Source organism: Trichomycterus rosablanca, chromosome 5 (assembly GCF_030014385.1).
Source record: "Trichomycterus rosablanca isolate fTriRos1 chromosome 5, fTriRos1.hap1, whole genome shotgun sequence".
NCBI lineage: Eukaryota > Metazoa > Chordata > Actinopteri > Siluriformes > Trichomycteridae > Trichomycterus > Trichomycterus rosablanca.
In genome coordinates this window covers 7,618,333-7,679,280 of record NC_085992.1, presented here as the reverse complement: position 1 = coordinate 7,679,280, position 60,948 = coordinate 7,618,333, and the positions used below count along the sequence as shown (strand labels likewise).

At 36.6% G+C, this 60,948-nt stretch overlaps 1 protein-coding gene and 1 long non-coding RNA gene across 2 annotated transcripts; both read left to right on the top strand.

Annotated features, from left to right (window-relative positions):
* The first annotated feature begins 6,332 nt into the window (after positions 1-6,332).
* Positions 6,333-40,477, top strand: LOC134314248 (uncharacterized). Its single transcript, XR_010012358.1, has 4 exons — positions 6,333-6,409; positions 36,613-36,715; positions 40,128-40,241; positions 40,354-40,477. It is a non-coding gene; the product is annotated as an uncharacterized LOC134314248 (long non-coding RNA).
* A 16,259-nt stretch (positions 40,478-56,736) lies between these two features.
* On the top strand, positions 56,737-59,656 carry lbx1a (ladybird homeobox 1a). The gene is made up of 2 exons (XM_062994803.1): positions 56,737-57,106; positions 58,561-59,656. The coding sequence occupies exons 1-2, from the start codon at positions 56,782-56,784 to the stop codon at positions 59,049-59,051; spliced, it is 816 nt and encodes a 271-aa protein (XP_062850873.1). The 5' UTR covers positions 56,737-56,781; the 3' UTR covers positions 59,052-59,656.
* Positions 59,657-60,948: the final 1,292 nt, after the last annotated feature.

Below are 60,948 nucleotides of genomic sequence, written 5' to 3'. Positions count from 1 at the left end.
CAAAAATGTATACACAATGTATGTATACAATGCCTGTATAAATTCAATACTACAACTAACTTTCATTGAGGGTTTTCTTTTGTTAAAGAGCTGTTGAAACAGCTCTGACCCCCATGACATGGACTCAAGGCATTTAAAGGTGTCCTGTTGTATATAATGCCAGGACATCACCAGCAGGTCCTTCAACTTCTCTATATTTTGAGGTGGATCATTCTACAGTCCATCCTGGTGCTATCTCTTCAGCAGGTAAATAGTGCACGTTTCCATCAGTCCTTAATATTTTGGAAAAATAACAGGGTTTGTCAGACCAGTCGACCTTCTTTCATTGCTGCAACATCCAGTTCCTGTGTGCTGATTGTTGATGGATTTGATGTGAATTTTAATTGTCCAGTGACTATACAGCCCCATATACAGAAGAGTTTGACTAACAGTAGCTCTTATATTGGTCTGTACCAGATGCCATATCTTTTGTGTCCTCTGACAATGGGTGGTGATTCAAGGCATGTCTTTTTTGGACCACTCTCGGTGGGTACTGACCATGGCTGTCTGGGAAGACCCCTTGTTTTTTTTTAATCTAGTTGTCCAGCTATAATGATTTGGCCGTCAATAAAGTCAGGTCTTTATGCCTAATCATATCTGCTACAAGTCATTATAACCAGTATTAAGACCCCTTGACTATATCTGATTATATATCTAGGTGTAATCAGATGCCCAGATATATAATCAGATCTAGTTAAGGGGTCTGAATACTGTATATTAATTATTTGTAGTGCACGTCAACAATATTTAAAGGTATAATCAATTAAATATATACTTAATTTAACAAAGTTCAAATAAAAGTAGAAATTTTTTTCTTGTCAGCACTGTGTCCACTATATGAACTTTTCAGTCTTAATCCCTGCAGCTAATAGCAGCTAAAATGTGGTCAGCTTGTGACAGTATTACTGGAAAGCACCCTAAGTGGAAAAGTTGAGTTTAAATAGTTTTTGGTAATTACCATGAGGTTAAAGTTAATATATCGCACGCAGCGGGAGGATTTTATAGCCTTGCACTTTATATCGCCTACCCAGTTACCCCAGCACTCCGAGCGCAGGCAGACATGCGAGAAATTAAAAGTGAGGCCGAGACCGATTACTAAGTGCTCTGATATTCAGGCAGAAGGGGAGCCGGACACAGAAAGGACATCTTTAGAGTGCTGTGATGTCCATAATCAAATAACAGCTACAAAAAAAAAAAAAAAAAAAAAACACTGATGAACGGAAAGAATCTCATATCCGTAATGGTCAGTGGCTTAGGTCCTGTCCCTGGACCATTGGGTTTTGTGGTCAGATTCAATTTCAGATATTTTATAGTGGCACTGCCACTCCATTAAGACTCATTTCCTTCACACCAGTAGTGACTTTGGGGGACCCAAGGAATTTGAAGGCCAATTGACTTTTAATATGAATCACGCTGTGATCGCCCCATACCCGTCCCCAGCCTACAAATTAGAAATCGCAAACAGTGTCCGTGGCCAAGCGCTCTTTTCATGTTTTATGTTCATGGTTCACAAGTCACACACCTTCACCCTCACTTCAGCAGTGTGTGTGTGAGTGTGTGTGTGTGTGTGTGGAGTGCTCAGGGTGTCTGTAGGTATGGGTTGAGAAATAGCAAAGACATTATGATTCTTTTTTTGTGTTGTATGATGCATGTTTATTTATAATGTTTATAAAATCTCTTAAAATGTTGATCATGTTTTAAGAAGTTTAACAATCACATGATCTGTAAATTCTGAAACAATGTTAAGCTACTGTACTGAACTGCAGAATAAACATGATTACATGACAGTGGGTGCAATTCTTCTATGTTGTAGTCCTTGTTCTTGTTTGTGCTTTTTTACAATTACTGAGGTACCTTGTAACTCAACGTCCCCTAAAATTAACATCTTTGAATCTCAACGTCCTTTGTTGAGAAATTTGTACCCTTAAACTCAACGTTTCCCTTAAACTTAATGTGTTTAGTTCCTTTAAAAAAAAAAAAATTATGTAATTTCAAATTAACAATAAACAGTCGCTTTGTTCGGTGCTCAGCTTGAGCAGTAAAACGTCATCAAAGTGCGAATATGAGACGAATCTGCATTTGTGTAAAATAACCATCAGATTCACTCTGAAAGATCCACATGTATCTGTGTTTATCTGGATTTTCCTTACTGTTTCACTTTTAAACTTGTGTTACAGCTCAGAGTTCTGAGAAATTGTAAGAATCAGCTTTACTGAATGGAGTACGGTATTCCAAGATCAAGCATCTCCCAGATTAAGAAGCATAAAGAAACAAGTGCAGGTTTTATTGTATTCTTTATTGATTTTAACTGTTTTTAATTGTATTTCAGTGTTTTTATATTATATTTGTGTTATTTTCAGTGCATAAGTGTCAAAAACAACCTCATTATTTTACATAAGCCTAAAATATATGCAGTTCCACAGGACCATGGAACGCATTAACAGGTTTGCCAAAAATCCTTAAGGGAAAACATATCTTAAAACTCAACGCCTTTTAAACTCAACGCCACTCCCTGAACCAACCGATATTGAGTTTTAAGGTACCGTTGTATATAAAGGGAATAATTCATACAGCAAGGAAATATTTATAAAACAACACAACAGTTCCACAAACTGTGGTCTTGTTTTCTTTTCTTCTTGTTTAAGCTCTAAATTCCTCCTAGTTTCTGTGTAATAGATAAATGTTCTACAGGGACATTTCAACTTCTTTCAACTTCTCAAAGCGAGGGTAGTCACAATGAGCATGGTAATGTCATGTTCTTTTATGAAAGGAAATACTCAGATCACCAACTAACAGTTACTTATTTATTTATTATGGTGAGAAAGCCAAAAGTGTGTTCTCAGCTGAGGGCTCTCTAGCTCCAACCACCAAGCGTCAGGAAAAGTTGAGAAGATCAGCCCCGAAAGTCTCCAGGTGAGGGCTTAAATATCCATAACCACACCCATAGTCCATTTGTCCATTTCTTTGTTTCAGTCCATTTCTTCTCGTCACCTCTTCCATGGGCCCGCTGCCAGTTTCTGAGCGCTTCTCCTGTCCTTGTTTACACCAGATATGGACTTCCTCTGGTCTATTGTCAATTCATTATCTTACACAATGTTATCTGACTCCCCTTATCCTATACTGTACATTCTGACCTAGCACATCAAGTGCCTCTCAGCTGAGAATGGTTTATCATAACAACTTTATGATTTATCATAACAACTTTAGTGTCATAATGACTTTAATGAACACACACACTCTTGTGAAAAAGATGAATTGCCATGGTTGATAGTGGCCTTTTAAGGTGATGGTAGCCTTTCAAAACCCCAACAGTAACCATGCTTTTATTAGGAAATAGACCGTTAAAAAAAAATAATAATAATAATATAAAATAAATAAATAAAATTAACTAAAGTTAACTAAATAAATAAAACTAAATAAATCAATAGGTAATAAATAAAAAAAATTGACTAAAGTTAACTAAATAAATAAAATTAAATAAATAAATAGGTAATAAATAAATAAAATTAAATAAAGTTAACTAAATAAATAAATAAAATTAAATAAAGTTAACTAAATAAATAAAAATTAAATAAATAGATAGGTAATAAACAAATGAAATTAATTAAACTTAACTAAATAAGTAAAATAAATAAGTTAATAAATAAATAAAATATAAATAAATAAATAAAAAAGCTGAAGTAGAAGCACAACCAACACATTCCACTATTTATGACAAAAGTACTTTAATTTCTTTCTGGATCAATAAAATATCTATCTATCTGTCTGTCTGTCTGCCTGTCTGTCTGTCCATCCACCCTTCCTTCTATCCATCTATCTACCTGGATCACGTTACCATGGGCTGTCATCTCCACTTATTCCACTAAAAGGAAGCACTTTAAAATACAATGTTAGCATGAAATAAGACTGGCAGGTATTTCTGACACCCAGGAGAGTTGGCAACATCGTCAAAACATTACACACACTCATAAAACCCATGGCTGTTGGATAACTTTAAGATGTTTTTATGTCCTTATTGCCTGGACCTAACACAAATCCTTGATAAAATTGCAACCCATGCAACCTAATATGTTTATGTTAGTGTCAGAAATAAAGAAACTAAATATTTAGGCACATCTTTTAATCCTATCTGTGCATACCTTGAGGATAAAGCATGATCTACAACCAAATAAAGCTTGTAATTCTAGACCTCTGCCCCCTGCAGGCTGTTATGGTGCATTGCAGCACTGTAGGACCCCGGGCTCATTCATTAGTATGCACAGGCTTTCTCTCATTGTGTGTGGCAAGAACGGGCCGAGACAACGGAGGGGAGACAGTATTTTATCCACGCTTGCCAGTATTATGTGGCTGAGTGAGAGATTCGCATTATCGTAATGGGAAAGTCAGCGCAGCGAGATGATGCCCTGGAGCCACGCCACTGATTGGCTGCAAAGCTGTATTTATATATAGCAAAGCTGAGTTCACTTTTAGTTCAGAGCCGGAGAAGAGGAAGAGGCCTGACAGCCTGGCTGCTACTTTATCTGCTGCGTGCAAGCTCTGCCCGGCAGTCTTACACACACACGGCCATGAACCGCCGCCACAGGCATGATCTTATTGTGTCTCACCTTACAAGATGGTCATTTTTATGCACTGTGCTTTAATGGCAATTTTATTGGCTTTGAAAACTGTCGTGGTTGTGTATTTTTGCATGAGGGTGAATGGTTGTGTGTGTGTGTGGGGGGGGGGTATGCCTGCGTATGCTGGGCACTGCTACAAATAGAGCTGAGAAAGTAAATAGTGTGGCACTGCCCGACGTGTTTCTCCCTAATCAGCTGAAACCACCGTGCCAAGTCAGATCTTCTCTGAGAACACTGCTGCGTGGACTGCAACTGCCGGCAAAGAGACCTTGCAAAAAGACTTTGCCACAGGGGAAAACATTCACAAAGAGTAGGGACCGTTTAGACAGCTGAAAATTAGATGGATTAATAGGACTGATGAGACATGCAAAAAGTGACAGAAATGAAGAGGTATGATAAGGTGTTAATGACTCCTCAGAAACGTTAGTAGAATAATAATAGCTGCTTGAATAGCACAGATTCTATCAGGCAAGTCATGCCAATTTTGCCAAATTATTTACATTTACATTTTCAGCATTTAGCAGATGCCTTTATCCAAAGCAACTTACATTACAGTTACAGTATACAATCTGAGCAATTGAGGGTTAAGAGCCTTGCTCAAAGGCCCAACAGCAGCAACCTGGCAGTGGTGAGGCTTGAACCAGTGACCTTTTGATTACTAGTCCAATACCCTAACCATTAGGCTACAGTTTGCCCTATTTAAACTGATAATCAACCTTTATTAGTCAACAGTTACCATTTAGGAACAACTTTTTATTGGCCAATCAAAAATGCATCATTGCATTTCATATCAACAAGGCATTTAAACTGATTTAATAAAAAAGCTTAACATAGTGATTAAAGCAGTGGTGTAAACAGTAACATTACCATAAAAACCAGAACGCATGTTTTAAACGAAAAATGTCAGTACATAGCAGTCAGTTTCAAGATGGGATGAATTAAAAATGCTTATCAGGTAATAAAGATACAGTCTGTAATAATCTCGACATTTGTTAAGGTTTGTTTATTAGGATTTTAACGTCATGTTTTACACTTTTTTGGTTACATTCATGACAGGAATGGTAGCTACTCAGTAAACAAGGTTTATCAGTTCACAAGATTATATGGAACACAGTCTTGGATGATTTAGTATCTCCAATTCACCTCACTTGCACGTCTTTGGACTGTGGGAGGAAACTGGAGCACCCGGAGGAAACCCACGCAGATACAGGGAGAACATGCAAACTCCATACAGAATAGACCCGGATTGCCCCACCTGGGGATCGAAACCCAGGACCTTCATGCTGTGAAGTGACAGTGCTACACACTTAGCCACAGTGCCGCCCATAGTTTTGTATATGAGACTCGTCATATGGCCCCAGCATTGAACCCAATAGGTAGTTTGAGTGCTGGAGCTAGGCAGTCTAAAGTGTTGTATCGCTCATTGAAATCCTGACAACATTAGCCATGGTAACCCTGCCATGGGTATTATAAGATTTAAACACCCTTTAGTGTAATTAATATGTAATTAAAACACATTTTAGTGTTGAGATATGTGGTGTAAACCGAAACCCTCTTTTGATTAAACAGACACGGTGCAGAGGGCAGCATTATTTGCAGCATGCACCCATAAAAACTCCAAAATAAATATTTACCAGTGTTGCTGCAGTCATTAACCTCAAATGACAACCAGAGGAAAAGCAGCAAACCAAGAAGCCGAGTTCAGAGTGTGAGGACTGACTGGTATCTGCTTCATTAAAGCCAGACAAATGGCAGTAGGTGTCCTCTCTGTAATTCCTACTAATCATCTTTTACAAGCATTATCAATAATATTATAAGCTATGATTCACATGTTGTTAATATATCATTAGCAAAGTGAAGATTTCCTGCGCCAAGTAGCAAAGTTTGAGATCCTGAGGTGAACGTCCAGTGTTTTATTACCTCTGTCCTAAACAGATTAATAGTTCTTAATGTATAGCAAGTTAACACTAATTCTACATGCACATTTATTAATATTTCACATGACACTTTCATAATAGTTTATTATATTATACACTGATCAGCCATAACATTAAAACCACCTCCTTGTTTCTACACTCACTGTCTATTTTATCAGCTCCACTTACCATATAGAAGCACTTTGTAGTTCTACAATTACTGTCTGTAGTACATCTGTTTCTCTACATACTTTTTTACCCCCCTTTCATGCTGTTCTTCAATGGTCTGGACCCCCACAGGACCACCACAGAGCAGGTATTATTTAGGTGGTGGATCATTCTCAGCACTGCAGTGACACTGACATGGTGGTGGTGTGTTTGTGTGTTGTGCTGGTATGAGTGGATCAGACACAGCAGCGCTGCTGGAGTTTTTAAATACCGTGTCCACTCACTGTCCACTCTATTAGACACTCCTACCTAGTTGGTCCACCTTGTAGATGTAAAGTCAGAGACGATCGCTCATCTATTGCTGCTGTTTGAGTTGGTCAACTTCTAGAACTTTATCAGTGGTCACAGGACGCTGTCCACGGGGCGCTGTTGGCTGGATATTCTTGGTTGGTGGACTATTCTCAGTCCAGCAGGGACAGTAAGCTCCTGGAAGAATCTATCTATCTATCTATCTATCTATCTATCTATCTATCTATCTATCTATCTATCTATCTATCTATCTATCTATCTATCTATCTATCTATCTATCTATCTATCTATCTATTGAGGCTGCTAATATTCGGATTATCTAATTTCTTATATATACATCCTGGGTACTCAGGTGGCATACTTCAAATCCCCAGTGTTACTATAGTTTATTGTCTTGGCTATGTCCTTGAGTGGCCGAGGCCTGCTTTATATTCCCTGAAAGCCAAACCCACTGTGACCTTGAGCAGGATAAAATGATCATAAAAATGAAATTAAATAAAATATAAACTCAGTGGTTTCTGATTACTCAAATACATGCTAATTATGTATGGATTATTTGTAGTTTGTACATGAAAATGTTCTTGAACTGTCAGCTGTGAAATGTAATACCACATCCAAAGCTTGGTGAGGACTGGGTGGTCAGGATAACAGAGTATTAGGCTATTTTTGGTGGATAACTGCAAGGCAGATCAGTGGTGCGTTTTTTTCTGTCTCAAGTTGAAGGAACTTTTTTGTAATTGATGTACTTGTGCTTTACATGTGTACTTGTTTGTTAGTGTAAATAAAGTTAGCAGACACTGAGGGTTACTCATTTATAATGTGAAGCATAAATGTGTATGATTGACAGCAAATTACTTATGTGACAGCAGTAAAATGTATAAATTGTACACCAGTGTAAATATGGCTGCTCTTGTATTTAGGAGTCGCCACAGTGGATCATTCTGGTCCGCGACCCCGAAATGGTACAGTTTTTATGTCTAATGCCGGTACCAGACATGTATTTATTGATCAGACAAGGTGAATCTGGATGTATACAAGAAAAAGAAAACCAGTGAGAACCCACGTATGCCTTGTGCCCACCTGAATTAGCCTGTACCCAAAAACAACATAGAAAAAGCGGGAAAAGGGGGGAGGGTTGGCACCGTACAAAGCAGCTGTAATTTTTGGTAATTTTACGAAAATACATAATACATAACACATCCAGTAAATAAATAACAATAACATTTCACTTCATATTTGATAACTTTGATAACTGTTTACATGGTATTTAATGGTTTAATCTTGCTTTTATAAAAGAACTTAAGTCTAACCGAGCTCACTTCAGTCGCTCTCCAGTCCGACTAAAGAAAGATGGCCTGTCGCAATCGATTACGTAACGACCCCACCTCCAAGAGGCAAATAAATTTAAATACATCAATAACAAAAAAACATATAAAATACATTACATACAATACATTTCTGTTACAACAATTGAAATAAAAAAATGACAAAGGCTAGAACATGAAGATTTTGAGTGAAAAAATAAAAAATAATAACACCTGTTACAACTGCAGGCAGGCCAATCCAGTACCCGTATCCCCTTTATCCGCAGCCATGCCTTTGTAATGTGTGCAGCAATGGGTTTGTAATGGGTTTTGCATTGTCTTGTTGAAAAATGCATGGACATCCCTGGAAAAGATGACGTCTTGAAGGCAGCACATGTTGCTCTAAGATCTCAATGTACTTTTCTGCATTGATGCTGCCATCACAGAAGTGTAAATGACCTTTGCCAAGGGCACTGACACACCCCATACCATGACAGACCCTGGCTTTTGGACTTGTTGGTGATATAAGTCTGGAGATAAGTCTAAACTGCCCCCGTCCCAACTTTTTTTGAAATGTGTTGCAGGCCTGAAATGCAGGAATGGATGTATATTTACAAGTGAAATGAAGTTGAGCAGATAAAACATGAAATATTTTGGGTTCAAACTGTCTGCAATCAAATAAAAGTCAAAGTAACTGTAAGGAACTCTGTGTAAAGAACTTTTTATTTTTTTGATTCAGGGTTATATGTTTTTTTTTTTTTTATCTGCTTTACAGCAATCTCAATCTGTACAAACCCTTTTGCTTCACTTTTAGCTTAGGTGTTCGTTTACATCTTGTTCTCTCTAAAGAATATCTCGTACTTGTTCACTTTTTTGCATTTGCAGCTGCATTCCTGTAAATGTAATCCGTAGCAAACTGTGATGAGTAAATGCAGGCTGTGCACCTGGAGTTAAAATCAGCTAAGCAACACTTTAAATGAAAGCCATCACATTATCCTGCAGTTGTGTAATTAGGAGCGCTGCTTTACCTCTTTGAGTACGCTATGCAGTATTCCATGTCCTTGGGAACACAGTCAGCACTTATGTCACCTGTTTATCCCTTATTCTGCATTCGCAGAGGGTTTTATGCAACTAATGGCTAATGGGTGTGTATGTGGTGGTTTAACTAAGTGTGTGTGTGTATGCACACATATAGATGCACTTTTCATCCTAACAAATTTCTGATGTTTACCTGTAAACATACACTATACACTGATCAGCCGTAACATTAAAACCACCTCCTTGTTTCTACACTCACTGTCCATTTTATCAGCTCCACTTACCATATAGAAGCACTTTGTAGTTCTACAATTACTGACTGTAGTCCGTCCATCTGTTTCTCTGCATACTGTTTTAGCCTGTTCTTCAATGGTCAGAACCCCCATAGGACCACCACAGTGCAGGTATTATTTAGGTGGTGGATCATTCTCAGCACTGTAGTGACAATGACATTGTGGTGATGTGTTAGTGTGTGTTGTGTGTTGAGTAAATCAGACACAGCAGTGCTGCTGGAGTTTTTAAATACCGTGTCCACTCACTGTCCACTCCATTAGACACTCCTACCTAGTTTTGTCTACCTTGTACATGTAAAGTCAGAGACGATCGCTCATCTATTGCTGCTTTTTGAGTTGGTCATCTTCAAGACCTTCATCACAGGTCACAGGGCGCTGTTGGCTGGATATAATTTTGGTTGGTGGACTATTCTCAGTCCAGTAGTGACAGTAAGCATTGTTTTAAAACACCAGCAGCGCTGCTGTGTTTTATCCACTCATACCAGCACAACACACACAAACACACCACCACCATGTCAGTGTCACTGCAGTGCTGAGAATGATCCCCCACCTAAATAATACCTACTCTGTAGTGGTCCTGATCCTGACCATTGAAGAACAGCATGAAATGGGGGCTAACAAAGCATAAAGAGAAACAGATGGACTACATTCAGTAATTGTAGAACTACAAAGTGCTTCTATATGGTAAGTGGAGCTGATAAAATGGACAGTGAGTGTAGAAAGAAGGAGGTGGTTTAAATGTTATGGCTGATTGGTGTATGTAATATATGTACAGATATTATGAGAAAGTGATTAGTTTAATTACACCAGAGCGGAACAAATTCAGTGTTTGATTATCGAGTCATGCCCGCCATGTTTAAAGGTTTATTCTGGTTCTCACTCGCGGTCACAGTTGTGCTTTTGAAGACTGTGTGGTCTGTTTGTGTGAGGCAGGTGGTTGTGCATGTTTCATTTACCTTAGAATGGCTTCTTGGTGTTAGAAAATGCGTGTAGTGCAATTCGATGCGGAGGCTTTGAAGTATTTTCCTTCAGAAAGTGAGTCTCAGTCGGGAGGAAATGCTGAGACCAGCAGCTTGCACCTGCTGGCGCAAAGTGGCGGAGATTACTCTCCCATTTGTGTACACACACACACACACACACTTATGGGCACACACACACACATACACACAAGCATATTGCGATATTTGCGGAGTATTTCCTTATACTTTTTTTTAATTTACACTGCATGGCTAAAAATAAGTCTACTGACCATAATCTTGATAAACATGCTGTTCCAAAACCATATGATTTAATATGACAACCTTTCATTTGTGGCTACAACAACCTACACATGTCCACTATTTTTGAAGTATGTGTGGGAACTTGTGCCCATTCAGTCAAAAAATAGAATTTTGAGGCCAGGCATTTGAGTCCTGGTTTGCAATTAACATTCTAATTTATTCCCCAGATGTTTAATAAGGTTGAGATCATGGCTCTGTGCAGGCCACTAAAGTCCTTTACACCAATGCTGAAAGCATATATTAAAAAATCGAATGAACACCTGATCTCAATAATTTAAATGGGTGTCCACATAATTCTGCCCATTTTGTGTAGATTAGTTTTGATGCTTATATCTAAACCTAATACTACTAGACAGGCACCAGAAACCAAAAAGAAATGAAAGAATTAACTGCTTGTGCATGTTGAGTTGTGATTAGACTGTATTAAGTTGAAGTCACACTGCTGCCCACATATTAAAGAGCCTCCCAGAGAAATGTGTTGGACACAATATAAAGAATGAAAATCAATCTTTTATTTCAGTTGAATAATTTTTAAAAATGTCAGTGTGACCTTGACACTTCAAAATTAGGATGATGACTATGGATAATAAATGATTATTAAATAAGTGTTAAGGGCAGCATGGTGGCCACAAGACAAAAAAGGGCCTGGGTTCCAATCCCTTACCAAGAGTACTGGGGTCCTTGGAGTTTGGAGCTGTGTGGAGTTTGCATGTTCTCCCTGTGTTCGTGTGGATTCCTCCAACTGCTCCAAAAGACATGAGTGTGTGTGTGTGTGTGTGTAAATGTGTATGTGTGTGTGATGTGATGGACTGGATTCAGTCTGGGGTGTTTTCTAACCTCTGCCCAATGTATCACACCCACTGTGACCCTGACTAGGATAAAGCGGTGGTAAAATAAACAATGAATAGAATTATTTATAAATTTTTAATAATATTTAATTTAATTAATAATTAAATAAATATTCACAAAATATGTTTATTAATAAATTTTGAAATTAATAAATAAATAACAAATTAATTTGTTGTTCTATTACTGTATATATTATATATATAGTACAAATGCAAAGCTGAAGGGTTAAAAATATACGATTTCATGCATTAAAATTGTATCATGGGTGTTTATATGTGACGAGTAGTTCTGTTATATACTAAAATATTATTAAAATATTATTATATTTGTGCCTTTTAGTGGGTATTAATATTTTAAGGTAAAACATAATAGTTACTATAAAAATAAATAGTACTGTTGGCATATCACAGTAGTATATTTTTAAAGAAGCATCACAAACCTCACATACACTGCATAGTTTATGGTTTTGTCTGACTGGTGACATGAAATTCATACCAATATTCTATTAATGCTTCAAGCAGAGCTAATTAATTAAGATCTCAGTTGGAACGAGGGATACGCCACGCTCTTTATCTCTGTGGATTTGGGATTGAAAAGCACTCAAGTGGAAAATGTCGACATGCTCACTAGGATCAGGTGTGCTTCCCACAGGAGTGTTTGATTCATCTGTTGCTACTTTCCTGTATCACATGGTGCTGCCAAATTTAGTAATAACTGCCAGCTAGAGAAACCTAGCACAGCCAAAACCAAAGAGTGTTGTAAGAAAAACCTGCTTCTTTTCAAAGTGGATAATAATTTGCTTTGGTAAATAAAATGGAATATTGAATAAATGGAACTTGAGTAAAACAACACATTTAATAAAATATAACCGACACGCCTTTTACTTGTGTAGAAATAAACTGTGCACTTGGTTACTCATAATCTTGATTCCAAAATTTAGCTAATTAAACAATTTGGCCAGCAAGTTTGAGAGTATACAGTAAATCTCACCCAATCTGAAACACCACCATTACGTTATGCAGTCACCTAAGTATCTCCAGAAATACTGTCGTGATCAAATGAAATTCCAGATTTCCAATCAATTGTTCAAATATACACCGATCAGCCATAACATTAAAACCACCTCCTTGTTTCTACACTCACTGTCCATTTTATCAGCTCCACTTACCATATAGGAGCACTTTGTAGTTCTACAATTACTGACTGTAGTCCATCTGTTTCTCTGCATGCTTTGTTAGCCCCCTTTCACTCTGTTCTTCAATGGTCAGGACCCCCACAGGACCACCACAGAGCAGGTATTATTTAGGTGGTGGATCGTTCTCAGCACTGCAGTGACACTGACATAGTGGTGGTGTGTTAGTGTGTGTTGTGCTGGTATGAGTGGATCAGACACTGCAGCGCTGCTGGAGTTTTTAAATACCGTGTCCACTCACTGTCCACTCTATTAGACACTCCTAGTTGGTCCACCTTGTAGATGTACAGTGGGGGAAATAAGTATTTGATCCCCTGCTGATTTTGTAAGTTTACCCCCTTACAAAGACTTGAACAGTCTATAATTTTTATGGAAGGTTTATTTTAACAGAGAGAGACAGAATATCAACAAAAAATCCAGAAAAAAAACATTAAATAAAAGTTATAAATTAATTTGTATTTAATTAAGGGAAATAAGTATTTGATCCCCTACCAACTAGCAAGAATTCTGACCCCCACAGACCGGTTATGTGCCCATGAGGCACACAAATTAGACTCCTGTCACAGAATCAGTTTCTTCCGTTCAAATCTCTCGACCACCATGGGCAAGACCAAAGAGCTATCAAAGGACGTCAGGGACAAGATTGTAGACCTGCACAAGGCTGGAATGGGCTACAAGACCATCAGCAAGAAGCTTGGTGAGAAAGAGACCACTGTTGCGATAATTCGAAAATGGAAGAAATACAAGATCACAGTCAATCACCCTCACTCTGGAGCTCCATGCAAGATCTCACCTGGTGGGGTAAGAATGATTCTAAGAAAGGTGAGGTCAGTCCAGAATTACACGGGAGGAGCTTGTCAATGATCTCAAGGGAGCTGGGAGCACAGTTACCAAAGGAAAAAAATAAGGTCAATTAGGTCACAAACATTCTCAATACTTCACATAAAGAATCACAGCTGCTCTAGTTTCAGATAAGGTCGTTGTTGACTCCACAATACAAGAGACTGAGGACAACAACTAATAGGGAAGCCGTAGCCTAGTGGTTAAGGTACTGGACTAGTAATCAGAAGGTCACTGGTCCAAGCCACACCACTGCCAGGTTGCTGCTGTTTTGCCCCTGAGCAAGACCATTAACCCTCAATTGCTCAAACTGTATACTGTAACTGTAATGTAAGTTGCTTTGGATAAAGGCGTCTGCTAAATACCGAAAATGTAAATGTAAACTAATCAAAAGAAGCATCAGTGCTGTTCTGATATTTGCATTAAAAATAAATTAATAAATAAAAATCAGCTAGACGATGATTTGCAGAACTTGGATAAACGATTAAGTCTCTAATTCTTTGTATCTATCAGTGAGTGGATTAGTGAGTAATTGTGTTATACAGAAGAATCAGGATCCAAAACACAAAAATACATTTGGGTTTGAATGACTAAAAATATCCCCAGTTCTCAAAAGAACGGATTTAGAAGCTACTGTTCACACCATTGTGTTTTTAATCCAAACATAACAATAATTATATTCTATTAATGTCATTTTAAATTCACTCGACTTGTTTTCTTGCTCTGTTTTGGTGCACGCTACAGCGTTTAGTTTTTTTTGGATGGGGTGATGGAAAGAGATTACTTAATTTACTAGATGTTAATGGCATATTCATTGATTTAGAAAACAATTGTTTTAGCTTCCATCTCAACATCATTTCTTTGATGAGCTTTCCTACAAAATAATTGTGCCTGTTAATTAGCCTCGTAATGACTGTAAAGCCCCAACGCTCACTGACAAAAGACTTGAGTTGCCATGTTTGTTCCGAGCAGCTCGTTGTCTGCATTCATAAACCTTTATGGTACCTTCAGCGGTCCTGTATCATGTGTCGAAGAAATTTTGGGAGCCCTAGCTCATATGAATAGATGACTTACAGATAAAGTGAAAAGCAGCTGGGAAGGCGAGATACTACTTGATATGCTCATATAACAGCATTAACAGTACCTAACTCACATTGTATTGTAGCTGCAGACACATTTGATGTGATTGATTTAGCTCGATGCAGAGTATATTTCAGTTTATTATATTGTGAATGATTAGAATAAGATGGATGAATGTAACCTGGTGTAAAGTGCTTCTTGGAAATATGCAGACAAAATGTGTTTTAATAATAAAGAAGCTAAAATTCAGTTTATTTTAATGCATTTAAGAAAAATAACATCTATTCCACCAATCCTGATTATTAAAAAAAGACGTATTATTTCCGCTGTGCTGTGTTTATTGTCTCAAGAGAAGTAACAGCATTATAAAAACAAAGCCTTTTGTTCCAAAATCTCTTTGTTCAATGGCAGAACAATGGCTGCATTAATTTTTTGGTGCTGTACTAGAACCGGCGGCATGATTAAGGACTCTGAGGCTGGTGAGTTTTGTGGTAGCCATTATTCAGCACCGAGATGGATGGACTTCATGATGTGCTCGGTGCGTCAGGCTGAGATCCGTGCCTAACTAGGCCTGAATAATTCACAAAGCCCGTTATTAGAGAGGGGCCGATCTGTGGCTGAGAGACAGGATAATGACATGGCTTGGGGTACGGAGAGGAACAGCCACACGTCAGATTCATCTGAATAGTTAATGCAGAGTTTGAGTCTAAGTGTTGATGGCAGCGTGGAGCAGAAAGTCACTGCTAAATCTGGGTTAATGAATGAAGAGAAGGAGAAACAGCTTTGCCAAGGCTCGATCCCTGGTTTGGGGCAGTGAGACTCACTCTTTTACTCTGAGTTGTTTCATAAAAAAGAAAGAAAAATCCCCACAAGGTTTTCTCTCATAAATATGCTAAGGAGGTGAAATAATGTTATAAATATAAGTTTTAGGAGTGCCAGAGATAGAAAGAGAGAAAGGAGAGAGAGAGATAAAGCCTAAGGATATGGATCCATGGCAAAGTGCTTGGCAAATATAGAAAGGGCAATAATTCAATACATTTGCTGCCAGGCTTGATCTGTGTGATGCTGCAGTAACACCAGTAGGTTAAAGTCTGATTAGGAAGACACTGACTGATTGTTTTACTTAGATACAATACTTCTGCTGCCTAATTATGCAAAGTTATGAAGGAGTATCTGTGGCATAAAGGTACAAAATAAAATGTTGTAATCTTTTTGACATCAACAGACTTGAATGAGCTGTGTCATGGCTGTATGATTGACTTCTCTGCGCCCATATAAAAAGCTAATAGGGTTTAGAAAACCCATTACAAAATACATGAAGCACCTTGCACTTTTGTCAATTTTGTCAACTGTCACCTTAAGCTGAGGACAAAAATTATCCAGACGATCGTATGTAATTCAAGAATCACAACAAAAAAGGTATATTATAAATGATATCTGCTTGAACGTTGGAGAAACTGTCCACAGTCCAGTGAGACTGAATACCATCAGCTTAAAGACTGCCATGCATGTTCTAAAATCAGCACGTACATTACTATATGTATTTTGATCACCAGCAACACCAGGACACGTTTGAGGAAACAACTGCTGACTTGCACTATGCTGCGGATTTATAAAGTTTTACGTAGTTCTTAGCAGGACTAGAAAAGCTGTACAAAACTGTGAATGGTGTTTTGGTGATACACTATCTAGTGCACTGTCACCTCACAGCAAGAAGGTCCTGGGTTTGATCCCCAGGTGGGGCTGTCCGGGTCCTTTCTGTTTGGAGTTTGCATGTTCTCCCCGTGTCTGCGTGGGTTTCCTCAGGGAGCTGTTTCCTCCCACAGTCCAAAAACATGCAGTCAGGTTAATTGGAGACACTGAATTGCCCTGTAGGTGAATGGGTGTGTGTATGTGTGTCTGCCCTGCGATGGACTGGCACCCCGTCCAGGGTTACTGTGTGCCTTACACCCATTAAAAAGCTGGGATAGGCTCCAGCAGCCAGAGTGAGTTTCTAACATTATAAGTGCATGTTTTACATGATTGAACAAACAACTATTAAAATAATTTTATATTATTATTAAACAATGTTGATTAAAAATATTATAATAATTATAATGATCGAAATGCAAAAACAGGTTGCGGCTGGTTGTCTGAGGCTTTAAATGAAATTTAATATTTACATTTTCAGCATTTAGCAGACGCTTTTATCCAAAGCGACTTACAATTATGACTGAACACAACTTTGAGCAATTGAGGGTTAAGGGCCAGTGGCAACAGTGGTGGTGGGGCTTGAACCGGCAACCTTCTAATTATTAGTCTAGTACCTTAACCACTGATCTACCCCTGCCCTAATAAAATAATCAAATAAGAGCAACTTGGTCAGTAAAATACTTCAATTTTAAGTGCCCACTAGATTAAAAAAAGCTTTACTAAGTCACCAGACTGTAAAGTGAATGTTAACCCAGTACTTAAGTTATTGTCATAATTTTAATCCAGTCATGTAAATACATTTATTGACTTACCAGGGTTTGTATAACCTTATGTCAGCCAGAAACTGATTGATAAAAGATGCCACTTGCTTAATTTATTCAACGTATTTAAAAAATTTGTGTTTAAGAACCGCCTATTTATAGAGCTAAAACTTGCTTACTCGATTTCAGCTGATTTTCTGTGAATAAACTACTTATGTAGTCATACTCAGTAATCATACTCATTATTATTATTATTGGTCTTATTATACAAATAATAATACTAATTATTATCATTAGTATTATAATTATTATCATTATTATTATTATAGCAAGATCTAATATAGCATTAATGAACTGGTCAGGAGAATGAATGCCTTTCCAGGTCTAGCTATGCTATTTAAATATTTTGTCACTTGTTTGAGAAGCAGAAGCTTGAACCAGTTGGGTTGCCTCAGAATTAAGCGTCCCGCAAAGCCAGAGAGAAATTAATTCAATGCATCATCATGGTCTATAATTAAAAAAAACTATTTAGCTCACCAGTGGATTTGATCAATTAGTGAATATAAGCTCCAGATTGCCCCTGTGAGAACAATGCTTGAATAATGTAAGTAAAAAAGAAGTTGAGGTGGGTAGATTTTCTGCTACTTTGCTACTTTTTATGTATTTAATATATACCTATGAACTTGTGTTCAGAGTTCTGCATTGGTGTTGGAAATCTGCCTCGGTGTCCTCTGACCCCTGCTAATCCTCTCTTGCTGTGGTTACGATTCTTTTACACTTTGGTTTCCTTACAGGTCTGTGCAGGTCTTATAGTATCTATTTCATATTTAACGATTTATGGAGAGACAAATGAGATGCTAGCTACTGTCACCTCTGGAGTTTAGACTTCATGATTTTATGTGACTTGACTGGTGGAATTTATAAGGACTTATGAATGGCTTGAATAGGCAGTAGGAAGTATTTATGTTTATGTGCTATATTTTCTAATTACACTGAGCCATATGGTCACATGCTGGGGAATACATCAGTACACAGCATTTATAGGAGAATTTTGTGGCCACTGTGTAGTGTAAGTCATTTTTTTCTGCACAATACTGAAGCCATAGGAATGTCTCTGATGTGTGTGTGTGTGTGTGTGTGTGTGTGTGTGTGTGTGTGTGTGTGTGTGTGTGCGATTAAAACCTGTTGTTGTTCTTATGGACTGATGGTAACATTCAGCACCTGTTGTGTGTCACAAATATTAGTCAAGTGCTGCATGGCTTTTGTGTTGAAATGAGGAACTTGCCTTGATATCCGTAGCTATTAGTACGTGACAGTATTTGTCTGGTTAATCCGAACTCAAGACACTTGAGGTGTCAAATGATGCCATATGGCATTGTGGTAAATACTGAGGGAACTGGTCACAAGTAGTCTTGTGGTCAATAATCCTCAGCACCAAACAAATGTTAAGATAAAAATAACCTATTTTATCTTAGTGGTAGTTGGGTATTACTGCAATAATTGTACATAATGTTTACTACATTTCCCAGACTGCACGTTCACCAATGATAGAGCCGCCCTGGATGTGCGAGCTGCCCCAGAGAGCTTCTTTCTGGAACAGGCCCCATGTTTGGATCCACGCTGGGTTTCTAGGTTTCATTTCTTTACTCTTTTTCCAAGAACTTCAGAAGGTTGCCAGATTGTGACAACCACTATCCCTTCTTTCTCTATCTCTTTTCTATCCCCTTTCTATGTTGTGGGCTGTAGATGTTTGTGTTACTTGTTACCTGTAGTATTTTTGCAGGTGCAGGGCTAAACCTGGCACCTCAGTAGCAGGGCACGACCTGCCCCATTAAAGTAACCTACATGTTTACAGCATAAGCACAATGCTATTTCAAACTCAACTAGTTATAACACATAAATTAAGGGTTTTGCTTTTATTTTTTACAGTAATATGTAAAAAAGTGACATGCCACAAAGGGACCAAAATTAATAATTAAAAAAAAAAACCTAATATAAGCTTTTACATGTTTTGTAAGAACATAATATCTATTCCAAGCCAAATTTTTAAACATAATGATGCACAAAAGCATACAAACAATGAGTCACATACACCGATCAGCCATAACATTAAAACCACCTCCTTGTTTCTACACTCACTGTCCATTATATCAGCTCCACTTACCATATAGAAGCACTTTGAAGTTCTACAATTACTGACTATAGTCCATCTATTTCTCTACATACTTTTTTAGCGTGCTTTCACCACACAGGACCACTACAGAGTAGGTATTATTTGGGTGGTGGATCGTTCTCAGCACTGCAGTGACACTGACATGGTGGTGGTGTGTTAGTGTGTGTTGTGCTGGTATGAGTGGATCAGACACTGCAGCGCTGCTGGAGTTTTTAAATACCGTGTCCACTCACTGTCCACTCTATTAGACACTCCTGCCTAGTTGGTCCACCTTGTAGATGTAAAGTCAGAGACTGTCGCTCATCTATTGCTGCTGTTTGAGTTGGTCATCTTCTAGACCTTCATCAGTGGTCACAGGACGCTGCCCACAGGGTGCTGTTGGCTGGATATATTTGGTTGCTGGTGTCCAGCAGTGACAGTGAGGTGTTTAAAAACTCCATCAGCACTGCTGTGTCTGATCCACTCACACCAGCACACTAACACACCACCACCATGTCAGTGTCACTGCAGTGCTGAGAATGATCCACCATCTAAATAATATTTACTCTGTAGTGGTCCTGGGAGAGTCCTGACCATTTAAGAATAGCGTGAAAGGGGGCTAACAAAGCATGCAGAGAAACAGATGGACTACAGTCAGTAATTGTAGAACTACAAAGTGCTCCTATATGATAAGTGGAGCTGATAAAATGGACAGTGAGTGTAGAAACAAGGAGGTGGTTTTAATGCTGATTAAAGAATTACTATATGTACCAAAAACATGTAAAATGATATAAATTTATAAATATAAATAAATAATTACAATGCACAATTTATAAATAGATAAGTTTATCTAATGTATTAAGATTTAATGTAGTTTTATCACTGTTTTACAGTTAAATTGAATTTTATTATTTTTCCTAATAAAAGAAAATTTAACAAGAGTTCAAAAATAGGTAAGACAAATTAGTATTTATGGTCCACCCCACCACTTCAATCCACTGCTTACTAACATACCTGAGACAATCAACATCCCATAGTATTTTTTTGTTGTAAAATTGGCCCGTTTGGTTATTTCAAAGAAATGTAACTTTAGTAGTCTTGCTAACAGAAAATCACTATTAGCAACATGCTGTAGTAATACAAGATGGTGCAATAGTGCTGAAATTTAGCCATGTAGCATTAAACTGTGTTTAGTGAAAGTCCCTGAGTGTCAGCATAGTCCAAAGCTGTGTCCAAAGGTTAATAGGGGTCAGATGAACCAAATCACAAGTTGTGATTACCATTTAGACAAACAGAGAGAGTTAGAGATCTGTTACAGTGACTAAGTCTAGACTGCGGCAGTTCGTTTTCTCACCAAGCCCATCTGTGTGTTTGATCTGGTGTAAGCCGTTGACCTTACTGTGTGTCTGAGCCACAAAGCCAACAGAGAGGTCAGAGCAGCACACAGCTCGTACCCATATTATCAGTCAGGACTAAACCTGAGGCCTCCATCCAGCAGCTGATCCAACACTAAGAAACACATTCAGTCTATCCTCTAACACAACATATGCTGAGTCTGACACTGTCATTGTTATTTTTATTTATCTTTTTTATCCTGGAGAATTCGATAGACCGACCTTGCTGGATTATTTCAACATACTGCTATTTTTCAGTGAAATGGCAGCAGCAGTGCAGATTTACAGATTGATGAGTGATTTTTTTCATTAGTTCACTGAAAGGTTTTGACCTTAAAACAGGAACTGTGATCTATGCATTCTCATCATAAGATGGAGCAGAATGGAGGTTAATGGAGGTATAGTTAGACCCAGGGAAAATGCTTATGACAGAAACTGGATAATATATAGCTGAAACAGCACAACTGTGCTGGCACTCATTAAAGAGCTTGAGTAGAGATCACAGTGTAGATGATTTTGTGTGATAAATGTAGTTCAGTAACGATGAATGCTTTTTTACTGTCTTCAAGCAAAAGGCTTTACAATAAGAGTCACATTTAGCCTCCACATAACATAATATTTCAAAAATACCATCACAATCCCAGTGTGATCATAGGGACTAAACAAAGTGTGTAGTTTTATATAATACTGCTATTGCTCAGCCTTTTTTATTTGTAAAGGGTTTTATTGGACCACAAAGGACAAAAGTTGATGCCTGATATAGTCTACTCAGGAATTAACAAAAATTCAACAGAAATGACCCCAAAGGTGACCAGATACGCACAAAAAAAGCAAAACAAAGAGTAAAACATTTTATATCGAAATTAGAACTATAATATTTATATCATGTAATATAAATGTAAAATCTTTTTTTAATTAATGTTGTTGCACTTTTTGGCAGTCTGGGATGTGTGAGCTGCTCCGAAGACATCTTCCTGGAGCAGACCACATGTTTAATTTCTCTTTTCTAATAACTTGATAGTTGCAGGCGGCTGCAGAAGGTTGCCATATTCTAAAAACTATTTTCTCTTTTTACTCTAACCCCTTTTTATCTTCTTTCTAATTTGTGGGTTGCGTATGTTTTTATAATATCTATTTTTTTTTATTAATAACACTATTAATCAGGTCTACATTGTCCTGTTGATCCCCAGGTGGGGCGGTCCGGGTCCTTTCTGTGTGGAGTTTGCATGTTCTCCACGTGGGTTTCCTCCGGGTGCTCCGGTTTCCTCTCATAGTCCAAAGACTGTGAGGTGAGGTGAATTGGAGACACTAAATTGTGCATGACTGTATTCGATATAACCTTGTGGACTGATGAATCTAAACATGATGTAAAACATGATGTTAAAATCTTATTAATACTATAATAATAATAATAATAATAATAACAATAATAATAATAATAATAATATTAGTACTTATTGTCTGTACTTCTTATTGTCTATCTTTTGTACTGAGTGCTTTACTGTCCCTTCGCTGCATGCTGCAACAATGTGAATTTCCCCACTGTGGGACTAATAAAGGATTATCATACCTGACAATATATTGAATCTATTAATATATTTAACCATTGGGTGATATGTAAGTAGTTGTATGAGCTCACAATGTACAATTATGACCTTATACAAAATAGGGGCTTTTTTCAGAGGCCCAACAATGGCAACTTGGTGGTGTTGGGGTTTAAACCAGCAACCTTCAGTTCAATAGTCCAGTACCTTAACCACTGAGCTAACACTGCCCTATAATAAAATCAGCAGATAAAAAGCTGAAATAATATTACAACAAAGAAGTATACAATTAGCAAATTAAAATGAATAAAACATATAAATAATACAACTAATAAACTAACAGTAAATGTTAATAATTGTGTCAAAGTAAAAAAAAAGAATTAGAAAAAAAGTAAGATAATAAGAATTATAAAATCAAAGTCTATAAAAGTGCATCTTTATCTGCTTTTTATTATATCTGAGGTTGCCTGTCTAGTCTCTTTTTGAAAATCATTAGTGTATTAAAAAGACTACATCTTTTCTTATATCTGGGTACAGAATGACCCGTTATGTTTAGTGCAGCCTATCCAATAGCAGTGCTTTCAAATCTACAGACACACTAAAGCCAGAGATGAGGGTTCCAGATTCTTTTAAATGTTTGCATATATATTAATAATCACATGATTATTACTGTCCATTAAACTTTGATACCTTTATACTATTTGAATACAAGAACCACATGGATTCTGCTTCAGTGAGTCTATTCCTAATAAACTTTTATTCCTTTCAAGCTGATCCAGACAGCACAGTGGTGCACACATCTAAATATTTCACCAAAACACAGACTCTATTGAACACAAATACATTTGTAGCACTTTATTTGGTTTTTCATGGTGACTCTTAATGACTTTCCAGTGAAAACTGAGCACTGCAGTTGACTTTCTCTGAGTAATTATTCTAACATAAAATGTCAGCTCTTGGCAGCGTGGAAATTGTATAGACAAACAGAGGAAGCAGAAATTTGTAATAAATCCGGGTTATCTGTGTGTGGTGATCGGCAGTGGGTATGAGCGGGGTGCAGTCACGGCTGTTAGAGGTGTTCTGGGATTGTGTTGTGCCCTTTGCTAGGTTCGGGTGTCAGGCTTGAAGCTCTGATTGAGTTACAATAAAAACAGCAAAAGGTCAAACTTGTGTAGCCGAGCTCTGACCGTGCACCGGCCACTCGAAAAGAAACCTGGGGTCACGGAAAAGGTGCACTGCAGGCCTTCCGTCCGGGTGCTGGTGCATGAAGCAGAATAAAAGCAGCCAGTGGGCAGTTTAAGAAACATTTGATCCTACACTAATCATAAAGTCTGGCTGAGTGAGATACAGTGCTGTGTAATAGACTCGGGCTTCTTATGAACAGGAGTGTAGTGTTCAGAATTTCATCCTCCCTACAGCAGCTATTACTCTCCTCCTCCATTACACTGATATTCAGCAGGGCTCCAGATATTTACGACCTAAAACAGAATAAAAATAAATGTTCCACGCCTGGACAACATTCATCTCCACTTAATAAAATCAGTTTTAATATATTAAATGGAAAATAATATATAGTAATAATATATGATTGTATAATTGCTAATAAGCAAAACAGTAAGTAAACTTTTTTCAGTACTTATACACTTAATATACTTTAGATACCCTACAATTACCAGCTTCCCCTACAAATTATAAACTCATAAAACACATTCCCTTATACTTAAAAACTTACAAAAAGATTATAATAACCAAAGTAGAGCAAATAACATTTATATACTACCTCCTAAATGTTTTTTAATTATTTTTTATAATAATTTGTATTTAATACTTTACTAAATTACCAGCCCCCTTATCAATTTAGTTTTAGTATCTTTGTTTATGCTTGAAATACATATTTTGTTCATGTTTTCTTCAAGTATAAAGGTTAAGTGTACTAATACTGGCTATTTTATGTTTTTAAAAGCACAAATGTAGTTGAATACTGGTGTATTGTAGTAGTAAATGATTAGCCCTCTGTTATTAACTACTATGAAATATGAATGAAACATAGTAAAGAATTGAATGTGTATTGTTACAGTGGTTATGACCCACAAAGCCATTTAAATTATTTACGTCTTGAGTCATCAGTTCATTTCTTTATTAAAGTGCTTTGTTTAATAACCATAAATATGAACAGTTTATAAGCAATGCTGCAGGTCAGTGGAGTGCATGGGTGAAATTAATGTTTCAAATTAAATTAAGTGATAAATTAATATTTATTTAAAAGTGGGTGGTACTCAAGCTCATGTCAAAAGAAAAAAATGTCAAAGACTTTTTATTTGTTTAAACTATAAAATGTGTATATATGTTTTCCAGATTTTTTATGTTTCTCTGTAGTGAAAAAGTTATGTTATGTTTATGTTAACCATGTAACCTATATCTAAGGACAGTTCTATTCATTAAATGACCATACACCATTATATAACCAACTTCAAAGCAATCCTTACATAACAATAATAATAATAATAATAATAATAATAACAATATTTATTATTATTATTATTGTTATATTGTTATTATTAATATTATTATTGTTGTTATTGTTATTATTATTATTATATTATTATTTTTATTATTATTATTATTGTTATCATTATTCTTCTTATTATTAATATTATTATTATTGTTAGTATTGTTATTATTATTAATAATATTATTGTTGCTATTATTATTGTTATTATTATTATTGTTATCATTATTTTTATTATTATTATTATTGTTATTATTATTGTTGTTGTTGTTGTTGTTAATATTATACTACTAATAATGAAAATAATTATAACAGTAAAAATAATATTAACTAACAGTGAAACAACACACTTAATAGTAAATCTGGTTCATTATAGTTTTCTAAAGAAGTCACATTCATTTATAATAAATTCACCCCAAAATCGAAGTCAGCAAAGCAAAACCTCAATTTCTCACAAGTGAAGAAGTGGTCTAAAATGAATAAACACAAGCTTAAATGAACAAAAGCTTGACTGAAAATAGTCACATGACTGGCATGAATTGATACAAATGCAATGTCAAGCCTTAAAACCATTTTTGGAGAAAAAAGTGGAGAAAATCAAAACCTTGGAGTTTAAGGAGAAATCAAGGAGGTGGGGGTGTCAAATCTTTAAAATGTGGTGAAATAAATAAACACTAAGTCAGTCTGGGAACTGTAGTATTGCTTTTTGTATACATTGATCACATGATGACTGCATGGCCTCTCTGCTTTAAAATTATCTATATTTCTGAATTAAAAGACACATAAAAAATTTGATTTAAGTTTATTTGGGTCATAGCGGGACCTGCATCACCCTGAAACACTGCACATAAAGCAAAAGCAAAGCAAAAATACACCCTGGACTTGAGGTCTTGAGTTTAATTCTTTCTCTCATCAGGGCTGTTCTTCCCAGTTGCACTGCTGTGTCATGCTGGGAAACATCAGAGAACTCTTTTAGTGTTCCTTAAACGCTCTGTAAACACACATACCCATGTTGGAACTAATGCAGGTAAGAGGTTTTCTGCTGTGTAGTGACACATTAGTGGAAATGTAATGGTTTGAATAAATAAATACAGTGCTTACTGGTTATAGGTTTGTGATGGTGATCATGGTGAAGTTCAGAGACCACATACTGCCAAAAACATTTGATCTATAGCATATAGAATATAGGTATATACACTGATCAGCCATAACATTAAAACCACCTCCTTGTTTCTACACTCACTGTCCATTTTATCAACTCCACTTACCATATAGAAACACTTTGTAGTCCATCTGTTTCTCTAAATACTTTGTTAGCCCCCTTTCATGCTGTTCTTCAATGGTCAGGACTCTCCCAGGACCACCACAGAGCATGTATTATTTAGGTGGTGGCTCATTCTCAGCACTGCAGTGACACTGACATAGTGGTGGTGTGTTAGTGTGTGTTGTGCTGGTATGAGTGGATCAGACACAGCAGTGCTGATGGAGTTTTTAAACACCTCACTGTAACTGCTGGACTGAGAATAGTCCACCAACCAAAAATATCCAGCCAATAGCGCCCTGTGGGCAGCGTCCTGTGACCACTGATGAAGGTCTCGAAGATGACCAACTCAAACAGCAGCAATAGATGAGCGATCGTCTCTGACTTTACATCTACAAGGTGGACCAACTAGGTAGGAGTGTCTAATAGAGTGGACAGTGAGTGGAAACACTTTATTTAAAAACTCAATCAGAGCTGCTGTGTCTGATCCACTCATACCAGCACAACACACACTAACACACCACCACCATGTCAGTGTCACTGCAGTGCTGAGAATGATCCACCACCTAAATAATACCTGCTCTGTGGTGGTCCTGTGGAGGTACTAACCATTAAAGAACAGGGTGAAAACAGGCTAAAAAAGTATGTAGAGAAATAGATGGACTACAAAGTGCTTCTATATGGTAAGTGGAGCTGATAAAATGGACAGTGAGTGTAGAAACTAGGAGGTGGTGTTATTGTTATGGCTGATCAGTGTATATAAGTTGGTACACTACATTACCTTCTAGAGTTGTAGCCTGTCTAGGCTTTTAAAAAATCTGACTTTGACTGTTGCAGTTTGTTTTTACAGACTCGGCAGGTGTAATTAGATGGGTGAGAATCTCTCCTCTGAAATGTTCATCCAGGATTCCTGTTTAGTGTTGACATGGGCCTTGAGTTGCACCAAGACTAAATTATATCCCTCTCTTCTATCGTCTTGCCTTTGCAAGCGCTGATACAAGCAGAAATTCATGCTCACCTCACCATCTTTTCCCCTTCCCTGGGCTCCTAGCTCGTCTTTTAGGCTCTGCTACTGGAAAGGGAGAGATAGATTTCTCCAGACCTTTCTGCTTTGAACCCTGCCTTTTGTAATATTCAAGCAAGAAGCTATCAGGATTAGAGAGTATCAAAGTCCCTTGTTGTACATCACCCATGTAATCTGTTGCCTCCGAGCACTAGCAGTGGGAGGACGCTGTGTTTTGTCGGCCTGACTGCTTTGCCTGAAAAGGTTAGGCTGGGATCTGAGCCTATTTATCTGCTGTCTATCCCTGTCTACCCTCGCCATGGCATTCGCTCGGGGCCCAGCAGTTTTCCTCAGCTCTTCTGGGGAAAGAATGATATACTGGCTAAATGAGCTTCTTTATCAATCCACAGGAACGGTGGGGAGGACGCCTGCCTCCTCAGCTTATGTCATCAATATCCTCTTATATAAATGTCAGCTGTACCATTTTACTCATAGCCATTTCCCACACTGCTGATTACATTATCCTGTAATGGAGAGGAGCTGCTCTTGGTTCTCCTTTCTTTTTTTCTGTCTCTCTCTCTCTCTCTTTCTCTCTCTCTCCCTTGTTCTCCTTTCTTAACTCTCCCAACGGTGGTGTGTCAATAGCCTGCCTCCATGAAACAAGTCAATTTTCTGCTGGCTTGGCAGCAGAATAAATCTTCAAGCTATCCAGAGCACTAGAGATATTTATATTGAGAGCGTGCCGGAGTGTGTGCTCTTGTGTGTGATGTGCGTCGGTGTCCTTGACTGAATGCGAGTTATTTCTTGTTTAGAATCCACTGCAGAGAGCTAGAAAGAAAAAAAGAGAAAAAGACAAAGCAAGCAAAAAGAGAGTTAAAGAGGGCAGGACAGAGGGACTGGAATTGAGCTGTGTCCACAATGTAGTGGGAGGAAGGGGGCGTACAGTCATTTCTCGTTGAGCCCTTAAAGCACGACTGGCAGTGATGACCCGCTGCATTTGTTTTACTCGCTGCAGTCGAGGTGGCAGGTGGAGACTTATGTGCAGATGGATGCCGCTTTAAAGCTCAAGGGCCTCTCTCCCTCTTTCAGGGGAGTGGATATTGTGTTGGCCGGTGATTCATTACAAGCAGTTCAGGTGTGAACGGAAGAGGCCGTGGCACTTTTTCAGCTCCCCAGCGATGCAGACCAAAGCGCTTGCTAAGCTAAGACACTTAACTCTCACCTGACATTTAAATACATCAGCTCAATGTCACATTACAATTAAATTTCATATATCAAGCATTCAGCTACTGAAATGATCATTAAGGTCAATCGGAAAACGTATTTCTGCAAACCGTTGATCCACTTAAATTGTTTTATACACATTATTGGTGTGATTTATTTCTTATTGTTTTATTTCTCTTCACTTTTGTTTAGGTTTTGACTTCTTTAAACATTATATAGTGCACTTAGTTATGTATTTAATAAAGTAAATGTTAACCACATCTAATGCTGCTTGCTAGAACGTAGATAAAGATTAACCCTCTCACAACATGAACAGGGGCAGAATAATGGATAAAGGCAAAATAAATGAGCAAAATGTTGAACCTCAAAATTTTCCATCATCAGTGTATTAAAAGGAAGGTCATTTTGATTTTTGATTTTATGTAAATCATTATTTTTACTAAGAAGATGGGGAAGTATTACAAGAGTCCATGTAGACTATAGCTTGAGGTAACCTTAAAAATAAATATTTAAATGTGTTAGCCTGGTGATTTTAATCTGCAACCTTAAAACCTGTACTTTAGGTCTGCTGTAACTTATTTGTATAGTCAACAAGACCACAGTGTTTTTGTTCTATGTAATAGATCATTGCAGCTGACAGGTTGACAAATACTGCTGGAAGCCAAAAATTAGAACTGGCACAACTGGTTCACTTGTATTTTTAAAGGAAACTTTCATACAAGCCAGCCTTAAAACCAGCTTTTAATCATGAGAATTTAGTTTATTTATTATAGAGTCTATATAAAATAAAGTTCACTTATGTACTACAGCTGTGCTAAAGATAATTGCATTTGGGTGCATTTGGAGAACATTGCTGTGTCCATCGTGGACAAACTGAGTATGTGTTGGTTGAAATCAACTGTTTTGGGTTTGGAGCAGCTTTAATAAACAATTTTTAAACATTTTTGCATTAAAGAGACCCAAGCTGGAGTATGTTTAGATGCAAAGCTCTCTCACAGACCTGCCCTTTAACTCACCCACTTACTCACTCACTCCTTCACTAACTAATTTCTCCACAAAGAGGATTTTGGTTTGACTGTTGCATTTAAATCAGGTGTAAATTAGTATTTTGCATAATTAACCCTGTGTGTGTCTTATTAAGTTTAATACTAATACTAATTAGTACTACTAATTTTAATAACTATTGTGTTTTTTATGTTAAACTAACAATAATACCAATAGCAACTACAAGAACTACCAAAAAAAGAGCAATACAACCAACAGAAGTAAAAAAAAGACAGCAAGGGACTGACGATACGTTTAAAAGGAACATAATCTGATAGCATTTCTTGTGGACTAGTAGACATGTTTCTTAAATGTTCTTTAAACAAAATGCAAATGGTTTTATCTATTCTATGTTATTCTCTATATCTATTAACTTATTGATTATCTTATAAACATCAGCCACATTTTCCCTTCACCTAATGTGAGTTAATATAATTCATACATTTATCAGCAGCTTTCATAAACGGCTAAACTGCATGTTGGAAAATTAAAGCCTCCGTAATGGCTGATCAATACAGTCATTTAACTGACATTTTCCTCTAGACATTCAAAGTAAAATGCTTATTATAATACTTATATATATATTATACTTATTATATTCCAAAAGAAGTCATGCTATTTGAATATAACATACATATAATATACTGTATATCTATTGATTAAATAATTAAAATTTCTCCGTCTGCCTGTCTGTCTGCTTATCTATCTACAGTGTTGTAAAAAAGTGTCCCATGATATATTTTACTTGTCACATTTTTTTACCTGAACTAGTAAGCTTTTAAATTATCATTTCATTTGTTGGCGGCATTGTGGCTCGGTGAGTATTACTGTTGCGTCAGAGCGAGAAGATCCTGGGTTTGATTCCCAAGTAGAGCAGTATGGGTCCTTTCTGTGTGAAGTTTGTATGTTCTCCTGTTTGCCCAATCAGTTCTAAGAAAGGTACAAATTTGCCCATGACTGTGTTTGTCATTAAACTTGAACTGATGAATAATGTGTAAGAAGTAACTACTTGTTCATGAATGGAACCAAGGTGTAAAACATTACATTAGTATACTAATACATTTTATTTGTTTAAGCAAAATTGTTATACAACACCAGCTGCAACTGTTAAATAAAAAGAATTGCCCTCTCAGTCAAGCAATTAACCAAATTGCATTGAAAATCGTATTTAATTTAACAAGACACACTCAGGCATAATTACTTCCAGCCTGGTTTAATATAAACAGTGCTAAAATAAAACAGCACAAATTATTCAACAATCAAAATTCTGAATGAGCTGAGAAAATATCACTGAAATAACCCTAAAATTTTTTTAAATATTCAGGCTACACAGTTTTGAAACATTCCACAATTACCAGGTGAATTGGTAACAGGTAAGGGTAGTATGATCTGGTATAATGAGAGGGGACACCAAAGGCTCTGTTTTTGCAAGCAAAGATGGGTCATGTGTCACTTCTTTGTGCCAAACTTTAAAAGAGAGTGTTTCAGTTCAGAAAGAACATTTTTTCAATACAAGATTGTAAATAATTGAGATCTTTCAATATTGTGAAATTATTTAGTACATCTAAAGAAATCTCAGTCTGTTAAGGGCAACACTGGAAACCACTTTTAAATGTGCATGACCTTTGAGCCTTTAGAGCCGTTTATCTGTCAAGTTTATCTGTGATGGACCAAAAGACAGTGAAAACATGTTGTAGTGAAATGTTTTACCTTGGTTTTGGGAAAAATGGACATGGAATTCCAAAAAATTTCTGTGGCATGGGTGACCTACATATGTGTGAAACTACCACTGATGTAGCAGCATATACTGGGATTTTAGTGAGACATACTTTGAGATTGTAGTGTGACATCGAGGGGACACCTTTTTCAAATCAAAAGGGCTTGGTAGTGAGTATGACTGGCATTTTATTTTAGCAACAATTAATATCCTCAGTTTCCAAGTAATTACAAAGTGTAATTAAAAGAAAGGTGATGGTAGCAAAGTGGTAAACATGCTTCTGTCCCAACTTTTTTGAGTGTTGCAGGCATTCAATTCTAAATTTGTTTATTCTTTTACAGGTAGGTCAGTCAGTGAAAACATTTTCTGTACTTTTGTCAGTTAAAACTGTTTTGTACATCTGATCATTCTATGCTTTCTTAGTTGTATTTTGAGACTTCTGTTTAGAGCGGCACGGTGGCTCTGTGGGTAGCACTGTCGCCTCACAACAAGAAGGTCCTGGGTTCTATCCCCAGGTGGGGCGGTCCGGGTCCTTTCTGTGCGGAGTTTGCATGTTCTCCCCGTGTCTGCGTGGGTTTCATCTGAGAGCTCCGGTTTCCTCCCACAGTCCAACAACATGCAGTCAGGTTAACTGGAGACACTGAATTGCCCGATAGGAGAATGAGTGTATGTATGTGTGTGTGTGTGTGTGTGTGTGTGTGTGTATGTGTGTCCTCCCTGCGATGGACTGGGTGTTACTGTGTCCACAGTGTTACTGTGAGCCTTGCACCCATTAAAAAGGATGGGCTCCAGTAACAACCCCCCCCCCCCCACACACACACACACACACACACACACACACGATCCTGATTGGATTGGAGTGAGTGAGTGAGTGAGTGAGTGACTTCTGTTTAACTTTTTAATCTGACAGTATATGAATGACCACTAGTCTCATAAATTGGAATCAAAACTTTAAAGAACTAAATACTATAGTCTGCATGGACATTGCATCTCTTTTATAACGATCCGTACATTGCTGTAAGCTGATGATCTTTTAAAATAAACAGTAATGATAACAGCTAATGGAAAGAAATTGTACAATGATGCCTGTAAGCACTGACCTTTTCTTTCAATTATACAGGGATCAAAGGTTGCAACCTCTTAGAGTTATTTTTGCCTCAGGTTTTCTTTTATTTTCAAATTGATTCAAGAAAAAAGAGCTGGACTGACCAACTAACATGAAATCAATGAGAGAGTGATGTGATGTTAAAGCAGTGATTTGGGCATTGCTTTTACAGTGTGGTGCAGGCTAAACAGCTTTAAGCCAATGGTAGCTTGACAGGCCAGATATGTGACATTTTTAAATGTGCTCCAAGTAACCGCGGACGTTTGGTATTTTATTTCGAATCAATGTTTGGGATGTAATGGCCTCCTGAAGAGTTGTGGCTCATGCATAGCCATTTTTGTTTCTTTATATTTACCTTTTTACTTATATGTAATGTTTGTTATGTAAAAGATCATATTCAAAATATACATAGCTAATTAATTCAATAGAAAACTATATATTATAATGTCTAAATATTAATGATAGTCTGACTAGAAATCTTTTTTGTGCATTTATGTGCTTTCGTTATTATATTTTAATAAATAGATGACATGTATTACAATATTAATAACATCTCATTTATGTGATAATATTTCGAATGCATTAAACAAATAAAAGTCCAAAAAAGTCTTACATTATGCCAATATGGTAGATACAGTAAAATGGGGGGGAAAAAATCAGTCATATCAATAAAATAGTATGACACGATTTCATGCCTTTAAAGATACAACATGTTGCAAAAGAGAGCAATTTTAAAAATAATTAAATCTCTAAAAATATTGTTTAAAATATCATGCAACCAACAAAGAAAAGAGTAGGTTGGGTATTTCATCATAAACAACCCACGTTAGCTTTTAAATCCAGATAAGTCAGTAGTCTTTTACAAATGTATTTATTTTATTTATTTATTCATTTCATTTTTACTTCTTTATTTTGTTTTTATTAATATTTTTTGAAGACGTTCCAATAAGGACAATTGACATGACCTAATTAGAAGGAAAATGGTAAAAAGTGGAAAATCAATAAATAATTACTATTAATTACACATGCAAAAAAAATTATTTTTGAGAACTGCTTAGCCTTTTCTGACCTTAGAAAATAGCCAAACATTCTTTTTTCCAATTCAGAAAAAAATGAAGTACTTAAATTTTCAAAATATATTGTTCAATCACTTAAACATTGTGTAGTTTTTACATATGTTTATGTAAAAAATCCAGTTTTACAAAATATGAAACAATTAAAATAGTTTAATTTTCCATTTTTATAAAAGAATTTGTCACTTATTTAAATGGAAAATGTGGTATTAGACAAGGTAGTAATAATAGAACTATGTAATAGTAGACTATAGTAATAATAGAACTATGTAGTAATAATAGAACTAAGTGGTAATAGACTAGGTAGTAATAATAGACTATGTAATAGTAGACTATAGTAATAATAGAACTAAGTGGTAATAGACTGGGTAGTAATAATAGAACTATGTAATAGTAGACTATAGTAATAATAAAACTTTGTAGTAATAATAGAATTATATAGTAGTAGACTACAGTAATAATAGAACTATATAGTAATAATAGAACTATTTAGTAGTAGACTATGTAGTAATAATAGAACTATGTAGTAATAATAGAACTATGTAATAGTAGACTATAGTAATAATAGAACTATATAGTAGTAGACTATAGTAATAATAGAACTATATAGTAATAATAGAACTATTTAGTAGTAGACTATATAGTAATAATAGAATTATATAGTAGTAGACTATAGTAATAATAGAACTATATAGTAATAATAGAACTAGTTAGTAGTAGACTATATAGTAATAATAGAATTATTTAGTAGTAGACTATAGTAATAATAGAACTATATAGTAATAATAGAACTATTTAGTAGTAGACAATATAGTAATAATAGAACTATGTAGTAGTAGACTAGGTAGTAATAATAGAACTATGTAGTAATAATAGAACTATGTAGTAGTAGACTAGATAGTAATAATAGAACTATGTAGTAATAATAGTACTATATAGTAATAGAATATGTGGTAATAATAGAACTATGTAGTAATAATATAATTATATAGTAGTAGACTACAGGGCGGCACGGTGGCTTAGTGGGTAGGACTGTCGCCTCACAGCAAGAAGGTCCTGGGTTCGATCCCAGTGTGGGGTGGTCCGGGTCCTTTCTGTGCGGAGTTTGCATGTTCTCCCCGTGTCCGCGTGGGTTTCCTCCGGGTGCTCCGGTTTCCTCCCACAGTCCAAAAACATGCAGCCAGGCTAATTGAAAACACTGAATTGTCCTATAGATACCTAGCCGCTAGATGCACAAACCAGTGCATTGTAGTGCCGGTCCCAAGCCTGGATAAATAGGGAAGGTTGTGTCAGGAAGGGCATCCGGCGTAAAAATTGTGTCAAATCAATGTGGATCATGATCCGCTGAGAGCCGACCCCGCAACCAAATGGGACAAAGGCTGAGGAAGTAGAAGATATAGTAGTAGACTACAGTAATAATAGAACTATGTGGTAATAATAGAACTATGTAGTAATAATAGAACTGTATAGTAGTAGACAATGTAGTAGTAATAGAACTGTATAGTAGTAGACTAGGTAGTAATAATAGAACTATGTAGTAATAATAGAACTAAGTGGTAATAGACTAGGTAGTAATAATAGAACTATGTCATAATAATAGAACTATATAGTAGTAGACTATGTAATAATAGAACTATGTAGTAATAATAGAACTATATAGTAGTAGACTATGTAATAATAGAACTATGTAGTAATAATAGAACTATGTAGTAGTAGACTAGGTAGTAATAATAGAACTATGTAGTAATAATAGAACTAAGTGGTAATAGACTAGGTAGTAATAATAGAACTATGTCATAATAATAGAACTATATAGTAGTAGACTATGTAATACTAGAACTATGTAGTAATAATAGAACTATGTAGTAATAATAGAAGTAGGTAGTAATGATAGAACTATGTAGTAATTACAATTAATGTGAATGTCCCAAATTCAATATATAATCTAATCTAATATATACTTTAATCCTAAGTATTTTAACTGTAAGACTAAAAATATATAAATAATCCTGGTCTATTCAAATGAACACTTTTATCATTTTTATGCCAAAAGCCCAAATTTACAAATGCACGGACAGAATTAATAGTCAGTGAATAAAGCTGGAAATGACACGGGTGACGAATGACACTAACAGTTCATTGGGTTTAGTTTTGTTAACCTAATAGAATTCTTCCCTGGCCCTCGGGTGTGTTAAAATTCATGAGTGTTAAGGTTTTTTATTCATAACCCTCAGCCTCGATGAAGCTGTCAGGGGTGGGAGACACACAAGGGGTCAAACCCACTCCTTTACTCACACACGACCTCACACTGATGAGCCTAATTCACACATCCTCAAGACCTCCCTCTGGAGCCCACCAATCACAATAGCTCCCACTTGACCTCCGCTCCTCTATGGGGGTCCCCCATTGGCCATGAAGTGAAAGGAGAAAGCTGTGATGTCCTTGCTGCTCATCTCCATCACAAAGGCAGCATATGTTTGTGGGTATTTCAGCGCACGAAACTGACGGTGTCCATATTAGCCTGACTAGAGAGACCAGGTGCCGGAGCAGAAAACACCCACAGGCAGTCCATTCTCCAATGGAAAAGACACTGATGGAAGACAAAAGCAGCAGTGTTTGCGGTACACAGCATTAACTTTTTAACAAGCTTTCTGCAAGCACAGTTCTGCCTGGTTTCCTACTAGAAAAGTGCCGTGGTGCTTCATAAATAGCTCTCACTATATGCATAACATGTTTGCTTGATGGTAGGCTGTTGCAGCTTGCTGAGATCAAATGGGGTTTGGCATACTGAATTATAGAGTTGGAGATGTTGACTGATTGCACACACTGAGTTAATTATAGCACTAAATCCACCTAGATTCAGATTTTTTTTCTTGCACCCTGTGCCGCACAGGCAAACAACTCGCTGCTGATTAAACATTGATTTTTCTTAAACCTGTAACCCCCCCACACACACTCCTGTCCAGGACAAACATGTACATTAAAAATACACAACATAATATAACAAAATAATAACATTTGTTGTTTGAGGGCAACCAAATTATTTCAAACAACATTTTGAATTGATTATTTCAGATCTCCAGGTAGAGATATCTAAAAAGCAATCGTATACAGCCATTCTAATCACAACACCAGTTTATTAATGAAAATGGTACATTTAGGTGTTTAGAGAAATTGGGTAATTTGTTCATTCTTGTTTTGTCTGTTAGATGCTGCGTGGATGATGGAGCACTAAGGAAAGGAGAGCAGGCTGTGAGAATATGGTCGAGAAGATGGCAGAGTTTGCTTGAGGTGCTTGCTTTTCAAACGATGGTAAGTGAGCTCCACCTAATTACTATTCAATAAACTTGGGTTAAATTAACAGCTCAATAGGCAGCAACATCTGCTGGATGTGACAGGCCACTAAGTCATACATCTTCCCGACCCAATCTCGCTCACTCTCACTCAACTTCCCGCATGTTCTCTTTCACTTTATTATCTTTCTCTCTATCCACAACTTCATTCCAGGTCTACATTACATCATCTTCAGCATCTTCTAGTGCTTGTCTTGTCTGGATTTGTAGGTATATGTGTGGTGGCCAAGGTAATTAACCAGGTAATTAACAGGGTAAACAGCAGTTAAACTACAGAACTACATTTTAGCAAACACAAACAAGTATAAAATAAAATAGCAAAAAATTATAACTATTGGTGAAAATGGAAATAAGCAAAATACAATAAAACAGAATGTCCCCTTATTTATACAAAAAAAGTGTCTATTCCAGCACTATCAAAGTGATTGAGACCCTGGGGCCCTTCTGTTTTTTTTTTTTAGAAATTCCATCCTAATTATGTCAAAAGCATTATTTTATCATTTTCTGCAGACATTCTTTATTTTTCTCTAATATAGTTTGTGACTTTGTCCCAATAATGTTTTGATTTGAAATTATTGTACATAGTAACCAATGAAATTATCCCATTTATTTTGTTAAAAAAATATGTTTCTTTTTTATATAAGTTTATTTAAGGTTTCCTAAAAATACTGCTGGAATGAAATGAAACAAAATGACTTTTAGTTAAGGGTTTGAGCTTTCCAACAATGTGTCACACTCAGAAAAGTCCCAGAGTGAAGTTGTAAACAAACAGGTTGCTCCAGCAGTTTATGGTACCCAGTTAAAGGGAGGTGTTTACAAGAATATACAGTGAAGCTAACAGGTCCAAGTAAAAAAAACTGGAAAGAATATACATTTTAGACTGTTATAATAAAAATCTTACAGAAACATAATCTTGTAGAGTCTTGGTAAAGTTTTGTGATTGTGTGTGGGTGGGTGGGAGCAGCATGTAAGATCAGCTTAAATTACATGATCTGTATGTGGAATCAACTTCCCATTTCTATGGGGTGTAATTAGTGACTGAGCTCATGTATACACCTTCATACAGTATACTGACAATAATTCAAATAAAATAAATAAGATTCACCATGATTCTACTGATCAGTGACCTGTAAATGAATTTCAAAATATTACAAATAAATGTCTTACCTCTTTTATGGGATTGTCAAACTTCATTATAAAATGCTTGATATTTTGTCTTAAGAAAATTTTGTTTATATGGAAGATGTTAAAACCAGGCTTTAATTCAAGGCTTAATATAAAGAAAAAAATGTCCTTGAGTAATCCAGGTAAAATCCTTAACTTAACTTTACTTGACTTAATGTAACCACTGAACAGTTGCAGTGAACAAAATGCCCTACAGCACCACTCCACAACTAACCTGACTGGGCTTGGTAGACTTTGGTCAAGAGCAATTGACCAACATGCTCCAACATACTGTGTAGAATGAATGAATACTTACTTAAGACTATTGGCTTTAGTGGCCTTTCTTTTTTCTTTTTTTCTTATTAACTTTCTTAATAACTGTCTTTCTTACTTACTTACTTTCATGTTTCATTGTCAAAATAATATAAACCCCAAGTGACAATTATTCATGAAAAAAGATTGTTGTGTGAACACTTTTTGAGTATTCTGGGATTTATGATAGAAGTTCCTGACAGGCTTATTCTGATATTTAGATACCATTAAAATATTGATTATTCAATATCAGTAGGTCAAAATGTTAATACACACAGTAATAGATAGATATACTATATTTGTCATTTACATATACAGTTGTACAGTACAATGAAATTCTTTCTTGGCATAGCTTAGCTTGTTTGGGAGCTGGGGTCAGAGCGCAGGGTCAGCCACCGTACGGCGCCCCTGGAGCAGACGGGGTTAAGGGTCTTGCTCAAGGACCCAACAGTGGCTGCATAGCAGAGCCTGGATTTGAACCGCCAATCTTCCGGTTGATAGCCCAAAGCTCTACCCACTAGGCTACCACTGTCCCTTGAATACTTTTTAGTCTGTGCTGAAAGTGTCCATAGTTTACTTAATAAAGATATCTCACCAAAACTCTAGTACTAAAACTAAAACTACGGTAGAGTGGATGTTGTATTGCAGGGGTTTGGATGGTCTGGGTTCAATTCTTAACCTCCTGTCACTGTCTGTAGGAAGGTTAGCATTTCCTTAGGTACTCCTGTTGCCTCCCACCTCTAAATGAAATCAACAAGCTAGAATATAATAAGAAAAAAGTAAATAAAAGTTAGGTAAAAAGCTGCTAAAACACAGATCTCAGTGTCCACATTCAAGTAAGCTTTACATTGCTAAGAAGTGTTTAGTGCTTAAGTGCTTAAAAAGTGCTTAAGTGCTTAGAAGCTGCAGTGCCCTGATAAGAGAAGGTCCTGGTCCAAAATAGATACTTTAAAGTTTGTTGCTGTAGTTTGATCTGGTCAGGCGCTGAATTTCCTCAGAGCATACTTTGTGAAGAGACCACTGTTTAATGCACTTCTTAATGGTGCAAATTTGCTCTATGTATATGGGCACAGAAAAGTCACCAGTTGTAGTCAATCACTATCACTAATGAGGACTTAGGAGGCCATGCATGCTACAAAGGTAAATGACATTATAGATCTCTACTCCAACAAAAACCAACAAATTATTAGTCTTAGCTGCTTAGCTGTATTTGTTTTTTTAACCCAACCTTTTTGCCATAAAACATATTATTTTTTGGACAAAGAACTATATGTTGTAATTATTCGGTCTCAGAAAAAGAACACTTGTGGAAATGAGAATGCCTGTCTTTATAAGAGTATATAAACTTCTTACACTGACTGTATATCTTTAAATAGAATCAAAACGTCTATCTAAAACCAACTAAATTCAACCGAAACATGTAAAAAATACTAGATCTCTTAACAGCAGGTCCTTGAACAACCACATTATTCACAATCCTTCCTTCTTGACATCCCAAAGCAGATGAGAATGAGTGAGCGGCTGGTTGTCTGTCTGTCAGTGCGAGATTAGTGATGCTGCTCAATCAGGCTCCTCTCAATCTATTCAGCTCTCGCATAGAGACACACAGCTGCTGGAACCATCCGTCGCACTGCAAACCGCTAATGAATATATCACGTTAACCCCGGCACTTGTGCTATAGGAGCTATCCCTAGAGCGTCTGTGAGCAAGAGGGTGAGCAGAGGGCAACTGAATTAGCCATGCTCAACTAGCCAGAAAAAACAAGTCTCATGAAAGCCTGACTTTTGTTATTGTTTCTGCTTATCAGAATTTTGCTTTGAAATAGCAAATCCAAGTGCAAGGCCAGAGCCCCAATCCCCATTTCTCATCATCTTCTCACCTGTTCCACACTACAGAGCTCTCAGCATTGATCCAGACACGCCCAGCTCCTCACCATCAATCATAACACCAGCTCTGCCATCGTGCCGCCCAAGGTCCGGCCGTCCTCCTTTCCTCTTTTAGCCACCCAGGTAAAGGCATTCATCAGCCATCTTAAATGTCTTCCTTTTCTACTCTCCCTTGTATCCTTCTTTTATTGCTTAGCTACTCTACAGTGTCTCTTTTTTGTGTTATGTGGCGTAGCAGCTGGCGGACACAGCCAATCGCACCTCTGAGAGAGAACAGGAATGAAAGAGATGAGTGAACTGTTTTTGACACAAAGAGGTCACTTCATAAATCACAGGTAGATAGAGCAATCCCATCTGAGCTCGCTGGTGGTGAGGCCGGAGTCACAAGAGCCAACTGGAAGAGAGTGGAAGACAATGTGATACACACAAAAACGAACACAGCACGGCCTGTCCTTTCTTTTACACTTCCCTCTTTCACTGGTTATTTTGGTGCTACTAGCCGTCCCACGTGGTCTAATCAGGAAAGTGAAGATTCTTGCGGTAATTAATCCTGTGAAAGGGCCAGGGCTAATTATAACAGGTGAGCGATGATTTGCAAGCTCACAGTCCCACTCTCCTTCCCCCTTTTTTTCTCTTTTTGCTGCACATCAATCTTTTTATACTCACCTCCTCATCCGTGATTGATCGAGTCTGTCTGTGTGCCCGCTAATCTCCTGTGCCCCTGAGTATGTGGTGTTGTTTTGTACAAGCTTTATTCATTACTGCTTCAGAAATGCAGATTAGCCACTGCAAAAAAAAATTTTTTCAGTGATATACTGTATAAAAGTGATATTTAAACGTTTTTGGTTACATCCATCTATAGCCAAATATGGTATACATACAGTATACAGTCAGCTCCTGAATTAGTGACACCCCTGGTAAAGATGGATAAAAGTGTTAATGAATTTTGGCAACACAAGTTTTCCCCTGTACAGTGGCGTAATTAGGAGCTCATGGGCCCCAGTGCAAAAAAGTATGATACAGGGTGCTGGAGCCTATCCCAGCTTTTCAATGGGCACAAGGCACACAGTAACACCCTGGATGGGGCGCTAGTCCATTGCAGAGCAGACACACATACACCCATTCACTATAGGGCAATTCGGTGTCTCCAATTAACCTGACTGCATGTTTTTGGACTGTGGGAGGAAACCAGAGCTCCCAGAGGAAACCCACACATACATAAGAACATGCAAACTCTGCACAGAAAGGACCCAGACTGTCCCACCTGGGGATCGAACCCAGGACCTTCTTGCTGTGAGGCGACAATGCTACCCACCGAGCCACCGTGCCGTGCCGCCCATATTACTTTACTAGATCTAAAATATGCTGACTCCTGCACCAAGAGAAATTCCTTCTACATCTGTTTTTTGGCGAATAAATAAAGATTTTGATTCTGATTAAATATAATATAATGAAATACAATGAACTCATGTCATGTTCGTGGGACTGGTTCAGCTTGTTGCTGTAAAAGTAAATTTTGGGAGCATTTGAACTTGCAAAAAAGGTTTCTGACAACTTCCCAAAAGTAAATGTCTATTAATACATTTCCACATACACCTGTTATTAATTAAAGCTTAATTTTTGATAATTACATTTGAAGCTGTTTATTCTCCCTAATGCCTCATTGTGTCACTCCAAACCCACACTAATATGATTTCTGCTAATGGTACCAGTAGTATTTTGCTACATTTGTAGAATATTCTGTATTTTCACTATTTTATTTTCTATTTCTATATTCTGTATTTTCTCACTGTCTCCTGCCACACCCCTTCACTGATTGGTTCTTTGGACTGATTAGCTCCAGCTGCCCTCTATAAAAGAGGAAGGCTGGAGGACAGACATGGGGAACTAGTTTGGCTTTGTTTGGCTCTTGTTAGGCTCTTGTTAGGCTCTTGTTAGGCTCTTGTTAGGCTCTTGTTAGGCTCTTGTTAGGCTCTTGTTAGGCTCTTGTTAGGCTCTTGTTAGGCTCTTGTTAGGCTCTTGTTAGGCTCTTGTTAGGCTCTTGTTAGGCTCTTGTTAGGCTCTTGTTAGGCTCTTGTTAGGCTCTTGTTAAGTCATGTTTCTAGCTCATGTTACTAAGTCATGTTTCTAGCTCATGTTACTAAGTCATGTTTCTAGCTCATGTTTCTAGCTCATGTTACTAGCTCATGTTACTAGCTCATGTTACTAGCTCATGTTTCTAGCTCATGTTACTAAGTCATGTTTCTAGCTCATGTTACTAGCTCATGTTACTAGCTCATGTTACTAGCTCATGTTACTAGCTCATGTTACTAGCTCATGTTACTAAGTCATGTTTCTAGCTCATGTTACTAAGTCATGTTTCTAGCTCATGTTTCTAGCTCATGTTACTAGCTCATGTTACTAGCTCATGTTACTAGCTCATGTTACTAGCTCATGTTACTAAGTCATGTTTCTAGCTCATGTTACTAAGTCATGTTTCTAGCTCATGTTACTAAGTCATGTTTCTAGCTCATGTTACTAAGTCATGTTTCTAGCTCTTGCTACTAGCTCATGTTTCTAGCTCATGTTACTAGCCATGTTCCTAGCTCATGTTACTAGCCATGTTCCTAGCGCTTGCTACTAAGTCATGTTTCTAGCTCTTGCTACTATAGTCATGTTTCTAGCTCATGTTACTAGCCATGTTCCTAGCTCTTGCTACTAAGTCATGTTTCTAGCTCTTGCTACTAAGTCATGTTTCTAGCTCTTGCTACTAAGTCATGTTTCTAGCTCATGTTACTAAGTCATGTTTCTAGCTCATGTTTCTAGCCATGTTCCTAGCTCTTGCTACTAAGTCATGTTTCTAGCTCTTGCTACTAAGTCATGTTTCTAGCTCATGTTACTAAGTCATGTTTCTAGCTCTTGCTACTAAGTCATGTTTCTAGCTCATGTTACTAGCCATGTTCCTAGCTCTTGCTACTAAGTCATGTTTCTAGCTCTTGCTACTAAGTCATGTTCCTAGCTCTTGTTACTAGCCATGTTCCTAGCTCTTGTTACTAGCCATGTTTCTAGCTCTTGTTACTAGCCATGTTTCTAGCTCTTGTTACTAGCCATGTTTCTAGCTCTTGTTACTAGCCATGTTTCTAGCTCTTGTTACTAGCCATGTTCCTAGCTCTTGTTACTAGCCATGTTCCTAGCTCTTGTTACTAGCCATGTTCCTAGCTCTTGTTACTAGCCTTGTTACTAGCCATGTTCCTAGCTCTTGTTACTAGCCATGTTCCTAGCTCTTGTTACTAGCCATGTTCCTAGCTCTTGTTACTAGCCATATTCCTAGCTCTTGTTACTAGCCATGTTCCTAGCTCTAGTTATTAGCCTTAGTTAGCTGTGTTTAGTTTAGTTTCGCCTTGTTTGTTCTGTCTTGTCTTTTTAATAATAAATCTTGGTTTAGTTCTTACATCTCTGCGTGTGTGTCCGCCCCCTTTGTCTCGTCCTTAGCCCCGAGTGACATTGTGTAAATGAACAGTGCTGAATAATAACTGCAGGGTTGACCAGCTTTATTCAGTACTGTTTTAAAAATACTGATTAGCCACTGCAAAAAAACAGTGTTTAGTGATATATAATAGTGGCTTTTTAAATGTTTAAACATGTTTGGCTATAGCCATATATTGCCTAATACAATATGGTGTATATGGACCAGGCATACCATTATGACCACTGAAGGTAAAGTAAATAACACTGATTATTTCTTCATCATGACACCTGTTAGTGGGTGGGATATATTAGGCAGCAAGTGAACATTTTATCCTCAAAGTTGATGTTAGAAGCAGGAAATGGGTGAGCGTAAGGATCTTAGTGAGTTTGACGAGGGCCAAGTTGTGATGGCTAGATGACTGGGTCAGAGCATCTCCAAAACTGCAGCTCTTGTGTGGTGTTCCCGTTCTGCAGTGGTCAGTATCGATCAAAAGTGGTCCAAGGAAGGAACAGTGGTAAACCAGCGACCAAGGCTCATTGATGCATGTGGGGGGTGAAGGCTGGCCCGTGTGGTCCGATCCAGCAGACAAGCAACTGTAGCTGAAAATGCTGAAGAAGTTAATGCTGGTTCTGATAGAAAGGTGTCAGAATACACAGTGTATCACAGTTGCAGAGCTGTTTTGGCAGCAAAAGGGGAACCAACACAATATTAGGAAGGTGGTCATAATGTTATGTCTGATCGGTGTATAGTCAGCTTCTGAATTAGGAACATGCCTGGTAAAGATGGTTAAAAATGTATATGAATTTTTAAAAGCCTTGATTAGCTCAGTCTTGCACTAACAAAATGCAAACTTTTAGTTTTGCCAACACAACTATACTGAGTCTTCTCCTGTAATGCCTGAGACTGGCAAACAGACTACAAGGAATGGACAGTTAAAGTACAAATTACAGACTTGTAAGAAACTAGTCATGGGCAGATTGATCCAAATATCGATATTATCGATACCAACATTAGTATCGATCCGATACCAATACCAGTGTGATGGGATCGATACTTTAGTTTTACTTTTTCTCCGCTACATTCAGCACGTTTCTCCCGTATCGGATCGATACCAAATTTTGCAGTATTGCACACCACTATCAGAAACCTTTTGCTGCAAGTTCAAAGACTCCCAAAATGTACATTTACAGTAACAATGGTTTTTACTGGTTCTTATTTTACTGGGAACTTTTTATATTTTTAAGTAGCATTACTTTTACTATGTATTGGATACTTTTTCATGAAATACCAATTATATGTTGTGTAAATGAAAAGTGCTGAATAAAAAAACTGCAGGGTTGACAGCTGGGTGCCACAGTCTAAGTTCTAATGAGAACTGAATGCTCTGCCAGTGCTGTTTTGTGAAACTTTCATTGCGTTGTTATTTATGCATTAGTTTACTTTTGGGAATGCTCTCGGTAAAGCAGGTGAAGCATGACATGTTCATTTGGTAAGAAAGAATTCACAGTCGGGGAGAAATATTTCTGTCCTATTGTCAGCAGGCAGTTGTTAACACAGCAGCAGTCACACTCGCTGGATTTGCTTGTAGGAGAGTTATCTGTACACCCAAATTAGCTCTGATAGCCAGATGCAGCCAGTTGTGACTGTTACCACCATCATCCTTTAAATTTTATTTCATAACAAGAAGCACTGAGTACAAAGTAAGATGTGCATTGTTTTTTAATTACTGTCTGCTTGCTGTAGTGTTTTCAGCAATGCACATCTTACAGGCTCAATGCATTGCTATTGAATCAGTTACATTAATTATGAATAATAGTTTCTGTTGCAGAAATATGTTGAGGTTTGTTTATGTTTGTTCATTAGGATTTTAACGTCATGTTTTACACTTTGGTTACATTCATGACAGGAACGGTAGTTACTCGTTGCACAAGGTTCATCAGTTCACAAGGTTATATCAAATACAGCCATGGACACAGCAATGCTGATGGAGTTTTTAAATACTGTGTCCACTCACTGTCCACTCTATTAGACACTCCTACCTAGTTGGTACACTTTGCTCATCTTTTGCTGCTGTTTAAGTTGGTCATCTTCTAGACCTTCATCAGTGGTCACAGGACGCTGCCCACAGGGCGCTGTTGGCTGGATATTTTTGCTTGGTGGAGTCCAGCAGTGACAATGAGGTGTTTAAAAACTCCATCAGCATTGCTGTGTCTGATCCACTCATACCAGCACAACACACACTAACACACCACCACCATGTCAGTGTCACTGCAGTGCTGAGAATGATCCACCACCCAAATAATACCTGCTCTGTGGTGGCCCTATGGGGGTCCTGACCATTGAAGAACAGCATGAAAGGGGGCTAACAAAGCATGCAGAGAAACAGATGGACTACAGTCAGTAATTGTAGAACTACAAAGTGCTTCTATATGGTAAGTGGAGCTTATAACATGGACAGAGTGTAGAAACAAGGAGGTGGTTTTAATGTTATGCCTAATAGGTGAATATACATTTACATTTACATTATTAAATGTTATTCTGAGAGTTGTCTGGTCTAAACTTTTGGGATATTATTAAGTACAATATGCAGCAAGTACAATGTAGCATTTACTGTACTGTACATTGATACGTCTGGTGATGGAATCATTGACAGTATAGATCATGTGTGGCTGAAGACATCTTTAATAAGGCTTTCAGGGCAGACAGAGATAGGTCATCGCTCTTTTCTGTCTGCCTCGAGTAATGGGGGCTCTTGGTGCTTTTCAGCTGCAAAGACTGGACTTGGGCCATGGCAGCTAACCTCAGGTGCATACCTGACACACTTTGTCCTCTCAATATCTTTCCTCTGACATGAGCCTATTTCTCACCTGCGCCTCAGGACTTGTCCCGGCTGGGACGTTCGAAACGTGCTGTCAGAGACTGAAAGGCAATAAAGATGCTGTCTGACTATGAGCTACTTGTTATCTCTGTCCCTGCTTTCTTCCAGCTCTCAGTCCTCTCACTAAGCTGAAAGATTTACTGCGCTGCCTTCTGTTATTGACTTAACTGGTCATGTAGATGATTTAGATACACACTAGTAGCAAATTGAGTATGGTCTATTTTTACTACAGTTCTATTCAACCATCTTTATTTTATTTTACACCATACGGTTTAAAGTTTATGCTCACTCCATCTAATTATTGAGTTTAGGTGTTTTCTGCCACACTGATTGCTTACAGATATATAAAATTAGTTAAATCAAATATTATATTGATATGCTTTCTAATTTTGGGATAGGCCCTTTGTTGTTTAGCATGTCAAGTCAAGTCAACTTTATTTATATAGCGCTTTTTACAATAGACATTGTCTCAAAGCAACTTTACAAAATCCAGGACCAACAGATACAAAAACCCCTGTTGAGCAAGCCGAGGGCGACTGTGGCAAGGAAAAACTCCCTGAAAATTACAGGAAGAAACCTTGAGAGGAACCAGACTCAGCAGGGCCCATCCTTCTTGGGTGGTCTGGAGGATTCTTTAAATAAATACACGATTTACACAAAGCATACAAACACAGAATTAAATGATCTAAAAGTTATAACTGGTAATAAATAAAGAAATAAAGAAATAATAATAGAGTTGTTATTCGCTCTAGTCTTCAATAAAATCTGTAGTGAGTTCTTGTCATTCTTGGTGCAATTACTCCAGACCCGTCACATCCGGCAGGAGCAGAATAGTTGTCCCGGCAGTCTCGACTTTTAATCCTTAACCTCGGCGGGTAAACAGGTTTCCATCAGAATGCCTTTGGAGTAAAACAACAAAGAATGTAGTTAATAATGTACAATGCTAGTTGAGTAAAACAGTTTTACAGAGAGTTTTAGACTCCGGCAGCCCTAAATATTACAGCATAACTAAAAGGGAGAGCGAGCAGGTAACAAGGTCATGAAGGCTTTCACAGGACATCAGCGCCCACCTCTCCTACCCAAACCGGAGTGATCGAACAAGAGAGGCAGAACGACAGCAACCCAACATCCCTGATCACCACAAGTTTCTATGACCAAGAACCCCCAAGCTCTGCGCCTTTGTCTATATTAATCAAAAGCCTGAAAAAATAAATATGTTTTAAACATATTGTTTAAAGACTTAAACATTGAGACTGTGTCCGAATCCCGAATAGAGGCAGGAAGATTATTCCACAGTTGTGGAGCTTTGTAAGAAAATGCTCTTCCACCAGCCATGGTCTTTTTAATTTTAGGAACTATAAGTAACCCTGCATCTTGTGAACGAAGTGGACGCGCTGGGCTGTAGTGATTAATAAGTTCACTCAGATACTGTGGAGCCAGACCATGTAGCGCTTTATAGGTTAGTAAAAGTATTTTGTAATCAATGCGGAATTTAACTGGCAGCCAGTGTAGAGATGATAGAACAGGACTACTTACTGGAGCATGTGTGTTCCCCCTGTGTACAAAGTGAGGTCCATACAGACGTGCTATATAATATGACAGTACCATGCTCAGCATTCTCATTCCATGGCTGTTCATTCATTCATTAATTGTTTTACCACAACTTTATGCTATTAAGGGTAACGGTGGGTCTGATTCAATGGGCAAAAGGCAGGAAACACCCTGGACAGGTTGCTAGTCCATCACAGGGCAAATACACACACACACACTCATACCTAGGGCACTTTTAGTATCTCCAGTAAGATAAGGGACATTGCTACCCATTGAGCCACCGTTTTGTCCATTCCATGTCTGTATGTTTGATTATTTTTTGCACCGTTTACCAGTGGGTGTGGCTAAAAAAGAAGGCTGAAAAAAACACTACATAAAAGTGGTGTCTACATATTTTTGACCATGTGTTGTATGTGCATATTATATAAGCAATTAATGTTTAATCAGCCTGAAGACTTGCTTTCTTTAAACTCACTCTTAATGTTACATACTACTTTCTATAAAGCCTATAAAGCCTGACAGTGTGAGTATCAGTATGTCCAAGCTCCTCTCTGTCCAAAATACTGATCAAACCAGGAGCATGCATCTTAAGCTATGTAGGCATGTGCCCCACCTCTCAGCCAATCACAGCTTACACACACTATGCTTCCATGATCGCTTTTCTGAGAGTTGTCAGCTCGGGTTTCACTCGGGTCCTGTGCCAGCTCCACATCCATTACTCACCTAATTGATGTGCAGGCTTGTGTGCTGAGCATTCTCCCTACAGATTAACCACCCAGAGCCTTTTCCACTGCAGCCACAGTGGCCCACAAAGTCGCTCAATTTGGAGTTTCATCTGGCGTTACATTAGACGATGTTGTCCCGGAGGGCATGGGGAAAACCTTTTGAGCGTCTATGGTGGATGGAGCAGAACATAGGTTCTGCATCAAGCTATAAAACCAGCGTACAAAACAGGGAATCTAGAAATAGGCAACAATAAACATGCTTTGGTGTTGCTAGTACTGGGGGGTTGGATTTTTTTTTCTTAATGGCACATTGCTTCTGAGAAACTGAGCATTCTAGAAAGAATTTGATCTTTGAAGCCCAAGTATGTACAGTAATTGCTGCTGAAAAATTGTCACGGAATATTAGGACAACAAAAGCAGACTAATGTTCAACTTTATTATACTCGAAACTAGCAAATATATAGAAGTGAATGTCCTGTTTAGCCACTTATCATATTTATTCACATAAAAGAATGTTATCTGATATTTTAATGATTATTTGATCCTGCCAGTCTTAAAGTAACCATGCCAAATCTGTAACGTCATAGCATTCTGCATTATGTGCTTACAACGGCATGTTGGAGGCGAGTTGTTTCTTTTTTTTTACCAATTGCATCATCACTGTCAGCTGCTAGTGGACCCCACTTTACTTTTCCATTTTGCAGATGACTAACAACAATGTGCAAAGGCACTGGACCTTCCACTGACCAGATACACAGACTTGCAGTATTCTTTTTTGTAGTTTTGATGTTATTTTATCATTAGTAATGAATGGTGAAATGTAACAGATACAGATGTAGACAGGTGAATGTCATGGTATGGGACCAGTAGTCCCCTCAGAGGAAGGGGTCACCAAAAGTCAAAACAAGGTTATTCTGACTGATCATCTGATCAATATGTTAAAACGTTTCTATTCTGATGGAAGTAGAATGATTAAAGTAGTCTCCTCTAGAATAACAGTGCACCAGTACGACATAAGGGCATAAAAGGTTACTGAAGGGCTTGAGACTTGAATGAGTATCTGGTAAGACTGTGAACCATTGTGTCAGATAGCACTGTCCATCACCGTTATCAAAACACCAATTGGGGACTATCTTTAGGAAGAATGGTGTTCTCATAGTCTTGTAAATGTAATGCCAGTAATTTTTCTTCAGGAGGCTTGTGGTGGCGCATTACTGTACTAAGATATGTGTTTGTGTTTTTGCCTTTAATTTATATATGTGAATCACATCTGATACTGTTTAATCATTTTAGGCCAGTTTTGGAACAATACAGTCCAGTTTAGGACAATAATGGTAAGAATCTGCCTTTATAATTTATTTTATTGTATTAATTTATTTATAGCATTATTATAAGAGTTTGTTGTGGATATGCACGTGAGGGCAAGATACGTTACAGAACAAAAGCTGCAGACAGAAATTATAGAGTGTGTTGTCTCTTCAGAGAAATGCTTTAATCACATCAGATTGACCTTGTATTTCATTTTTAGTGGAGGGTAATTTACATAAGGATGACAGGACAGTTGGTGCCAATGCTGTGCTTGCCAAATCTACTTTAGTTAGGCATGCGTCCAAGCTCCTGCTGTTAATAATAATGTCAGGCCTGAATTGCAGTGTTCCTGCAATTGTAGTTTATTATATGATAGTTTAGAAATTACTACTATTAATAAAATACATGATGTTTTAATTATATCTCTTATTATTTTCTTGTTTTACTACCACATTATCCTGGTCAGGGTCATGGTGGGTCCAATTTCCTCTGAATCACAGGGTGTAATGCTGTAACACATAAACATGAGGAATGATCCAGGTGGTACACTTCAGGTGTTACTTTGGTCCAGTGTCCTTCCACCTCCCCAGACATGCTAATATGTGGATTGGCCATTGGCTGCTCTGTTATCACATACCAGTTCAGGGTATATTGTTCACTATTTGTTTTCTAGACACACCACAACCCTGATCAGGATAAAGCAGTTAAGCAGAATTAATGAATGGATGGATGAATGAATGAATGAATGAATGAATGACAATAAACTTTGGTTAGTCTTTACATTAGACCATAATCAATTATAATAATTAATAATAAGTGATAAATGTTGGTTAGTCTTTACATTAGACCATAATCATTATAATAATATTATAATATCATAATAAATAAATATACATTTTAATTTATAAAAAAAACAATCTCTTCCAGAAACGATCACATATACTTGAATGCTGTTTGTATTTGGCCATTTTAATTACAAGTCTAGTCTCTCTTTGAAAGATGACACAAAAAAATTACAACACTTTTATAATTTGCAGGTGTAAAAGTCATTTTAAGCTCTATTCAGTTTATGTTACTTGAGCTGCCTTACATGCTCAGGTCCTGTCAACATTATTAGCTCCATAATTACAAACATCTGTGTGTAGGATCAGGGCATCATCATCAGGAGACTATCAGTACCTGACTTCATTTAGTCATGGGTGTTAATTCAAGAGTCTGACAATGTCGCTCTCAGTTTGTGTGTAATATCAGAGGATCACTCTGCAAATAACTAACTAACTAACTAAATAACTAACTAAATAAATCAATAAATAAGTAAATAAAAGTAGACTTAGTGGTTCCCAAATCTGTTATTGTTTGGGAAAGAACCACTTATGCTTTCCTTAACCACAGCTAAGGGAAACAGAGTAATTGGTGTTAACTGTATATATTAGCTAACTAATGCCCCCCATTTGGGAAGGGGGGTTCAAGTATTGATAGGAGGGTCAACCCTCCTCAATTAGAACCATGCATTTAACTAAACTTCACTATAACCACATTCAAACAACAAACTTGTAAAAATCAGCTACACACACTGTCAACAAAATTAATATTGGTTTGGTAATGTAAAAGTTTAAATAAGATGAGAATAATCACTACGGTTCTTTACATTGAAACTAATCGTGTTTGTTTATTTTTGGACCAAACAACCTTACATCAGGCGTTTTACGCAGCAGTCTGTTACGCTCCCTGGGTTCGAATCTCCGGGGTCGACCGGCCGGTTGTCTACACAGACATAATTGAAGGAAAATCCGAAGCCCATCGATAGATTGGAGCCCTGTCCAGGGTATTCATACCTTGCGCACAGTGTTTCCCGGAGGAACATGACCTGTCGCAACCCTTACCAGGTTAAAATATATATATAATTTATCAATATATTAGTTATTTTTTTACTTTTTTACAGTTTTATTGGTTTTAAAATTTAAAAAATCCTACTTGCAATAATAGGTAGAGATTTAGATGTCCATAGTAGGGAAAACTGGAAGAGCTTCATTAGTCGCTCCATTTATAAAAAGCCTCACGTAATTATTAACTGGACTGCTTTTTATATTTAAGTGACTTGAGATTTATCTTGGGACAAATTTTACCTAAAAAAGCTAAAAAATATATATGGGCACTGAATCTACATTAAAACTTGATGTATCTTGATACGATATAATCAAGCATTTTAATAAATTTGTTTATTTTTGTTTAGTTATATATTTGTTTTAAATGTTTGAACTGGAAAAGTGTAGTGTAAATGCACATGACTTTGTATATATGTGTATATTTGAGGGCACTGAATCTACATAAAAACTTGATGTATCTTAATACAATATGATCAAGCATTTTAATACCTTTGTTTATTTTTGATAGGTTTTTTTTGTTTGTTTAGTTATATATGTGTTTGTTATCCATTTTAAAACGGATAAATGTAGTGTAAAGGCACATGATTGTGTATTTCTGATTTAATGCACTAGAATGGACCCCCAAGGCTTACCCTTGTATCTGAATTTAACGCTGTAGAATAGGTTTGTGTTACTTTAATGAATAAATAACACCTACAACACTTTTAGTCTACTTTTAACTACATGATTCTATAATAATAATAATAATAATAATAATAATAATAATAAATAATTAAATAAATTAAATAAAAAAAATTAATAAATAAATAATAAATATAATTGTTGTTGTTATCTTTTCATAATTAGGCCTTATTATTGTTGTTTAAAAAAAAAGTTTGTGTGATTAAAACGTGTGCTAGGTCGTTGCTACCTTCACTGCAGCAATTAAGATTAAATGATGGTGTACGTGAAAACGGTGGTACTCCTCGATTTAAAAATGATCCACTGGAGACCCAACATTCATCACAGCAAATGTGTGGATGGATGATTTACTATCCCTAGAAAGAAAAGAGCACAAGGAGAAGTTGGTGAAAAGACCCGACATTGCCTGTGAAATCAGATCGCTCATGCTCGGATGCAGTAAATAAATGAAATAATAAAACTGTCCAGACAGGTTTCCAAACGGCTATAACAAAGTGATACATTTCACTCAGTCACATGTATTAGATATTTTCTATATACCTTTATTTTCGGACCCCGCTGAGCTGTAACCCAAGTGATCAGGCTTTCATTGTGACCCAAAATCTGTATATAATTCATGTCTGTTTAACCTAACTCACTTCTTCTGCTGTTTCTTTTACTGTAAACACTGTTAAGCAGAGCTTTACCACCCTTACAAACTGTCGCTCATGGATATATTAGTGCTCACCTGTGATATAACATTTATTTTATGTGATATTGAACAATGGTTTCATCTCATATTAACCATTAACCAGTCATCATATCACTTAAAGTAATTTTTTTTTTTTTTCATTTCTTATACTATTTATGTTGTGCTGTTTTCAAAAGCAAAACACTTCCATTGCTATTACTACTTCTACTGCTGCTGCTACTGCTACTACTATTACTACTACTACTACTACTGCTGCTGCTGCTACTGCTACTACTACTATTATAAGTACTATTACTATTACTACTACTACTGCTGCTGCTACTGCTACTACTACTATTATAAGTACTATTACTATTACTACTACTACTGCTGCTGCTACTGCTGCTGCTACTGCTACTACTACTATTATAAGTACTATTACTATTACTACTACTGCTGCTGCTACTGCTACTACTACTATTATAAGTACTATTACTATTACTATTACTACTACTACTGCTATTATAAGTACTATTACTACTACTACTGCTGCTGCTACTACTGCTATTAGAAGTACTATTACTAATACTATTACTAATACTATTACTATTACTACTACTATTACTACTACTACTGCTGCTGCTACTATAATAAGTACTATTACTAATACTATTACTACTACTGCTGCTGCTTCTACTACTACTATTATAAGTACTATTACTATTACTACTACTACTACTATTATAAGTACTATTACTACTACTACTACTACTGCAGCTGCTACTACACTACTACTACTAAGTACCATTACTACTACTACTGCAGCTGCTACTACAGTACTACTACTACTATTATAAGTACTATTACTATTATTATTACTACTACTACTACTACTGTTATAAGTACTACTACTACTACTACTGCAGCTGCTACTACAGTACTACTACTATTATAAGTACTATTACTATTATTACTACTACTACTACTACTGTTATAAGTACTACTACTACTACTACTGCAGCTGCTACTACACTACTACTACTATTATAAGTACCATTACTACTACTACTACTACTACTATTACTTCTGCAGCTGCAGCTGCTGGTACACTACTACTACTATTAAAAGTACTATTACTACAACTACTTCTACTATTGTTATTACTACTACTAATGACAATAGTAATAATAATAATAACACCCAAATGCAAAGGTTAAAACTAGTTTAGATATCTAAGAACAACTAATGCATTTTCCTGTGAAATCAAACTGCATCACGTTACCCAGGTGACGTCACCCTCAACACCGCAAAAGATGCCAATTTTACACATTTTGCTAATTTCATTTTATTTAAGTATATCGAAATAAAACAGCTTCAATATAAAAGAACAACATGTTTAAAAATATTATATTATTTTAATTATTTTGCTTTGTTTACTTTCATCCAAAACATATAGAGGCTAAAGCATGTAGGTATTTAGGAACAATCGTTGCGATCAAAAGGTGCGCCACACATTACGCAGGGTACATGCGCTGTTTCCGAGGCAACACAGGCGCGCAAATCGCAAATAAGCAATGATAATTTCACTTGAAGCTTCTGTATCTTATTCAAGTATAGTGCATTTTAGAACAGCGTACGTTTGCGCAAAAAGCGTAGATGTGTTCTAGTTTTTCCCCTCGGTTTATGTTTAAATGAATTTAGCCTACAGCATTTGAATTTGATGGATACTACTACTACTACTACTACTGTACTAATAATAATAATAATAATAATAATAATAATAATAATAATAATAATAATAATAATAATAATAATATTTAAAAATAGTAATAATAGTGATAGTAATAATAATAATAATAATAATGATGATGATGCTAATGATAATGTTATTAATATAAAAAAAAGTAATAATAATGATGATGATGATGATGATAATAATAATGATAATGTTATTAATATTAAAACATAATAATAATAGTAATAATAATAAAATATTATTATCATCATTTTTTAAATTATTTGTATTATTATTATTAGCAAATATGTCTGAATATAAATTAAGGCTGAATCTAATTTAAATGTTTGGGAAAAGATTATTATTTACAGTTTATAAAATAAACAACTATAGACATAAAAACAGATGCGTACTGCTACAGTTTTATATAGTTTAATATAGCTTAATAGTGGACCAACCATTAGACCGATCCTAAAACGAAAAGAAATGAGGACATTTTAAAATACCGTTTTATAAATCTCATATAGACTATGTTCTTAAAATCAATATGTCCAACCACACTGTTGTAATAATCAGCCCAACTATACCAGACTTCAACCATAATAAGAAAACGGACTTTTCATGCTGGAACGGATTAGGATTTCCATACATATTAGTATATGTTTAGCATTATCCATATCTCTCATGCTGCGCAAGTCGACTGAGAATAGAAAAAAAAAATCCTCCACAACGCCAAAAATATGGGAGCAAGAGCAGCGGGTGATTTTTAGAGATGAAATATCTTACTGCTGATGTGTGCTGGCCCTTTGCGCCTGAGTTATAGCGTGGAAGATTTGGAGCATCTAGGAGAGAATGCAAGCCTATCTCTCTCTCTCTCTCTCTCTCTCTCTCTCTCACTTTCTCTCCCTCTCTTTCTATTAGTCTGTTGGTTACAGTATTGTCTTGGTATTTCTGTATTCCTTCACCAATATATATATATATATATAATACATATATATATATATATATATATATATATGTAATACATTTATTACTATTATTATTATTATAATTATTATAATTATTATTATTAATCAAATAAAATTAAAAACTTTTTTCTTTAACGTTGTACATTATTTTGTCTGTCTTTAAACGTAATACAGGCTACTACGATTAAATTGGAGTAATTGATTGCAAAATATGCTCAAACGAAATGAAAATTCCTATTGACAACTCATTAATATGGAAGAAATAGTGGGAGCATTAAGTATTGTAATCGGGGTTGGGCTCCTCCTCCCGGCCATGCCCTCTAATTAACGGGGCTCCATTCTCACTAAAGCTCGCACTGGACTGCAACATAGTCAAAGAGCAAGAGAGAGGAAGGAAAGAGAGAAAGCAAGAGAGAGAGAAAGTGCCAGTGGATATAATTGATTGTCTCGCTATCAACAATAACTTGTTAGTATAGTCAATTGCAGCTGCTTTTGAGGCTGGCTGCTCCTGCTGAAGCTTCAGAGGCTCTCGAAGTGTTTGTGGACCCAGCATCACTCAGAAGCTGTGGGCACCCGAACTGGCACGTTTAAGGACTCAAAGTTCTCCAAGCCTGCGGCAAACACAAACCTACAGTATCTACACCATCATGTTAGCGGGCATGTAATTCCACACAGCTTTGGACCTCGTTCTCTTTATTTTTTTTCCCTTGTTCCAGTAATTTTTTAGCAAACCTGCTTTAGATTAGATCATACAAATTTCACATTTTTCGAAACATCGAAATATTTTCGGCACAAGCTGAAACCAAGCAAAAAATGACCTCCAAAGAAGACGCAAAAGGCGCCTCGGTTGAGGAGAGAAGGCGCAGCCCTCTTGACCATCTTCCACCTCCAGCAAACTCCAACAAACCTCTCACACCGTTCAGCATTGAGGACATATTAAACAAACCTTCAGTAAAACGAGGTTATGCTCTGTGCGGTTCAGCGCATCTGATTTCAGCCGGAGAGAAGCTGCAGAGTTCGGCACATCCGCTAAACAGCCGCGCTCTGCTCACCCACACATCTCCTCTGTGCGCACTGGAGGAACTCGCCAGCAAAACCTTTAAAGGACTGGAAGTCAGTGTTCTGCAGGCAGCTGAAGGTAAATAAATACACCCCACTGTGCATTTATATCCACATTATATTGGTATATTTCTCCCATAAAAATGCATTATTTTACCACCTTTTGCATGAAAGTTTTTCTTATTTACATTTACATTTATTATTTATTCAGTTTCAATTTATTTAAAATATATAGCTCTGCTGTATAATGTTTACTTAAATGAACCTGATTTTAATGTGTATTATTTTTAAAGTATATAGAGCATAAACACAGTTTGAAAATGTCGTTGTGTCATATTTTACTGACCTGGGAATATACTCATTTAAATTTGGTTAATTCAGGGCAACACTTTTTACTGATATTTCTTTTTAAATGTTAGTTGTTTTTCTAAATGTTGAGCTATACCTTAAAAATATAACGTTTTATTGTTTTTTAGCTTTTAATATTTTTTTTGTCAAATGGGTACACACATTTATTTCTGTTTTATTTAAATGTGCACTTAAAAACGAAGCATTTATTTGTGGTATGGTATGGAAGGATTGGAAATAACAAATGTACATAATTTTATTACATTTTATACCTTTTTATTATCATAAAAATACTACACGTTGTTAACACGTAAGTAAAACAAGGTCATAATAAACCAAATAATTGTTATCAATTAAATACTTTGTAATATATATATATATATATATATATATATATACATATATATATATATATATATATATATATATATACATATATATATACAGTATATATATATATATATATATATATATATATATATATATATATATATATACATACATATATATATATATATATATATATATATATATATATATATATATATATATATATATATATATGTATATATATATATATAATACAACACATACATAACACAAAATACATAAATTATACAAATAAATTTTAGAAACATTAATTGTAATACTACATGTAGGGAAATACTATTATCCTTTGTGTCTTATCTTAACTGCAGAGATTTTTGTTAACTAGATGGTTTTATATTGTATGTGATGTTTATATTCTTCTTCTTTCTCTTTAATAATAATAATTACAATAATAATAATTATTAGTAGTAGTAGTTGTAATATTATTATTACTGTTGTTGTCGTTAACAGTACGTTTTATACAGCAGGCCTATATATTGATGCGATATGTTATTATTATTATTATTATTATTATTATTATTATTATTACTATTATTATTGTTGTTGTTGTTGTTGTTGTTGTTGTTGTTATTAGTAGTAGTAATATTATTATTAATGTTGTTGTCGTTAACAGTAGGTTTTATACAGTAGGCCTATATATTGATGCAATATGTTGTTATTATTATTATTATTATTGTTATTGTTATTATTATTCTTATTATTATTATTAGTGGTTATGTTTTTTTTTTTTTTTTTTTTACTTTATCACGGTGTTTAAAAAGCAGCCTCACTGAGTTGGTGTGTTGTATTTTTCAGGGAGGGACGGTATGACACTTTTTGGACAGAGGAATACCCCCAAAAAGCGAAGAAAGTCGAGGACAGCCTTCACCAACCATCAGATCTACGAGCTGGAGAAGCGCTTCCTCTATCAGAAATATTTATCCCCCGCAGACCGGGATCAGATCGCGCAGCAGCTCGGCTTAACCAACGCGCAGGTCATTACCTGGTTTCAGAACCGACGAGCTAAGCTTAAACGTGACCTGGAGGAGATGAAGGCGGACGTGGAGTCAGCTAAAGCTTTGGGTTCGGTACCCTTTGAGAAGATGGCTAAATTAGCGGACCTGGAGAAATGTGCTAACGGCATTGGTGGGCCTCCAGGTAGCGAGGCTGCGAGGCTGTGCGGGCGGGACCGGGAAAGCGCCGGTCTGCGGCACCGACCTTCATCTCCTCTATCCCCCCTCACAGATCACACCACCAGCAAAGACAGCTCCGACGATGATGAGGAGGAAATCGACGTCGATGACTGATGCTCTTAAGCAACTTTCAGAGATTCTTTCTTCTGAAAGCGCGTTTCTAGATTATAAAGTGCCATTAATGCACCAAATGTATTTAAAAGACTCGAGACAAAAGAAAACTCTCAAAAGCATGGACAGTTTTCTCAGATTTATTTATGCAATGATAGCTAATCTAAACATCGCAATCATGTAGCTTATTTATTTTTAACCAACTGTAGTTGATGCAAAGCAATAAGCACCCTTACACACACACACACACACACACACACACACATACACCGTCGCCCAGTTATTTAACATTGAAAATTCACAATGTTTTTAAAAAAATATATAATGCATGTCATAATTTTTGTTAAAATTTTATTTTTTATTCAGATAACTGCAGATCTGAAATGAATACCCCCCAAAACGTTTTTAAGCTGCGTGTCAGTGAAGTGCGTTTATAGGACTGTAACCTTCAACATTTGATACGTTTTGTTACCAAACATTTAATATTAACGTTATTGCGTGAACAAACAGCATTCTTCATTACTCTGGTTGCATCTATACAGTCACGTTTTAAATATATTTCTTATGTTTTGTATGCCTGTAAGTGCCTTTTAAACCAAGACACCATCTTAACCCAGTGTACAAAGTGTAATGTATTTAAAGAAAATAAAAGTCTTTTTTTTTTAAAAATCAAGCAAGAAATCTTACATGACTAACAGATTTATTTTGCAAAGTAAAAGCATTGTTGCTAAATAAATAGGCATATCCATATTTAGACAGTCATCTCGTTTTTAATACAAAAGTGGACTGATACAAACATGCAGTAACCCCTGAACTCTCTGTCTCGCCTCTTTTACTCGTTTTAGTTGAAACCAGGCGTAACCCTAAGCCATTCTACTTGAGTGTCCTTTGGTCTAGGCTGAATAGATGTATGTGAGAAAGCTGAATCTGGCTGGATGAAAAAGTCGGGTTTTGCGCCAGTTTCTGGCCGTGCGTAATGTTTGTGTGCAGAAAAGCGGCGGCGCTGTCAGTTTTAGTGCAGAGCGTGAAACTCGGGGACAAATGAGCAGCTTTCCCTCATCTGACAGTTTACAATAGAGCATCTCCAACCTCCCGCAGCTCTCAATGCCGAGACAAGCGTGTCCCAGCACCCAGAAAAGGACACAAGCGTTTGGAGGCCATATGGTTTTTGAATTTTCTTCACAAATACAGACAATTTGATGGATTGACTTACACCCCCCTTCTTTAAAGTGTTTCGCTCAATTTTCACAAAGGCATTAATGCATACATAGTCCCGTGCGAGGGCATCTGGGACACTAATGTGCTCCTTTTCTTTTTTTGTTCTTTTCTCACTCGACTGTTTTAACCAGTCTATGAATCACAATGAAAGGACAAACTGACGAGGATTGTTCAGAACTTGCCTTCTGCCTTTATGTGTTAGGATGAAGGGGTTTGATAACAGTTTAAAATGATTCATCTTATGAATTGAGTGCCCAACTTTAAATACTAAATAGGAGAGGCATTTCTTTGTAGCATTTGAGCAATGAGATAATTTCTTTAAAACCTCAGTTTCGCCATGTTATAATTTGACGCAGTTCTGGAATCAGTATTAATAGAGCCGAAGTATTATTTTAAGCTGTTATTTTTTATTTGTTCATCTATTAATTTTTGAAAACACGGTTATAAATTTTCAAATATTATTGACGTAAAATTTACAACTGAACACCATGTTTATTACAAAGTCATTATTATTATCATAACTATTATTATTATTATTATTATAAGCAGCAGCAATAGTAGCACATCATTACGAGTAATAGATTTTCATTTCAAATTACAAGAACAATAATAGTATTAATAATTGTTATTATTAGCAGCAGCAGTACCAGAATTTATCATTAAAAAAATTACTATCACACCA

Bases quoted from the DNA above. Each gene is read 5' to 3' on its own strand.
- lbx1a (XM_062994803.1), top strand. From the start codon at position 56,782: ATGACCTCCAAAGAAGACGCAAAAGGCGCCTCGGTTGAGGAGAGAAGG. The intron at 57,107-58,560 runs GTAAATAAATAC...TGTATTTTTCAG, and splicing joins TGTTCTGCAGGCAGCTGAAG to GGAGGGACGGTATGACACTT.